The following is a 72,089-nucleotide window of genomic DNA, read 5'->3' as shown; positions in this document are numbered from 1 at the left end:
CCTAGCACTCTTTCGCGCGCTGTGGCCCTCTGGGAACTTCCGGATCCTGTTTCAGGCTGAGGACGAAGGGCGGGGCTTCGGCTTTGCGTGCTTTCCCAAGGAAGATGGCGTTTTGGCCCAAAAAACAGCGGAAAAATGGGGGACGTCGCGGGAAAAAGAATTTTGACCCGCGGATTTCACTTTTCAAGGTGCACGTCACCCAGGTAAGTGGGTCCTGCTCGCATCCTGTTCGTGACGCCAAGCTTTTTGAGGTATGCCGCCCCCCACTACAGCCGACGGGCTGCTCGGATCCGGATCCGCAGTGGCTCGAGGGGTCTCTGGACCCGAGGCAGGGTCGCGCGGCCACTCAAAATGAAAAAGGGGGGAAAGGTATTTACAAAAGGGGTGAAAAGTAAAGTCGTGGTAATGTGGGATACCACCGCTGCTGTGTTTGGGGGAGCGCCCGGGAGCGATGGGATGGCAGCTTGTGATGTTAACCCCTCCGTAGGCAGGGTGAAAGTGTCCTGGGGGCTCGGGAGTGGAAGGATGGGGACCCGTCGGGAGGAGAGGAGCACAACGTACTCACACAGTGCAGGAATTCTGACACTGACAACGGGTAAACCAAAGTCCTAAATGTCCTGCAGGTGTTGTTGGAACACGCTGGGTCCGTGCCCTTTTGGCGTTGCTGGTTGGTCTGAAGCCTTGTCCCTTGGCACTGTGTTTACTCTTTGTGGATCCCTTTTGCCTGAAACTACTCAGGTCCCGCTCACCTGTGTGGCTAACGGTGTGAGCTTACTCTCAGGGTTCACGCTTGGGATTTTATGGACGGTTTTGGGAAGTCCTATCCCCCTTGTTGCGCTAGTGCCCCGATTTTGGAGCGGGTGGAGAACGGCTCGTGAAGACTCCGTCCTCTTCGGGTGAATTACTGGGCTGCATGATGCTACTTCCCAGCCTAGGGTCCGCGTACCCCATCGTGCTCTGGCCCTTGCCCGGTTGTAGCACAAGGCCGCCGAACTGCCCTCTGTGGCAGTACCATGCCCCTTGCCACTACCCCCTGCGACCGGGGGTTCCAGCTCCTTCCAGGCCAGGCCAACGTCTGGCACCTGGGACGGGTACAGGAGCCCAGCTCCACAGCGTGACATTTCACTGTCACCACTGCACTCAAATGGACAACTGACTACCAACTCACACTTCTGGCCCTCCTTCTACCATCCCTCCATCTGAGCGGCCCTATTCCCCTCAGGCCGCCCAATGGGTGTCTGGTGGGTGTTGTGCAGTGTTCCTCAGGATTTGTGTATACCTGTTCTCAGCAACACCAAAGGGACAGGTCCCGTAACCAAGTAGGAGCGGGTGCCATGCAGAAGGGCAGATTGCATAGCACCCTTGTGACGACCTGATAGGCCAGGGCGTCACGCACACGCAACCTCAGAGCGCCATTTTCCTTAAGTCCAGGTAGATCAATGGGCCAGAGGCAGCGCGTGCACAGATGAGATCTTGAGCCGAGAACTCCAGCTACGTGAAACGCCCACGCCGGGGCTTGCAGGGCTCGCACGGTCACCGGGCCGGTGGTATTCGGGGTCAGGCTGTGAGTGGCCCGACCCGGCTTCCATGACCCCCGGCGGGTTTCAATAAAAAGGAAAGTCCGACCGTCGGTCCGGTGTTACAAGGGGGACGGAAGGAGGGTAACGGGGTCCTTGGGGGGGGGGCTTGCCATCGCTCTCCCCCAGGAAACGGTACGGGACAGGGACGGGGACGGGGGATGCTTGCAGCGCCACCCGTGGTTTGCGGCCAGGTGTTCAGCCGCCGCTGCGCGGTCTCTCTCCGGGGCAGATGTTACGGGCAGACGGATGAAATCGCTCCCCACGGGTGGAGCGGGGGAGCCCCGGGAGGTTAATGAGACCCAGGGCAAGAGCCCTCAGGGACACCGGGGGCACAGTGCGGCGGCATTACTCACAGCAGTCACGGTGTGCGGTTCCAGTTGTTCTTTATTTAAAGTCCGTTTCACATCGCACCCGGGTGCTGGTCCTCGCCGCCTGTAGCCTTTGGTTGGTCCCGGGCAGGTAGGAGGAAGGGGTGTCTGATGAGGTGTTCTGGGGGTCTCTCCCTTTCGGTGCGTTAGTGCCGTCCCCTTGGCATAGAGCATCTTGGGAACTCGCCGCCTCTCTGTCTCTCTCATCCCCGGTAGCGGACCAACACAACCGCCACCGGGTACAACTTTCTCCAGGGAACCCCAGTCCTCAGCTCCATTCCCCTCCTCTAGGTGTTATCAGCCCTGGTCTCGTGGCATCTCCTCAACAGGAGCTGTTCTCTGGACGTCTGCACTCCCTTGCAGCCCCTGACGTTCTGCCTAAAACTTCTATGTGCTCTGCACTAAACTCACTCCTTCAGGCCCCCCTCCCCTTGGTTGTCATGGGGACCTGCCTGTGTCCAGCCACCTGCTCATTGAGGAGACAGGATGAGTCATGGACTCAGAACAAACTTCATGCTGCAAAAGCTGTCAACTCCTTCCTGCCAGTGTGATGTTTGTGTGTGTTGTGGGGACCCTTCTTCCTCCTGCCCGGGAAAAATGGGGTAACATTTAATACCCTGTAACGACCCGTTTACAGGGGCGTTACACTCCTCCAGACCAAAAACGCAACACTCCGGGGTTGCGACAACAAACAACACCGCACAAAAAAAACCCCCTTTTCATAGATAAACAAATTAACACGTCCCTTTTACTGGGACCCAATAAAGGATAGGAAGAGGCAGGAAGAAAAAGAAGAAGAAAGAGAAGAAAAGCATGGAAAAAGAAACATTGGCATATATAAAAAAAAACATTTAAACTTTCTGGAACAGGCCTCCTTACGACGCTCCAGGGCCCTCCAAGTACCCAGGTTTAGGGGGGAAAACTCGGTAGTCCAAATCCTGGTACGGCCTGCGGTGCCGGGCTCACCCCTCCGGCCACCACTCGCCAAAGCTCGCACCCGGGTAGTCCATATCATCTCCCCATCTTCTCCTGGGCCTGGGGAGGCAGGGTTCCTGGCTCCTGGCAAGTGTCCAATAAAGGGGCGGGCACGGATTTTCGCGCCCCGCTGCAGCACCACCCACGAAGGGCGGGCAAGTCCAGTCCTTGTTGGTATGCATGGCGCCCATCCCATTCTCAATGGACGCAATTGTACAGTCCAAGTCCATTTGTCGCATACCCGCAGCCGCGGGCACCAAAATAAATGTTAGACAATCCAATTTTGCAGATGATAAACACAAGGCACGCGTCACCCGGCGTTACCGGGTCTTGTCTGGACCCTGCTCGCAGCGCCAAGTTGAAACGCCCACGCCGGGGCTTGCAGGGCTCGCACGGTCACCGGGCCGGTAGTATTCGGGGTCAGGCTGTGAGTGGCCCGACCCGGCTTCCGTGACCCCCGGCGGGTTTCAATAAAAAGGAAAGTCCCGACCGTCGGTCCGGTGTTACAAGGGGGACGGAAGGAGGGTAACAGGGTCCCTGGGGGGGGGCTTGCCATCGCTCTCCCCCAGGAAACGGTACGGGACGGGGACGGGGGATGCTTGCAGTGCCACCCGTGGTTTGCGGCCAGGTGTTCAGCCGCCGCTGCGCGGTCTCTCTCCGGGGCAGATGTTACGGGCAGCCGGATGGAATCGCTCCCCACGGGTGGAGGTTAATGAGACCCAGGTCAACAGTCCTCAGGGACTCCGGGGGCACAGTGCGGCGGCATTACTCACAGCAGTCACGGTGTGCGGTTCCAGTTATTCTTTATTTAAAGTCCGTTTCACATCGCACCCGGGTGCTGGTCCTCGCCGCCTGTAGCCTTTGGTCGGTCCCGGGCAGGTAAGAGGAAGCGGTGTCCAGTGAGGTGTTCTGGGGGTCTCTCCCTTTCGGTGCGTTAGTGCCGTCCCCGTGGCATAGAGCATCTTGGGAACTCGCCGCCTCTCTGTCTCTCTCATGCCCGGTAGCGGACCCACACAACCGCCACCGGGTACAACTTTCTCCAGGGAACCCCAGTCCTGAGCTCCATTCCCCTCCTCTAGGTGTTATTGTCGCAGGCGGGGAGGAGGGTGGCAACACTGCGCTCTCCCACAGCTCGGGCCCGGCCACTGCTGCTCTGCGGCTACTGCTGCTCGGTGGCTCGAGCGATGGGCCGGATCCCGAGGACTCGAGCGGCGCTCCTCGCCCGTGAGTGAAAGGGGCTTATTGTTGGTGGGGGATTTGGTTAATGTCCGTGACGCCACACACGGTTGTGGTGATTGTGTGGACACCACCGCTGCTCTGTAAGGGGATCCCGGGAGTGGTGGTATGGAGCAGCTAGGTGTTGGTTCTCCCCTCCGTGGGTAGGGGGTTGGTTGTCCCGGGCCCGGTGATGGGGGTTGGGATGGTTGACAGGCGGGTTATGGGGCCTGTGGAGGTGCAGGGACGCAGGGGCAGCGCTGTGCCGCACGGCACGGAGGTACTCACTCAGCCCAAGGATGATGACACAGTTCACGGTAAACAAGCGGCTGGTTGGACGGGTCTCTCGGACGGCTGCGGTGTTGATGTTCCCTACAAGTTAGCGGTGACTGTCTCTTCCCTGCACCTAAATACGGTTGTTGGTAGTGATGAATTCCCACTGGTAACCCGCTCCCCAGCTTGGATATGAGTCGGAGGAGCCCCTCTTTTGCCCGCAGGCGCTGGCCCTGAGAAACTGGTGCCTTGGCGGTGGCGGTGTCTCTCCAATATGGTTGGAAGGTTGCCTTCAATCGGGACTTTGGCTGTTGAGAGACCCGGAGGTCCCCTTCACTGACGGATTTGGCAAATTGTACGGCGACTCCAAGCCTTGTCGGGATCCGAAAGGCCCCTGCCAATGGTGCTGGCTTCTCTTGGTGTACCGGTCCGGTACCGCCGGGCCACCACCCGTCCGCGGTCCTTACGGTATACTCCAATAGGCCACTCCTGCAGACGGTCACCGCCGTCTGCCAACCTTGCTGTCTCAGTCCGGGGCACACACCCGGACCAACTTCAGGCTCTGTTGCTGTCACTTTCTCCTTCACTTCAACTCCTTTCGCTTGCTCCTCTACCACCTCCCTCTCACTTCCTTCAACTCTCAAACTCCTCTAAACACTGAACCGCCTGGCTTTCCCACCTCCAGGACTGTGAACTCCTCGGTGGGCGGAGCCAACAGCCTGGCCCACCCCCTGGTGTGAACATCAGCCCCTGGAGGAGGGCAACAAGGGTTTTGTGTTCTGACTTTGGTGTGCCTGCAGGGAATGTGGGGTGTGTGGTGGTATCATGACCTGTGACCCCTGGCTTGCCCAGGGCGTCACATTCCCCCTTAGCAAAACGCAGACCGTCCTCGGGCTGCCCGTCCAACACCGGTTTTATTTTCCTTTTTTTTTTTCTGAAAAGATAAGAAAAACAAGACATACAAGTATAGTAACATCATCCCACAACGGGAGGCACTTTGCTTAAACGTTACGGTAACATTTCAAACGGTTGCTGCTGCCGCTCTCTCCCACCCAAGTAACCTGGCCCTGATGCTGCCCCTAAGACACAGGCAGCACCCCTTGACCCCAGTCCTGAACCAAGTTACCCGAGCGGGATCTGTCCTTCCCCTCCAGAGGGTAGCCACCGGTTCCTGTGGTGGCTGGGCCCCAGCCTGCTCTACTGCGGGCCCTCCCTCCAATCCGCCTCTCCGGAGGCGGTACGGTGGCAGCTGTAACAAACATTTTATTTACAAGCCACTAACGTTTGTGGTTGCCCTGCAAGTTCACGGGCTTGTCCGTAAGGAGTCCCTTACGCAACTTCGAGCGGTCCCCACGGTGACAACGGTGCCGGCAACGGCCGGTTTAATCACGGTTGCAGACAATCAGATGACTTTTCAGTTAATCATTTTCATTTTCTCAAACTTTCAACTCAAAACTTTCAACTTGTAAACACACACAGGTGGTCCCAACGGGGACTGGACTGTGACAACGGTGCTCCGCTGCCCTACTCAGACTCCTCGGCATCACCTTGGGGAAGGGGTGCGGCGCTCACACGGGCCTCCTGGCTGCCCCTCAGCTTTGCATCTAGCGCAAACCACCCCCTCTCCCCACAGTGCCGGGTGTACTGAACCAAGTCGCCCGGCATCAGGTTACGACCTGGGTGCTCCTCCGGGAGATGGGCATTCACATCCCGCCGGGCTATGAACACTTCGGCCTCCAGGCCCGGTTCGTAAATGAATCCATAGCCCCGGCGGACATCAAACCGCCTCACCTGCCCTTCATACAACGGGCCCCGGACACGGAAAGTTGCCTGACGGAGATTCTCATTTTCCCGGATCGCACGGGCCACCAACTCCGCCTTCTTCCTTTCCCTCTCCTCGATTTCCAGGCCCAACGGTACCGGCTTCCTGTCCCAGTACGGCGCTGCTGCGAGCTCCGGCGCACGGGTCGGACCCCGCGGGACATTTTGGACGCTGCCCACTGTTAGGGATCTGGGCGGCAGGTCCCGCGGTGTCTTGGCCTTGGACGCCGCCTTGCAGCGGCAACCCGGCGCAACCTCAGCCGAGGTGTGGGGGATGGGCACAGGGGCTTTCCTCTGCTGGGCCTTCGGCACGGAGCGGGCTATCGGCTCCGGCTCGGGGGATTTCTCGGGGGACGCCTCCGGTTTCGGAGTTTTCCACGGCAGCACCTCCGGGCGGGTACCGGCTCCGGCTGCAGGTCGGCCCGCCGGGGCGGGCATGCTGGGTATCGCTACCGGTTGCGGGCCTAGTGGCGGGGTCACAGCTTCCGGGACGGGTGGCGAGGGAGGCAGCAGGGTGAGAGGGTTTAGACCGGGTCCCGCAGCCGCGATGACCGGCCCTTCGAGGGCATCGGGGCGTGGGTCACTCACCCTCCCTTCCGCAGCTTTCTCCTCGCGTCTCCGCACGGTCGCTATGACATCCGCCATGTCGGTCTCCCACTCCTCCATGAGGAGCTGCATCTTGACCTGCAGCCTCTGATAGAGCTGCGCGGTCCGGATCTCCACCCACGCCGCGGTTCCCAGCGCGGGGGCTACGGTGCTTCGGGACGGCATCCACATGTTGCTGGCGGCTTCTCCCAGGAACAAGATGGCTGCAGAGTCCTGGCGTCCCTGCTTTTATAGCCGCGGCTACATGCGTCCAGTCGCCATTTCGTCCCCCCTTAGCCTTTTTCTGGCTCCTCCTCTATCGGGGCGGGGTTTTGGCCTTCGCGCCTCCACTACTCGAGGAGACGCTCGAGCGGGAACTTTTCGCGCCAAAGATGGCGGCTTCTGAAATTTTCTGGCCGGACACCTCCGGCGGTAACAAGGCGCACCTCTACCAGATGGCAGAGCGGTAAGATCCTGTTCGTGACGCCAAGTTGTCGCGGGCGGGGAGGAGGGTGGCAACGCTGCGCTCTCCCACAGCTGGGGCCCGGCCGCCGCTGCTCTGCGGCTACTGCTGCTCGGTGGCTCGAGCGATGGGCCAGATCCCGGGGACTCGAGCGGCGCTCCTCGCCCATGAGTGAAAGGGGCTTATTGTTCGTGGGGGATTTGGTTAATGTCCGTGACGCCACCCACGGTTGTGGTGATTGTGTGGACACCACCGCTGCTCTGTATGGGGATCCCGGGAGTGGAGGTATGGAGCAGCTAGGTGTTGGTTCTCCCCTCCGTGGGTAGGGGGTTGGTTGTCCCGGGGCCCGGTGATGGGGGTTGGGATGGTTGACAGGCGGGTTATGGGGCCTGTGGAGGTGCAGGGACGCAGGGGCAGCGCTGTGCCGCACGGCACGGAGGTACTCACTCAGCCCAAGGATGATGACATAGTTCACGGTAAACAAGCAGCTGGTTGGACGGGTCCCTCGGACGGCTGCGGTGTTGATGTTCTCTGCAAGTTAGCGGTGACTGTCTCTTCCCTGCACCTAAATACGGTTGTTGGTAGCGATGGATTCCCACCGGTAACCCGCTCCCCAGCTTGGATATGAGCCGCAGGAGCCCCTCTTTTGCCCGCAGGCGCTGGCCCTGAGAAACTGGTGCCTTGACGGTGGCGGTGTCTCTCCAATATGGTTGGACGGTTGCCTTCAATCGGGACTTTGGCTGTTGAGAGACCCGGAGGTCCCCTTCACTGACGGATTTGGCAAATTGTACGGCGACTCCAAGCCTTGCCGGGATCCGAAAGGCCCCTGCCAATGGTGCTGGCTTCTCTTTGTGTACCGGTCCGGTACCGCCGGGCCACCACCTGTCCACGGTCCTTACGGTATACTCCAATAGGCCACTCCTGCAGACGGTCACCGCCGTATGTCAACCTTGCTGTCTCAGTCCGGGGCACACACCCGGACCAACTTCAGGCTCTGTTGCTGTCACTTTCTCCTTCACTTCAACTCCTTTCGCTTGCTCCTCTACCACTTCCCTCTCACTTCCTTCAACTCTCAAACTCCTCTAAACACTGAACCGCCTGGCTTTCCCGCCACCAGGACTGTGAACTCCTCGGTGGGCGGAGCCCACCGCCTGGCCCACCCCTTGGTGTGGACATCAGCCCCTGGAGGAGGGCAACAAGGGTTTTGTGTTCTGACCTTGATGTGCCTGCAGGGAATGTGGGGTGTGTGGTGGTGTCATGACCTGTGACCCCTGGCTTGCCCAGGGCGTCACATTATCAGCACTGGTCTCGTGGCATCTCCTCAACAGGAGCTGTTCTCTGGACGTCTGCACTCCCTTGCAGCCCCTGACGTTCTGCCTAAAACGTCTTTGTGCTCTGCACTAAACTCACTCCTTCAGGCCCCCCTCATGCTGCAAAAGCTATCAACTCCTTCCTGCCAGTGTGATGTTAGTGTGTGTTGTGGGGACCCTTCTTCCTCCTGCCCGGGAAAAATGGGGTAACATTTAATACCCTGTAACGACCCGTTTACAGGGACGTTACATACGCACGCACAGACTCCAGGCGCCATTATTTGAAGCCCACACCGCTAACATTTTCAGAATGGTGGTCCCTGATTCACAGCACAGCACACAGCCCGCAGCACAGTGCACCGCCCGCAGCACAGCGCACCGCCCGCAGCACAAAACACAGCACAGTGCCCGTGGCCCACAGAATCTCCCCTGCCTCCTGCGATCCTTCTCCACCACCCCCACCACCATACATTCGGATTATAAGATGCACTCCTCATTTTCCTCCATAATTTTTGGGAGGAAAAGTGCGTCTTATAATCTGAAAAATACAGTAAACTTTTCTTCCCTTCTTTCTTTTCTTTTTTTTTTCCCTTCTGTTTCTTTCTCTCCAAGCAGATGTACTAGTGAATGTGACATATTTTGTATACTTTTTGTGTGTGACCATATATATTTTTTTATTATACGCATAGACATAATATACACATGTACATACATTTTATATATATATATATATACTAGAAGGTGGCCCGATTCTACGCATCGGGTATTCTAGAATTTACGTATTGTGTAGTTCATGTATGATTTTTGTTATATATATATATATAGAGAGAGAGATGTTGTTGTCTGTAGTTACCAAGTGTTTGTGTAGGCGCTGTACATGTTCTGGGTGTTGTCTGGGTGTGACGGGGGGTGAGAGCGGTGTTGTATGTGTGTTGCGTGTGTTGCGTTGTTTGTGGAGCGCTGTGTGTCTGTAGCGTTGTGTGTGTGTTGCGCGGTTTGTGTGTGTGTGGTGTGTTTTGGGGGGAGGTATGTTTTGAGCAATGTGTGTGTTGTGCGGTATGTGCGTATATTTGTGTGTGCCGCGGTGTTTGTGTGTGCAGCGTTGTCTGTGTGTGCAGCGTTGTCTGTATGTGTGGGTGTCTGTGTAGGGCAGTTGTTTGTGGTTCCCAGTGTGTGTGTGTGTGTGTGTGGTGTGTTGTGCAGTGCGCGCGCGTGTGTGTGTGTGTGTGTGTGTGTGTGTGTGTGCATCAGCCTCTCTTCTCTCAGCCTACCTCTCCCAGCCTCCCTCCTCCCAGCCTCTCTCAGCATCAGCCTCCCTCTCCCAGCCTCCCCAGCATCAGCCTCCGCCAGCATCAGCCTCTCTCCTTCCAGCCTCCTCCAGCATCAGCCTCCCTCTCCCAGCCTTCCCAGGATCAGCCTCTCTCCTCCCAGCCTCCGTCCTCCCAGCCTTCCCCAGCATCAGCTTTCCCCTCCCAGCCTCCCTCAGCATCAGCCTTCCCCAGCATCAGCCTCTCTCCTCCCAGCCTCAGCCTCTCTCCTTCCAGCCTCCCCCAGCATCAGCCTCTCTCCTTCCAGCTTCCCTCAGCATCAGCCTCCCCTTCCCAGCCTTCCCCAGGATCAGCCTCTCTCCTCCCAGCCTCCTTCCTCCCAGCCTCCCTCAGCATCAGCCTTCTGCTCCCAGTCTCCCCCAGCATCAGCCTCTCCATGCATCAGCCTCCACCAGCATCAGCCTCTCTCCTTCCAGCCTCCCCCAGCATCAGCCTCCCGTTCCCAGCCTTCCCCAGGATCAGCCTCTCTCCTCCCAGCCTCCTTCCTCCCAGCCTCCCTCTCCCAGCCTCCCTCAGCATCAGCCTTCCGCTCCCAGTCTCCCCCAGCATCAGCCTCCCCAAGCATCAGCCTCCACCAGCATCAGCCTCTCTCCTTCCAGCCTCCCCCAGCATCAGCCTCTCTCCTTCCAGCCTCCCTCAGCATCAGCCTCCCGTTCCCAGTCTTCCCCAGGATCAGCCTCTCTCCTCCCAGCTTCCTTCCTCCCAGCCTCCCTCAGCATCAGCCTTCCCCTCCCAGTCTCCCCCAGCATCAGCCTCCCCAAGCATCAGCCTCCACCAGCATTAGCCTCTCTCCTTCCAGCCTCCCCCAGCATCAGCCTCCCCATGCATCAGCCTCTCTCCTTCCAGCCTCTCTCCTTCCAGCCTCCCCCAGCATCAGCCTCCCCTTCCCAGCCTTCCCCAGGATCAGCCTCTCTCCTCCCAGCCTCCTTCCTCCCAGCGTCCCTCTCCCAGCCTCCCTCAGCATCAGCCTTCCGCTCCCAGCCTCCCCAAGCATCAGCCTCCACCAGCATCAGCCTCCCTCGTCCCAGCCTCCCCCACCATCAGCCTCTCTCCTCCCAGCCTTCCCCATGATCAGCCTCTCTGCTCCCAGCTTCCTCCAGCACGCCGTGCTCCTCTGCCGACACTCACACACCCGATCGCATCCACTCACACACACCCGATCGCATCCACTCACACACACCCGATGGCATCCACTCACACACACCCGATGGCATCCACTCACACACACCCGATGGCATCCACTCACACACACCCGATCGCATACACTCACACACACCCGATCGCATACACTCACACACACAGACACTGACGATATCGCACATACGCGCTTATACTCACAACATCCGGGGATATCACATGCTTCTGGCCATGTGATCCTCCGGCAGGTCCTGGAAGATCACAACAGCACAGTATCGAGGCCGAGAAGCAAGCGATATCCCAGGATGTTGTGAGTATGTGGATGCGATGTGATGTGTGTGTGTGTGTGAGTGTGATCTGATTTGTGTGTGTGTATGTGTGTGCTGTTATGTGTGTGCTGTTATGTGTCTGTATTTTCCGGCGCTGCAGGACCTTGATGTGTGGATGCGATGTGATGTGTGTGTGATGTGTGTGTGAGAGTGAGTGTGAGCCGCTGTACACTGTTAACTATGATACACATCGGGTAACTAAGGGACCTTAGTTACCCGATGTGTATAATGGTTACCAGCTTTCACGGCCTCCGTGAAGATCCCAGCATCGCAAGGTTATGTCTGGCGCTGCTGGGATCCTGACGGAGCCGGTGTAGAAGCAAGAGATATCCCAGCATGTTGTGATGTGTGGATGTGAGTGTGAGAGTGAGTGTGATCTGATGTGTGTGTGTGAGAGTGAGTGTGATCTGATGTGTGTGTGTACTCACCTGGGAATCGGGGCTCCGTGTCAGTTGGGCCAGAGCGAGCGTGGATTGCGTGAGGGGGGCGGGGCCTGCAGAGAGCCGGGGCGAGAGGCCAATCCGTGTGGGGGGGCGGGGCCATGGCGAGCCCAGCGGCCAATCAGCTTTGTGTCACCGTAAGGACACAATTTCGGAGCATGACAGACAGACAGACAGATAGACAGACAGATAGACAGACAGACAGACAGAATAAGGCAATTATATATATAGATATATATATACACACACACACATTTTATATATATATATATATATATATATATATATACTAGAAGGTGGCCCGATTCTACGCATCGGGTTTCTAGAATTTATGTATTGTGTAGTTCATGTATGATTTTTGTTATATATATATATATATATATATATACTAGAAGGTGGCCCGATTCTACGCATCGGGTTTCTAGAATTTATGTATTGTGTAGTTCATGTATGATTTTTGTTATATATATATATATATATATATATATAGATGTTGTTGTGTGTAGTTACCAAGTGTTTGTGTAGGGCGCTGTACATGTTCTGAGTGTCGCGGGGTGTGAGAGCGGTGTTGTATGTGTGTTGCGTGTGTTGCGTTGTTTGTGGAGCGCTGTGTGTCTGTAGCGTTGTGTGTGTGTGTGTGTTGTGCGGTTTGTGTGGGTGTGGTGTGTTTTGGGGGGAGGTATGTTTTGAGCAATGTGTGTGTTGTGCAGTATGTGCGTATATTTGTGTGTGCAGCGTTGTCTGTGTGTGTGGGTGTCTGTGTAGGGCGTTGTTTGTGATTCCTAGTGTGTGTGTGTTGTGCAGTGCGCGTGTGTGTGTGTGTTGGGGGGAGGTGTGCACCTCCCATCGTGCTCCATCCCCCATGCTGCGCACCCCCCATCGTGCTGCATCCCCCATGCTGCGCACTCCCAAACGTGCTCCATCCGCCATGCTGCGCACTCCCAAACGTGGTCCATCCGCCATGCTGCGCACTCCCAAACGTGCTCCATCCGCCATACTGCGCACTCCCCATCGTGCTGCATCCCCCATGCTGCGCACTCCCAAACGTGCTCCATCCGCCATGCTGCGCACTCCCCATCGTGCTCTATCCGCCATGCTGCACACTCCCAAACGTGCTCCATCCGCCATGCTGCGCACTCCCAAACGTGCTCCATCCGCCATGCTGCGCACCCCCTATCATGCTCCATCCGCCATGCTGCGCACTCCCAAACGTGCTCCACCCGCCATGCTGCGCACTCCCAAACGTGCTCCATCCGCCATGCTGCGCACTCCCAAACGTGCTCCATCCGCCATGCTGCGCACTCCCAAACGTGCTCCATCCGCCATGCTGCGCACTCCCAAACGTGCTCCATCCGCCATGCTGTGCACTCCCAAACGTGCTCCATCCGCCATGCTGCGCACTCCCAAACGTGCTCCATCCGCCATACTGCGCACTCCCCATCGTGCACCATCCGGCATGCTGCGCACTCCCAAACGTGCTCCATCCGCCATGCTGCGCACTCCCAAACGTGCTCCATCCGTCATGCTGCGCACTCCCAAACGTGCTCCATCCGCCATGCTGCGCACTCCCAAACGTGCTCCATCCGCCATGCTGCGCACTCCCAAACGTGGTCCATCCGCCATGCTGCGCACTCCCAAACGTGCTCCATCCGCCATGCTGCGCACTCCCAAACGTGCTCCATCCGCCATACTGCGCACTCCCAAACGTGCTCCATCCGCCATACTGCGCACTCCCCATCGTGCACCATCCGGCATGCTGCGCACTCCCAAACGTGCTCCATCCGTCATGCTGCGCACTCCCAAACGTGCTCCATCCGTCATGCTGCGCACTCCCAAACGTGCTCCATCCGCCATGCTGCGCACTCCCAAACGTGCTCCATCCGCCATGCTGCGCACCCCCCATCATGCTCCATCCGCTTGGGAGTGCGCAGCATGCCGGATGGTGCACGATGGGGAGTGCGCAGTATGGCGGATGGAGCACGTTTGGGAGTGCGCAGTATGGCGGATGGAGCACGTTTGGGAGTGCGCAGCATGGCGGATGGACCACGTTTGGGAGTGCGCAGCATGGCGGATGGACCACGTTTGGGAGTGCGCAGCATGGGGGATGCAGCACGATGGGGAGTGCGCAGCATGGCGGATGGAGCACGTTTGCTCAGCCTCTCTCCTTCCAGCCTCCCTCAGCATCAGCCTCCCCCCTCCCAGCCTTCCCCAAGATCAGCCTCTCTGCTCCCAGCCTCCTCCAGCACGCCGTGCTCCTCTGCCGACACTCACCCACACCCGATCGCATCCACTCACCCACACAACCGATCGCATCCACTCACACACACCCGATCGCATACACTCACACACACCCGATCGCATACACTCACACACACCCGATCGCATCCACTCACACACACACCCGATCGCATACACTCACACACACCCGATCGCATCCACTCACACACACAGACACTGACGATATTGCACATACGCGCTGATACTCACAACATCCGGGGATATCACATGCTTCTGGCCATGTGATCCTCCGTCAGGTCCTGGAAGCTCACAGCACAATATCGCCGCCGAGAAGCAAGCGATATCCCAGGATGTTGTGAGTATTTGGATGCGATGTGATGTGTGTGTGTGAGTGTGATCTGATTTGTGTGTGTGTGTGTGCTGTTATGTGTGTGCTGTTATGTTATGTATGTTCCGCAGCTGCAGGACCTTGATGTGTGGATGCGATGTGATGTGTGTGTGAGGTGTGTGTGAGAGTGAGTGTGAGCCGGTGTACACTGGTAACTATGATACACATCGGGTAACTAAGGGACCTTAGTTACCCGATGTGTATAATGGTTACCAGCTTTCACGGCCTCCGTTAAGATCCCAGCATCGCAAGGTTATGTGTGGCGCTGCCGGGATCCTGACGGAGCCGGTGTAGAAGCAAGCGATATCCCAGCATGTTGTGATGTGTGGATGTGATGTGTGAGGTGTGTGTGAGAGTGAGTGTGATCTGATGTGTGTGTGTGTACTCACCTGGGAATCGGAGCCCCGTGTCAGTTGGGCCACAGCGAGCGTGCATTGCGTGAGGGGGGCGGGGCCTGCAGAGAGCCGGGGCGAGAGGCCAATCCATGTGGGGGGGCGGGGCCATGGCGAGCCCAGCGGCCAATCAGCTTTGTGTCACCGTAAGGACACAATTTCGGAGCATGACAGACAGACAGACAGACAGACAGACAGACAGACAGACAGACAGACAGACAGACAGACAGAATAAGGCAATTATATATATAGATAGATATAGATATATATATATGTCACGCTCCCCAGCTGCCGTGCCACGGTCCCGGGCTCCCCTGCCTTGCTTACCGGCTCCCCTGCCACGCTTCCTCGCTCTCAGGCCGCGCTCCGCCGCTCCCGCGCCAGGCCTCCCGGTCCCCAGCTCCACAGCCTTCCTGCTTCATCGCCTGTGGTCCCCAGGCAGCCCGGTCCCCGCTCCCGGCGCCCGTCGGCTACTCAGCCCCAGCCCGGCTCTCCTGCTTCCTGCTCACCGCTCCCTGTCCTGGCTTCTGGCACCCGGGCCTCGCGCATGCACATGAGGGCGCGCGCGCGGTCATTGACCCTCTCTTAAAGGGCCAGTGTCCTCCAACAGGATATTGGTGAATCAGGTACAGGGTATATAGGGGAATCCTTTCCAAGTGGGCGGTGCCTGTTCTTCGTGTTTTGCTAAGCTAGTAGTCAGGTCTCCTTGTGTCTTGCGATATACTCACTTCTCTCTCTCCTAGAGCCGCTCCTGCCTCGCCATCCGGTCCTGACGATTCCCGAACTCCGAACGGTGACTGTCCGCCATCCCGTCAGTCCATACCATCTCTGATCCCTGTGGTGACCCGTCTTCTCGCTCCGTCGGTTCCGGACTCTGCCTGACAACATCTCGGCCTCCGAACCTGAGCTCCGTCACCCGGACTACCTTCGGTGACTCCGTGGTCCCAGGGACTTCTACACTCCACTTCCTTGAATGGACTCTCCTGCTACCTGTAGTGCTCCGGCTACCGGACCCCTTGCCTTCAGTGAGGTGTTCGGCCCAGTGGATCCACCTTCTGGGTCTGCCCGTCCACCCGGCCCTAACAGTAAGAACAGGCCATGGATCCCGCCGAAGCACTAGCGGCCTTGCAGCAGGAACTCACACGCCAGCGCGAGACCCAGACCCGCATGCTGAACTTCATGTCTTCTGTGGATACCCGCCTGAACACGCTACAAGCGACGGCCACATCCTTGACATCTCAGGTTTCCACTGTACAATCCACGGCCACAGCTCCCGTGGCAGCCTCCTCGGATGCTTCCAGACTTCGTTTGGCCTCACCACCCCGGTACGCCGGAGATCCCAAGACCTGCAGGGGATTCATCAATCAATGCTCTCTCCATTTCAAGCTGCTGCCGCACCTTTTTGCCTCTGACCAAGCCAAGGTCGCGTTCATGATGTCCCATCTAGAGGGAGAGGCACTGGCCTGGATGAACCCCTTGTGGGAAAAGGAGGACCCTGTAACCACAAACATCCAGGACTTCCTGCAGGCATTTAGAACCACCTTCGACGAACCCGGCCGTGCCGCCGCATCCGCCTCATCACTCCTCAGGCTACGTCAGGGGACCATGACGGTGGGGCAGTATGCCATCCGCTTCCGCACTTTGGCCTCAGAATTGGGCTGGAACAATGAAGCCCTCACCGCCGCCTTCTGGGAAGGACTCTCCAGTCGTATTAAGGACGAGCTGGCAGGCCGCGACGTTCCTTCTACTCTGGATGCCCTGATCGCACTAGCCACCTGCGTGGACCTCAGATTCCAGGAACGATCCAAAGAGGTGTCCCGTGAGAGACGTCCGATACGGCATTCCTCTCCTCCGCAGAAGCCCGCCGTACTTCAGTCAACGTCGTCTGGTGTCTCGGTCCACGAGCCCATGCAGATTGACCGTTTGCGGCAGTCTGAACAACGCCGAGCAGAACGGCTCGCCAAGGGCCTCTGCTTCTACTGCGGAGAGGGCACACACCTTCTACGCTCCTGTCCAGAGAGGCCGGGAAACGCCAAAGCCTAGGGCTGGTAGGAGAGGCCACCCTAGGTGCTGGGACTCTCTCAGACCCGGTTACGTGGACTGTTCAAGTGACAACGGGAGAGACGCGGTTCACGGCCGAGGCGTACCTCGATTCCGGGGCAGCAGGCAATTTCATCCAGCAGGCCACGGTGGACAAGTACCAGGTGCCTGTTACTCCACTCGACAAACCCCTCGTGATTGCCTCTGTAGATGGGAGACCCCTCTCTGACACCATCTCGTGGATCACCAAGCCGGTGGAACTACGTATTGGTGCCCTGCACACCGAGAACATCGCTCCCTACGTCCTCCCACACATGTCCCATCAAATCCTGCTGGGACTCCCCTGGTTACGGACACACGAACCCTCAGTCAGCTGGGGTACGGGTGAAATCACCCGATGGGGCTCCTCTTGCCACGAGAACTGTCTGAAGACTATACAGCCCATCCGACGCCCTCCGGTTCCGGAGTCCCTACCGGGACTGCCCTCGGCCTATTGGTCCTTCGCGGACGTCTTTGATAAAAAGGAGTCCGAAGTACTGCCGCCACATTGTCCTTACGACTGTGCCATCGACCTACTCCCGGGAACTACACCACCTCAAGGACGGATATATCCGCTGTCTCCTGCTGAAACAAGGGCCATGTCTACTTACATCACAGAGAACCTGGCAAGAGGATTCATTCGGAGATCCTCCTCTCCTGCTGGAGCAGGCTTCTTCTTCGTTAAGAAGAAAGAGGGCGACCTACGCCCATGCATTGACTACCGGGGATTAAACCAAATCACCGTGAAAAATAAATACCCCCTGCCGCTCATCCCCGAATTGTTTGATCGGCTTAGAGGAGCTCGTGTGTTTACCAAGTTGGATCTTCGGGGTGCCTACAACCTGGTCCGCATCCGCTCTGGGGACGAATGGAAGACCACATTCAATACTCGCGATGGGCACTATGAATACTGTGTGATGCCCTTCGGCCTGTGTAACGCACCAGCAGTCTTTCAGGAATTGGTGAACGACGTGTTCCGGGACCTTCTCTACGTCTGTGTGGTTGTTACGGGGGGCTGTCTGATAATAACCTAAAGGAGTATCAGACAGTCAGGGTCCACCGTGCAAAGACTTTGCTGCAGACTATGGCAGAGTGCAATACCTCTGTTAACTCACAGAAGGATATAATAAGTAAGTAAAGCAATTCCTCCCTTACTTGGAGGGTGTGTGGAATGATCTCTGTTAATAATCACAGAGACAAAGGCAATGTGTGCGAAATGGCACCTACCTAGGTCCGCTCTTCTAGTGGTGCAAAAGAGACGAACAGCAGCGTAAGCCGCACAAAGCTCCTACCTGCGTTCGCTCCACTAGTGTGCGAGGACACGAACCACTAGATATGGCACCTGCCTAGGTCCGCTCTTCTAGTGGTGCAAAAGAGACGAACAGCAGCGTAAGCCGCACAAAGCTCCTACCTTTGTTCGCTCCCCTAGTGTGCGAGGATACGAACAACTGCCAGACGCAGTATAAGGAACGTTACCCTAGCGGCAACGTCCACCTACGAGTAGAATCACAAGGCCCAGCCAGACCATGTGCCTCAGGCACCTGCCTATGTCCGCTCCCCTAAGAGGTAAGGATACGGACAGCAGCCGAAGCTGTAAGGTATAAGAACGCTACCCTGCCGGTAGCGCTCACCTAGCATAGACAGAGGAATGCCTAGAGGAACGCGCACAGAGCGTCTACTCTTATGCATGAACCAAGAGGACTGAGCGCCATGCGGCGTGTGTCAGGGTCTTATATAGACTCTGTGCCTCATCCAAGATGGAGGACACCAGAGCCAATCCACTGCCAGAACGACAGGAGTGACGTCATGCTGGCCTATCACCGAGCAAGGCGTCACAAGCACATGACCAGCGACCAATCGGCATAGAAGGTGTCAGAGACATGTGACCTCGTGTCAGCGATGATGTCACCCGCACATGTGCAATGGCTCCAAGATAGGACTTAGTCTCCAGCGCTCGCACATGTGCAGTAGCAAGAAATCTGGACTTAGTCTCCAGCGCTCGCACATGTGCAGTAGCAAGAAATCTGGACATAGTCTCCAGTGCTCGCAGCAATCGTAACAGTGGTGGTGTATCTGGATGACATCCTGGTCTTCTCTCCGGACCTCCAGACCCACAGAGAGAACGTGTAGCTGGTACTACAAAGACTGAGGGAGAATCGTCTGTACGCCAAGTACGAGAAGTGTGTCTTCGAGCAGTCTTCTCTTCCCTTCCTGGGTTACGTAATCTCCGACACCGGCCTGCAGATGGACCCGGAGAAGGTCTCTTCCATTCTCAACTGGCCTCCTCCTTCCGGACTGAAGGCAATCCAACGCTTTCTGGGATTCGCAAACTATTATCGTCAGTTCATCCCTCACTTCTCTGCTCTGACGGCACCTCTCTCCGCCTTGACCAAGAAGGGGGATAATCCAAAGGACTGGTCACCTGCGGCCGACGCCGCGTTTGGCTCCCTGAAACAGGCATTTGCTTCCTCTCCTGTACTCCACCGTCCTGAGTTAAACCGACAGTTCACCTTGGAGGTGGATGCCTCCTCCTCGGGAGCCGGAGCAGTGCTCATGCAGAAGTCCTCCTCCGGGAAGATGGTTACTTGCGGTTTCTTCTCCAAGAGCTTCTCAGCGCCTGAACGCAACTACACCATCGGTGACCGAGAGCTATTGGCCGTCAAACTGGCTCTGGAGGAATGGCGCTACCTTCTGGAGGGAGCAGTGTACCCTGTGATCATATACACGGACCACAAGAACCTGGAATACCTGCGGTCCGCTCAGCGACTGAACCCACGGCAAGCCAGGTGGTCCTTGTTCTTTGCCAGGTTCGATTTCCAGCTCCATTTTCGACCCGCGGACAAGAATGTACGAGCAGATGCCTTGTCCAGGTCATTCATGCCCATGGAGCAGGAGGAGGAGACATCCCAGCCCATCATCTGCCCTAGTAAAATCATTCCGGTGGCCCCTGTCACCCTGGCCCAGATACCACCCGGGAAGACCTATGTCTCTGAGACGGACAGGAAAAAAGTGTTGCACTGGGGCCATGCCTCAAAAATAGCCGGCCATGCAGGTCAGAAGAAAACATGGAGTACAATTGTACGTCACTACTGGTGGCCATCCCTTCGCACGGACGTCGCTTCTTTTGTCTCAGCCTGCTCCTCTTGTGCCAGGAACAAGACGCCCAAACACCTGCCATATGGCCGTCTTCTGCCTCTGCCTATACCCTCCGTTCCGTGGCAACACGTTGCAATGGACTTTATTACGGACTTGCCCCTGTCCTCCGGACACACTGTCATATGGGTCGTGGTGGATCGGTCCTCCAAAATGGCTCATTTCGTCCCTATGGCTGGACTGCCTTCTGCCCAGGAACTCGCTGACGCCTATGTACAACACATCTTCCGGTTGCATGGCTTTCCATCACACATTGTGTCCGACAGAGGAACTCAGTTCACCTCCCGCTTCTGGAGGGCTCTCTGCAAACATCTGGGAGTGACTCTGGACTTTTCTTCAGCCTACCATCCTCAGTCGAATGGCCAAGTGGAACGAGTCAATCAGATCTTGACCTCCTTCTTACGTCACTACGTTAACGCCCATCACGACGACTGGTCCACGCTTCTTCCTTGGGCTGAATTATCCCATAACCATCACATCAGTGAGTCCTCCTCCAGCTCTCCCTTCCATGTCGTTTACGGACTTCAGCCTTCCGTCCCATTACCTGTATCCTCTTCCTCGGATGTCCCTGCTGCTGATGCTGCAGTCCGTGACTTTGCAACAATTTGGGACTCTGTCAAGGTGTCCCTTGGACGTGCTTCCCTGCGGATGTAGAGACACGCAGACAAGAGGCGTCTGGATCCTCCGTGTTTCTCTCCAGGAGATCTGGTCTGGCTTGCTTCCAAGTACGTCCGATTGAAGCTACCATCATACAAGCTGGGTCCTCGCTACATCGGGCCGTTTAAAGTCCTCAGCAAAATAAATGATGTCTCCTACAAGCTGCAGCTCCCGGCCACGATGAGAATACCCAACTCCTTCCACGTCTCCCTGCTCAAGCCGGTTGTCCTTGGTCCCTTCTCCGCTGCTGCGAGTTCTGCTGCTCCTCCTATTGCTGATGATGACATCTATGCGGTAAGGGATATCGTGGCCATGAAAACCGAGCGGGGCCGATAGTTCTTCCTGGTGGACTGGGCAGGGTATGGTCCTGAGAATAGGTCCTGGGAACCCCGGGAGAATGTGGGTACTCCCCTGATACGTGCCTTCCTGTCCCGGCTGCGGGGAGGGGGGCGTGGGGGAGGGGGTACTGTCACGCTCCCCAGCTCCCGTGCCACAGTCCCCGGCTCCCCTGCCTTGATTACCGGCTCCCTGCCACGCTTCCTCGCTCTCAGGCCGCGCTCCGCCGCTCCTGCGCCAGGCCTCCCGGTCCCCCGCTCCACAGCCTTCCTGCTTTATCGCCTGTGGTCCCCAGGCAGCCCGGTCCCCGCTCCCGGCGCCCGTCGGCTACTCAGCCCCAGCCCGGCTCTCCTGCTTCCTGCTCACCGCTCCCTGCCCTGGCTTCTGGCACCCGGGCCTCGCGCATGCGCATTAGGGCGCGCGCGGTCATTGACCCTCTCTTAAAGGGCCAGTGTCCTCCAACAGGATATTGGTGAATCAGGTAAAGGGTATATAGGGGAATCCTTTCCAAGTGGGCAGGGCCTGTTCTTCGTGTTTTGCTAAGCTAGGAGTCAGGTCTCCTTGTGTCTTGCGATATACTCACCTCTCTCTCTCCTAAAGCCGCTCCTGCCTCGCCATCCGGTCCTGACGATTCCCGAACTCCGAACGGTGACTGTCCGCCATCCCGTCAGTCCATACCATCTCTGATCCCTGTGGTGACCCGTCTTCTCGCTCCGTCGGTTCCGGACTCTGCCTGACAACATCTCGGCCTCCGAACCTGAGCTCCGTCACCCGGACTACCTTCGGTGACTCCGTGGTCCCAGGGACTTCTACACTCCACTTCCTTGAACGGACTCTCCTGCTACCTGTAGTGCTCCGGCTACCGGACCCCTTGCCTTCAAGTGAGGTGTTCGGCCCAGTGGATCCACCTCCTGGGTCTGCCCGTCCACCCGGCCCTAACAATATATACACAGTGCCTACAAGTAGTATTCAACCCCCTGCAGATTTAGCAGGTTTACACATTCAGAATTAACTTGGCATTGTGACATTTGGACTGTAGATCAGCCTGAGCCTGGAAGTGTGAAATGCACTGCAGCAAAAATGAATGTTATTTCTTTTTTTATTTTTTTTTTTAAATTGTGAAAAGTTTATTCAGAGGGTCATTTATTATTCAACCCCTCAAACCACAAGAATTCTGTTTGGTTCCCCTAAAGTATTAAGAAGTATTTCAGGCACAAAGAACAATGAGCTTCACATGTTTGGATTAATTATCTCTTTTTCCAGCCTTTTCTGACTAATTAAGACCCTCCCCAAACTTGTGAACAGCACTCATACTTGGTCAACATGGGAAAGACAAAGGAGCATTCCAAGGCCATCAGAGACAAGATCGTGGAGGGTCACAAGGCTGGCAAGGGGTACAAAACCCTTTCCAAGGAGTTGGGCCTACCTGTCTCCACTGTTGGGAGCATCATCCGGAAGTGGAAGGCTTATGGAACTACTGTTAGCCTTCCACGGCCTGGACAGCCTTTGAAAGTTTCCACCCGTGCCGAGGCCAGGCTTGTCCGAAGAGTCAAGGCTAACCCAAGGACAACAAGGAAGGAGCTCCGGGAAGATATCATGGCAGTGGGGACATTGGTTTCAGTCAATACCATAAGTAACGTACTCCACCGCAATGGTCTCCGTTCCAGACGAGCCCGTAAGGTACCTTTACTTTCAAAGCGTCATGTCAAGGCTCGTCTACAGTTTGCTCATGATCACTTGGAGGACTCTGAGACAGACTGGTTCAAGGTTCTCTGGTCTGATGAGATCACTGACAGATCACTGTTACACACTCCTGTCAGTACGGTTACGTCCGTCTCCTTCCACTTACTGACTGTCTGACCCCTCCTCCCTGGTTGTCATCTAGTGGACTGGATTTTCTCCACCCCTAGGTGGCCATCCATTTGGTCCAACTCTAGTCTGTCACCAGTCCTTGGGGAAGGGAAAAACAGGGATTATATATGTGTTTGGTGTTACCGTCACTGGTCTTCTGGGTCCCTGGGGGTAGGCCCTGCATCTTTGACAGGATGCAGTTCCTTGTAGCTCCTGATGGCTTCAGGGGCGCTAAATTTCATTGCAGCCAATTGGTAAACTCAAAAAAGTTCATTTTTTTCTCATTAATGTACACCCTGCTCCCCATCCCCCATCTTGACAGAGAAAAACAGAAATGTAGAAATTTTTGAAAATCTATTAAACAACTGAAATATCACATGGTTATAAGTATTCAGCCCCTTTGCTCAGTATTGAGTAGATGCGACCTCCTTTTGAGCTAGTACAGCCATGAGTCTTCTTATGAATCAAGTTTTTCACCCCTGGATTTGGGGATCCTCGGCCATTCTTCCTTACAGATCCTCTCTAGTTCCGTTAGGTTGGATGGTGAACGTTGGTGGACGCCATTTTCAGGTCTCTCCAGAGATGTTCCATTGGGTTTAGCTCAGGGCTCTTGCTGGGTCGGTTAAGAATGGTCAGAGTTGTTCTGAAGCCACTCCTTTGTTATTTTAGCTGTGTGCTTCAGGTCATTGTCTTGTTGGAAGGTGAACCTTTGGCCAAGTCTGAGGTCCAGAGCACTCTGGAAGAGGTTTTCTTCCAGGATATCTCTGTACTTGGCCACATTCATCTTTCCTTCAATTGCAACCAGTCGTCCTGTCCCTGCAGCTGAAAAACACCCCATAGCATAATGCTGCCACCACCATGTTTCACTGTTGGGATTGTATTGGGCAGGGGATGAGCAGTGCCTGGTTTTCTCCACACATACCGCTTAGAATTATCACCAAAAAGTTCTATCTTCGTCTCATCAGACCAGAGAATCTTATTTCTCATAGTCTGGGAGTCCTTCATGTGTTTTTTGCAAACTCTATGCGGGCTTTCATATGTCTTGCACTGAGGAGAGGCTTCCGTCGGGCCACTCTGCCATAAAGTCCCGACTGGTGGAGGCTGCAGTGATAGGTGACTTTGTGGAACTTTCTCCCATCTCCCTCCTGCATCTCTGAAACTCAGCCACAGTGATCTTGGGGTTCTTCTTTACCTCTCACCAAGGTTCTTCTCCCACGATTGCTCAGTTTGGCTGGACGGCCAGGTCTAGGAAAAGTTCTGGTGGCCCCAAACTTCTTACGTTTAAGGATTAAGGATGCCACTGTGCTCTTAGGAATCTTGAGTACTGCAGAAATTCTTTGGTAACCTTGGCCAGATCTGTGTCTTGTCACAATTCTGTCTCTGAGCTCCTTGGCCAGTTCCTTTGACCTCATGATTCTCATTAGGTGTGACATGCAGTGTGAGCTGAGGTGTTATACAGACAGGCGTGCTTCCAAATCAAGTCCTATCAGTGTAATTACACACAGCTGGACTCCAATGAAGGAGAAGAACCATCTCAAGGAGGATCAAAAGGAAATGGACAGCATGTGACTTACATATGAGTGTCTGAGCAAAGGGGCTGAATACTTATGACCATGTGATATTTCAATTTTTCTTGATTAATACATTTTAAAACATTTCTACATGTTTTTTTTTTTGTCAAGATGGGGGATGGGGGCAGCGTGTACATTGATGAGGAAGAAAATGAACTTTTTTGAATTTACCAAATGGCTGCAATGTAACAAAAAGTGAAACATTTAAAGGGGTCTGAATACTTTCCGTACTCACTGTATGTGCGTGTATTATGTTTGTGCATATAATAAAAAAAGACAACATATAAATATATATTCAGTTTGGATCCCATCTACCAATGATCGTCTGGTTGTGGTTGTTGGGCTCGCTTACGGCTACAGAGGTTTGTATCTGCATTTCTTTATCCAAGGTTCTATAGTGGAACAGAAACGTCATAAGATACTAATAATTAAGTCCTCTCTCTTTCGCACATTGCCTTTTTATATACTGTTTTTAACTTTTTCCCCTTTTTTTAGTCATTATTTTAACCCCTTCATCACATATGCTGAATATTTACGTCAGTTAGTTCCAGAAATATTTGGACAGTGACACAATTTTGGCGAGTTGGGCTCCGCATGCCACCACATTGGATTTGAAATGAAATCTCTACAACAGAATTCAAGTGCAGATTGTAACGTTTAATTTGAAGGTTTGAACAAAAATATCTGATAGAAATTGTAGGAATTGTCACATTTCTTTACAAACACTCCACATTTTAGGAGGTCAAAAGTAATTGGACAAATAAATCAAACCCAAACAAAATATTTTTATTTTCAATATTTTGTTGCGAATCCTTTGGAGGCAATCACTGCCTTAAGTCTGGAACCCATGGACATCACCAAACGCTGGGTTTCCTCCTTCTTAATGCTTTGCCAGGCCTTTACAGCCGCAGCCTTCAGGTCTTGCTTGTTTGTGGGTCTTTCCGTCTTAAGTCTGGATTTGAGCAAGTGAAATGCATGCTCAATTGGGTTAAGATCTGGTGATTGACTTGGCCATTGCAGAAGGTTCAACTTTTTTGCACTCATGAACTCCTGGGTAGCTTTGGCTGTATGCTTGGGGTCATTGTCCATCTGTACTATGAAGCGCCGTCCGATCAACTTTGCGGCATTTGGCTGAATCTGGGCTGAAAGTATATCCCGGTACACTTCAGAATTCATCCGGCTACTCTTGTCTGCTGTTATGTCATCAATAAACACAAGTGACCCAGTGCCATCGAAAGCCATGCATGCCCATGCCATCACGTTGCCTGCACCATGTTTTACAGAGGATGTGGTGTGCCTTGGATCATGTGCCGTTCCCTTTCTTCTCCAAACTTTTTTCTTCCCATCATTCTGGTACAGGTTGATCTTTGTCTCATCTGTCCATAGAATACTTTTCCAGAACTGAGCTGGCTTCATGAGGTGTTTTTCAGCAAATTTAACTCTGGCCTGTCTATTTTTGGAATTGATGAATGGTTTGCATCTAGATGTGAACCCTTTGTATTTACTTTCATGGAGTCTTCTCTTTACTGTTGACTTAGAGACAGATACACCTACTTCACTGAGAGTGTTCTGGACTTCAGTTGATGTTGTGAACGGGTTCTTCTTCACCAAAGAAAGTATGCGGCGATCATCCACCACTGTTGTCATCCGTGGACGCCCAGGCCTTTTTGAGTTCCCAAGCTCACCAGTCAATTACTTTTTTCTCAGAATGTACCCGACTGTTGATTTTGCTACTCCAAGCATGTCTGCTATCTCTCTGATGGATTTTTTCTTTTTTTTTTCAGCCTCAGGATGTTCTGCTTCACCTCAATTGAGAGTTCCTTAGACCGCATGTTGTCTGGTCACAGCAACAGCTTCCAAATGCAAAACCACACACCTGTAATCAACCCCAGACCTTTTAACTACTTCATTGATTACAGGTTAACGAGGGAGACGCCTTCAGAGTTAATTGCAGCCCTTAGAGTCCCTTGTCCAATTACTTTTGGTCCCTTGAAAAAGAGGAGGATATGTGTTGCGGGCGGGGAGGAGGGTGTCGGCACACTACGCTCACCCCCTCTGCTCGGGTCCGGCAGCTGCTCAGTGGTGGCTCGAGCTGCGGGCCGGATCCCGGGGTTTCTCGAGCGACACTCCTCGCCCGTGAGTGAAAAGGGGTTTGTGGTTGGGTGTGGGGATTGTTATAGTTCGTGACGCCACCCACGGTTGTGGTGATTGCACCACCGCTGCTCAGTATGGGGGTCCCGGGGATGGTGATGCGGAGCAGCCAGGTGTTGTGTTGCCCCTCCGTGGGTAGGGGTTGGTGACCCCGGGGCCCAGTGATGAGATGTAAAGTGTAGGGCCTGGTGGGCGCAGGGATGCGGGGGCAGCGCTGTGCCTTGCGGCACTGTGGTACTCACTCAGCCTGAGACGTGGACACAGTTTATACGGTAAACCAAACGGCTGGTAGGACGGTCCCACAGACGGCTGCACCTGTACTCCCGGTAGGTGACGGTGATGTCCCTCTTCCTTGCACCTATGGTTGACTTGTGGTAGCGGTGGATTCCCTCCGGTTACCCGCTCCCCGACTACAATCTGGGCCGGAGGAGCTCTACACTTTGCCCGCAGGCGCTGGCCCTGAGAAACTGGTGCCGTGGCGGTGGCGGTGTCTCTCTGCTTCAGGTTGGGCTGTTGCCTTCAATCGGGACTTGGTTGTTGGGGGATCTGCGTCCCCGTCACTGACGGATTCGGCAAATTTGGCGACGCCTTGCCGGGGTCCGAGAGGCCCCTGCCCTGGTGCTGACTGTCCTTCGGAACACTGCTCCAGACCACCGGGCACACAGCCAACGGGGTCCTTCCAGGAACTTCCAAACGGTCCCCCTCCAGACAGTCACCGCCGTCGCTGACCTTGCTGATCTGGCCCTACACAAAGCTGGACCCTTCAGGCTTCTTTCTCTTCTGTCACTTCACTTGCTTTCCTCCTTTTTCCACTTTTCTACTTTCACTTTCTTAACTCCTCTACTTAGCTCCTCACTCCTGCTCCTCCCTGAGCTGTCCGCACTCAAGCCCTGCCTGGGCTAATCTGCCTGGTTTTCCCGCCTCCAGAGTTGTGAGCTCCTCGGTGGGCGGAGCCAACCGCCTGGCCCACCCCCTGGTGTGCATCATCAGACTCCTGGAGGAAGGCAACAAGGATTTCTGGTTAGCTGTGATGTGCCTACCTGGAGTGTGGGGTGTGGTGGTGTGTGACCTGTGTCCCCTGGCTTGCCCAGGGCGACACATATGCATTACAGAGCTATGATTCCTAAACCCTTTCTCCGATTTGGATGTGAAAACTCTCATATTGCAGCTGGGAGTGTGCACTTTCAGTCCATATTATATATAGAATTGTATTTCTGAACATGTTTTTGTAAACTGCTAAAATAACAAAACTTGTGTCACTGTCCAAATATTTCTGGACCTAGCTGTATGTTGCATACTCCTCTTTGATGCAGGCTCACATGCTGAGCCCGCATCTTTCCCGGCACATAATGGCTGATGTAATGACCGCGGCTGTTAAGTAGTTAAATCCCATTTTCAATATCTGACAGCGGGATGTCACATGCGCTGGTAGGAAGATCGTCATTGCCCGCTCCCATCGGCGGCCCCGTGATGTGATTGTGGGGTGCCAATGGGCAGCCATGACAGTGTGGGGTCAGCTGACGACCTTCCCGTGAACGCCGGCCACGAGACAAAGCGATGCTGATCCTGCTCTGTACAGAAGAAGCGATTGGATGATCTCAGCATCAAATCCCCTAAAAAGATTAGTAAATACAGTATAAAAAAAAAAAGTTTTAAAAAATATAAAAAATATGAAAATAAATAACATTTTCCCCATTAAAATAAAACAATCAAATAAAAAAATACACATATTTGGTATCGCCGCGTTCAGAAAAATGTCCGATCTATAAAAATCTGAAATAAATTAATCCGATGATAAAGGGCGTAACAATTGTTTTTTTTTAAAAAACTCCATGATCACATTTTTTTTTGCAATAAAATGTGCAATAACAGGTGATCCAAATGTCGTATCTATCCAAAAATTGTATCACTAAAAACATCAGCTCAAGACGCAAAAAAAAAGCCGTCACCGAGCCCCAGATCCTGAAAAATGGCGACAAATGCGCAATTGTTTTTTTTTTTTTACAAACTTCTGAATTTTTTAACCCCTTAGATAAAAGTAAGCCTATACATGTTTGGTGTCTATGAACTCGTACCGACCTCACGCATCACACCCACACATCAGTTTTACCATATAGTGAACATGGTAAATAAAACATACAAAAAACATTGCGGAATTGCACTTTTTTTGCAATTTCACCACATTTGGAATTTTTTTCGTTTTTTTTTTTAGTACAATACGGCGCAGAATGAATGGCGTCAATCAAAGGTACAACTCGTCCCGCAATAAACAAGCCCTCATATGGCTATATACAGGAAAAATATAAAAGTTATGGCTCTTGGAGGAAGGGGAAGGAAAAATAACAACCAGAAAATGGCCCCAGGGGTGAAGGGGTTAATCCATCCATGATAAGGGAGCAGTAAGTACAGAAGCCGCCTGTCAGCTGTGGAGACAGATAATGGAACTTCCCTATCACACACAGGAGTGTATAGAAGCCGGGGACAGAGGGCAGGGGGCAGAGGGCAGAGGTCAGGGGGCAGAGGGCAGGGGGCAGGGGGCAGAGGTCAGGGGGCAGGGGGCAGGGGGCAGGGGGCAGGGGGCAGAGGTCAGGGGGCAGAGGTCAGGGGGCAGGGGGCAGAGGTCAGGGGGCAGGGGGCAGGGGTCAGGGGTCGGCAGGTACAGGGATCAGCTCCGCACCAATCTCATTGGTACAGGTCAGCTTCTTTCCCTTACATGGATGATCACTAGAGGGGAGGGGCTTGTCTATGACATCCAATAGGAGGACGAGAAAAGTTGAGCGATTGCTGTCTGGGCCAATGAGAAGTCAGTATGTAGTAACTGACGGATGTGGGCAGCAGTGAGTGACGGAGCGGTGTGGGCGGAAGCCGCCGGGGGTCGGAGCCGCGCATTAGCCGAGCTTATGGCTTCTGTACGCGGCCTGCTGCTCCTGCTGCTGCCCCTGGTATCAGCGGGGCTCAACCAACCGCAGGACTCGGAGCTGACCTTCCTGCTGCCGGCCGGGAGGCAAGAGTGCTTCTACCAGACGGCGCTGTACAATGGCAGCATGGAGGTGGAGTACCAGGTGTGTGCATGGGGGAGGACGGGCAGGTATAAGGGCTACCGTGCTGTGCAGGGCTGGACTCCAGAGCTGCACTCACTATTCTGCTGGTGCAGTCACTGTGTACATACATTACATTACTTATCTTGTATTATACTCCAGAGCTGCACTCTATTCTGCTGGTGCAGTCACTGTGTACATACATTACATTACTTATCCTGTATTATACTCCAGAGCTGCACTCACTATTCTGCTGGTGCAGTCACTGTGTACATATATTACTGATCCTGAGTTACATCCTGTATTATACTCCAGAGCTGCACTCACTATTCTGCTGGTGCAGTCACTGTGTACATATATTACTGATCCTGAGTTACATCCTGTATTATACTCCAGAGCTGCACTCACTATTCTGCTGGTGCAGTCACTGTGTACATACATTATGATCCTGAGTTACATCCTGTATTATACTCCAGAGCTGCACTCACTATTCTGCTGGTGCAGTCACTGTGTACATACATTACTGATCCTGAGTTACATCCTGTATTATACTTCAGAGCTGCACTCACTATTCTGCTGGTGCACATTACATTACTTATCTTGTATTATACCCCAGAGCTGCACTCACTATTCTGCTGGTGCAGTCACTGTGTACATACATTACATTACTGATCCTGTACTGATCGTGAGTTACCTCCTGTATTATACTCCAGAGCTGCACTCACTATTCTGCTGGTGCAGTCACTGTGTACATACATTACTGATCCTGAGTTACATCCTGTATTATACTTCAGAGCTGCACTCACTATTCTGCTGGTGCACATTACATTACTTATCTTGTATTATACCCCAGAGCTGCACTCACTACTCTGCTGGTGCAGTCACTGTGTACATACATTACATTACTGATCCTGTACTGATCGTGAGTTACCTCCTGTATTATACTCCAGAGCTGCACTCACTATTCTGCTGGTGCAGTCACTGTGTACATATATTACTGATCCTGAGTTACATCCTGTATTATACTCCAGAGCTGCACTCACTATTCTGCTGGTGCAGTCACTGTGTACATATATTACTGATCCTGAGTTACATTCTGTATTATACTCCAGAGCTGCACTCACTATTCTGCTGGTGCAGTCACTGTGTACATACATTACATTACATTACTTATCTTGTATTATACTCCAGAGCTGCACTCACTATTCTGCTGGTGCAGTCACTGTGTACATACATTGCATTACTGATCCTGTACTGATCGTGAGTTACCTCCTGTATTATACTCCAGAGCTGCACTCACTATTCTGCTGGTGCAGTCACTGTGTACATACATTACATTACAGATCCTGAGTTACCTCCTGTATTATACCCCAGAGCTGCACTCACTATTCTGCTGGTGTGAGTCACTGTAGTGTACTCCAGAGCTGCAATGATCAGTGCTACATGCCATGACTGATGTCCTCCCTTCTCAGGTGATTGGCGGTGCTGGACTGGACGTGGATTTCTCGGTCACCACCCCGTCCGGGATCCTGTTGATCATGGAGAGGAGGAGATCTGACGGCGTCCACACGTAAGTGACCGGCTGCTGCTGTTACTGCTCTGCCAGGATACACAGCGGGAACTTGGGAACTGACCCGTGGGCCGGTCCTAGATGGCAGCTGTCCCTGACCCCTGACCCCCCGACCATCCCTGCACCTTCTCTATTTGCTCCTGGCTGATCTCAATCCTAAGTCTCGCATTTCCTGATGGGACGACCCCCAACCCCCCCCCCCCTCCCCATCGGCTTCTAGGGAAAACGTATTTCAGGGTTATAGCCAATTAGGAAGCTGCTGGGAGCTGTAGTATACCAGCTGAGGGCCACGGGGGGTGCGCAGGAGCCCAGCAACAGCCACAGGCAGCAAACTGGCCATAAGGATTTTTGTGTTCTCTCCTGTATATAGAGGTGTTATCAGTCATTGCACAGGAGGAGGAGGTGAGCTGTGATATCACCCACTGTGAATGGTGGCTTCTGTGTCCTCTCCTGTATATAGCAATGTTATCAGTCATTGTACAGGAGGGGAAGGAGGTGGTTGTGATATCACTTAACACAGGATCCACCATTCACAATATCTCCTGTACATAGAGGTGTTAACAGTCATTGTACAGAAGGAGGAGGTGAGCTATGACATCACCTATTGTGACAGGTAGATCCTGTGTTATCTACTGTGTAAATAGGTGTTATCAGTCATTGTAGAGGAGGAGGTGAGCTGTGACAATATGACTGATAACACAGAATCCACCAACCACAATAAGTGATGTCACAGCTCCTCTCCCTCCTGTACAATGACTGATAACACCTCTATATACAGTAGATAATGCAGGATCCAACATTCACAATTGATGTCACAGCTCACCTCCTCCTCCACCTATCCAATGACTGATAACACCACTATATACAGTAGATAACACAGGATCCACCATTTACAATAGGTGATGTACAGGAGGAGGTGAGCTGTGATATCACCTATTGTGAATGGTGGATCCTGTTATCTACTGTATATAGAGATTTTATCAGTCGTACAAGAGGAGGAGGTGAGTTATGACATCACCTATTGTGAATGGTATATCCTGTGTTATGTACTGTGTAAAGGTGTTATCAGTCATTGTACAGGATCAGGAGGTGAGCTGTGACATCACCTACTTTCAATCGTGGATCTGGTGTTATCTTCTGTATATGTGATGTGCTATCTCAGTCATTATACAGGAGGGGATGAGGTGAGCTGTGACATCACCTATTTTTTAATAGTGGATCTTGTGTAATCTCCTGTATATAGCAGTATCAGTCATAGTATAGGAGCGGAAGAGGTGAGCTGTGACATCGCCTACTTTCAATCGTGGATCTGGTGTTAACACATCCCATATACAGAAGATAACACCAGATCCACGATTGAAAGTAGGCGATGTCACAGCTCACCTCTTCCGCTCCTATACAATGACTGATAACACATCACCTATAAAGAAGATATCAGTCATTATACAGAGGGGAGGAGGTGAGCTATGATATTGCCTATTTTTAATGGTGGCTCCTGTGTTATCTCCTGTATATAGCGTGATCAGTCGTACAGGAGGGCAGGAGGTGAGCTGTGCCATCACCTATTGTCAGTGGTGGATCCGGTGCTGTCATATATATACTATATAATTTTGGTACTGTTGTCTCCTTGTTGTGCAGGGTGGAGCCCACCGAGGCCGGCGATTACATGATTTGCTTTGATAACTCGTTCAGCACCATCTCTGAGAAGTTGGTGTTCTTCGAGTTGATCTTCGACACTCAGCAGGGGGACGAGGAGCCGGACAGCTGGGCGGATATCGTGGAGCCGGATGAGCTCCTGGACATAAAGATAGAAGACATTAAGGTAAAGCTAAAAATCAATCCTTTGTGTCAGCTCTTTCTATTCTCCTCCCGCGTGGACCTCATGATCTCGTCTTCTCCTGACAGGACTCCATCGAGAGCATGAAGTCCAGGCTGGAGCGCAGCATGCAGATGCAGACCGTCCTCCGAGCCTTCGAAGCCCGAGACCGCAACCTTCAAGACAGCAACCTGGACCGGGTGAACTTCTGGTCGGCGGTGAACCTCGGGGTGCTGGTGGTGGTGGCCTTCCTCCAGGTCTACATGCTGAAGAGCCTTTTTGACGACAAGCGCAGGATTCGGACGTAGTACGAGACAGATCCTCCATCCGCCGTCCAGTCGTTTCTGATCTACACAGTCTTCCACCGGAGCCGAGGACGATCGATGTGAAAAAGCACAAGGACATCCAGGATGGCGGTAACGACCCGGAGAAGATGCGGCCGGGTCTTCCTCGCCTTTACCGTTGACTTTGAGGTCTTCTCATTTCATCGCTGTGATACATTAACCAATGATTCCTCACGGGAGCCGCACGATCAAAAACTAGCGCCATCGACCGGACGATGTCTCGCGAATATCAGTAGAGACATCTGCCCCATCAGGTTGGGTAGTGATGTTCCAAGCTTTTTGCTGTTTTCAAGGCTTTCCATCCTTCCTGCTTATTACTTCTTCTTTAGTCGTCTGACCCCAAACCAATTGCCTTAATTTTAACTTTTTCTTTTATTATTATTATTGGTATCCCTACAGGTACTAGGGCTTTGGAAATTTGTCAGGATTGTCTTTCTATTGTTTTCTGTGTCCAGGCTGTGAACGCTGCAGCTCTTTCTTCCCCTCTCCAAGCAAGAAATCCCAGCACCATCTCAATCCACCAGTAACTGCACCTCCCCAAACCTTTGTCTCTTCCTTTTTGTAGCCTCAGGGTATACCGTATTTTTCGGACTATAAGACGCAATTTTTTTCCCCCAAATGTTGGGGGAAAGTGGGGGTGCGTCTTATAGTCTGAATGTAGGGCTGCGGGGAATGAGGGTGTTGCGGTGGAGCGGGTAATCGGCGGCACGAGCAGGCTGTAGCAGGGCCTGCCGTGACCATGTGGACCCGCTCATTACATATGCACGCCCAATCTCCTGCCCATCATCTCTCAGCGCTGAAGCCGGTGCTGACAGGTGGGCGGGGTGATGGGCGGAGAGTGCGCGCATACTAAACAGCCTGCCCGCATGATCACCCCTGGCAACTACAGCCTGGAGTGATCATGTGCGGCTGTATTCACTGCGCCCCGTACATCATCATCATCAGCGCAGGGTGCAGTGAATCAGTATACTCACTGGCCACGATCCCTGCAGCACTGCGATGTCCTCCTGTCTGACGTCATCGCTGTGCGCATGTGTCCACACGCAGCCGCCGCCGGCACAGACAGGAGAACATCGCGGTGCTGCAGGGATCGCGGCCAGCTCCTCTCAGCGGTGCTGCTGCTGACACAGACGGAGAAGGAGCGATGCTGCATGGAGTGAGGTAAGGTGAGTATGAACGTTAATTTTTTTTTTTTTTTTATGTGCCACAGGCTGCGGGCCGTATAGCAGGCTGCGGGCCGTATAGCAGGCTGCGGGCCGTATAGCAGGCTGCGGGCCGTATAGCAGGCTGCGGGCCGTATAGCAGGCTGCGGGCCGTATAGCAGGCTGCGGGCCGTATAGCAGGCTGCGGGTATATTATGAGCAGGATGCGGCCATATGCCAGGATGGGTTATATAGCAGGATGGGGCCATGTGCCAGTATATAGCAGGATGCGGCCATAAGCCAGGATGACTGTATATAGCAGGATCTGGGCTATACCAGGATGAGGGACATACTGTATATACAAGGCAGGAGGATCATTACCAGAGTGGGGTACCTTAGTAGAGAATTTGGGGACATTACCCCCATAACAGTGTCAGCAGCAGATCCTCGCCCCATAAATGTGTCATGACCACATTTTTTGCTTAATATTTTTTTTTCCTATTTTCCTCCTCTAAAACCAGGGTGCGTCTTATAGTCCGGTGCGTCTTATAGTCCGAAAAATATGGTAATTGGATGATGAGATTAGCTGTACACCCTAGCGAGACGCCAAAGATAGTTCTAGCTGGAGAGGGGTGTGCGGTACTATTAGTTTTTACCTGCGGCACTTTTTGTTTTTTAAATAAGGAGCGAACAATGGGAGTGTTCTACACCCACAGCAGCACTAAGTATTTCAGCAAAGGCCCTTGTAAGCAACTCCATACAATAGCAATAAGAAAACAAGGCTCTTCAGAACCCACAGTATCCAACTGCCCACTGTCACCAGCTGCCTCAAAATGTGAATATGCGCCCCCGTGGGGACACCAGCAGTACTGCAGAGGAGTCTCACTGGCTCAGAGTACAGGATTCTGAGATTTTGCAATCATGAGATTCTTTTTTTTTTTTTTTTTTATTTCTATAAACCGCGTTTTAATTACCGAGCGTTCTCGCCTTATTACATTTTGTCTTATGCAACCTTTTATTTTACGATGACTCTGCCACAATCAATCATGGAGGGGGGGGATGGTGGCAGCTTACGGGGTCCCCCTCTTATATTACCATATTGCTGCTATGAAGGGGTTTTGTATTTTTATAGCGTCTCCTCAGTGCCTCCTTCACCTCAATAGTTTTTTTTTTTGTTATTTTCTTATGTCTGTTTTTGAAAAGCGGTGAAATTTCTATGCGACGTTGACTGATTTTGTGTTATATAGAGAGAAGACCGGTGGGGGTGGGGGGGGGGGGCAGGAAGGGGCAGGTTTTAGTAATCAGTATATTTGCTATTGTGTGTTTGTGTCTCTGGCCAGAAAAACGAGAAATTAAAAGATTTTATCTAAAGGTAAAAGAGTTGTTTTCTTTATTTTTGAAATAACTGTTGATTGTGTGACATCACCAGCCCTGTAATGATATGTCTCATTGTATGACATCACCAGCCCTGTAATGATATGTCTCATTGTATGACATCACTAATCCTACTCAGACGGCTTTTGTGACATCACCAGTTTTACCCAGGGAACGCTAAATTCTGAATGCTACATCACCAGTTCACAAGAGAACGTGACATCATCACTTGTGACCTTCTATGTGACTTCACCAGATAACTGGGCCTCCTCAATGTGACGACATCACTTGTGACTTCATCAATTCACATAACGGGGCCTCCTCAATGTGACATCATCACTTCTGACCTTTTTTGTGACTTCACCAGTTCCCAAGATACCTGGGCTTCCTCAATGTGACATCATCACTTCTGACCTTCACCAGTTCCCAAGATACCTGGGCTTCCTCAATGTGACATCACTTCTGACCTTCACCAATTCCCAAGATACCTGGGCTTCCTCAATGTGACATCATCACTTCTGACCTTTTTTGGGACCTCAGCCGTTCTACCCACAGAACCAGTCTATTTGTGACCTCGTCAGCTGACATGAGGAAACCCTGCTTCCGAATTGAGCTTTCACCAGATCACCGTTCCTCATTGTGTGACCTCACCAGACCTACGTAAATGCCCGTGCTGGTTGAAGGGGATTGTGTCGCCCAGGGAATGGGGTACTCGGTCCCGGGCAGTATCTACAATTGGGAATATTACTTTGGTGACCATTGCCCAGTTCCGTGCCCTGGGCCCCTTTTGTAAGGGGAGGTATTTACAAGGGTGATAAGAGTTATTGTCATGTGACACCACCTGCAGGTTGCGGTTATGGATGGAGAACCGCCGCTGCTAAATGTGGGTACTCCCAGAGCTGATGGTGATTGCAGCAATAGTGTTAGGCCCTCCGCAGGTAGGGCCGTGTCTGGGAGATGATGAGGGATAATAACGGAGACCACACCAGGTTGTCTTTAACAGTCTCTACTCACTCGGACCCAGGGGTTGCTGATTCAGGTCCCTTGGAGTATCAGTGCCAATGTAGTGACCCAGGTTGCTCTGTCCCCGGGACTCTCTGTAGATTGATTCCCCGTAGCGTGGAGCGTTTGGGGCCCGACTTTCCCTTTTGGGGTACAGTCTCCTCGGTACGGCGGGCAGTGCGGACCCTGTGGGGAGGTAAGTGTCTGAACCCCGATCCTAGTTTACTGCTGATGCCCCCAGATTATTTGGTTCGGTGAAGTCCGTGAAGGTGTCCTCACCGGGCAGTTATGTGCCCTGTTCGTGCTCCGGTCCCAGCGGTATCTCCTGTACCCGACCTGGCGACCTCTCTCCAGTGCCCCCGGGGTCACCGTTGCACGTCTGCACACCTCTCCTGTATGCCACTCTTCTCTAGACTCTCTGCTGACTGCTGACCCCTCCCACCAGGTTGGCTAACCCCGGGACTCCTCGTTCCCATGGCGACCATCCCCTTACATGGTTAACCCTCTATGCCCGGTGTGGAGAGGGGAACTAGGATTTTGGTTATGCTTTGGTGGTATCAGCACTAATACTCCAGGTCCCAGGGGGTAAGTCCTAGATCCCAAAGAGGATGCAGTGCCCTGAGTGTCTCAGGGGCGCTACAGGATCACAAATTCTCCATAGATGACTATCTTATCATGTGGAATCCTCACCAGTCCTCCGTAGTTATCGTGTGACACAACCACTCATCCATAGGTGACAGTGTCTCATTTTAAGAAATAACCAGTCCTCTCAAGACAACCCGGCCTCATAATTGTGATGTCACCAATCCTGCCCGGATAACCCCGCTTCCTCGCTGTGACGACCCCAGTCATACCAGGATAACCCCGCTTCCTCGCTGCGACGTCACCAATCCTGCCCGGCTAACCCCCCCCCCCCACCTTCCTCGCTGTGACGTTACCAATCCTGCCCGGATAACCCCGCTTCCTCGCTGTGACGTCACCAATCATGCCCGGATAACCCCGCTTCCTCGCTGTGACGTCACCAATCCTGCCCGGAATAACCTGTTTCCTCACTGTGACGTCACCAAAGCTCAAGCTCCCTGATATTGTTTTAAAGTGGGGATGGGTTAATGATTGTGACATGTCTCTTGTGCTGCATGAGTCTAGATAGTCAGTGTGAAAACTATCCAGGCAGAACTTGGTGACTTCAAATGGAGCAGCTGCACTTTCTCCAGACCTGAATCCCATGGAAAACCTATGGAATCAGCGGAGTTGCCATGTAGAGGCTGGAACTCAGTACCCTAGAACCTTAATGACCTGAGGGCCGCCCCTCAAGAAGAGTGGACCGCTGACCTCTGCAAACAGTAACTCCACTAGTGAACAGCAGGAGACATTGTTCACAGCTGTAACTGATGCTCAAGGCAACATGACAAGTTATTCAGACACTGACATTTTTGGGGGGTGGAGGGGTGAGGGGTATTCCCACCACTGGTGTTGGCTTTTGTTTCAATAACTTGAGATGAGGAAATCACCATTGCTGCTTCTACTGAAATACCCGACTGTCATGATCAAATATCGCTTTAGCAGAAGCGTAACGATCGAGGGTCTTGGAGTTCAGGGGCCCGTCCAGCCCCAGTGTGTGCTTCAGTCTTAAGGCGCACATCCAGCTGAAATGCATTGCAGCACAGAGACCTGTTGGCCGGCAGCTGACATCAGCATGCATGACCGTGACGCCCTGCACCATGGCATGGAGTCCGACATCATCTGCCAGCCACTGCGCATTGGTTTCAGAGGCCGCTGCATAATGTGGGAGTGGAGGGAGGTGAGTAAAGGGTGTTTTTTTTTTTTTTATGCTTTAGAGACAGAATGGGGACATTATACAGTGTCTCCACCCATATCCTGTCCACCGCCATTAACCCCTTCACTTCCGTTAGGAAGTTAGAATGGGTCAAAGGTCATCAGCAATTTCTCATTTTTCCAAAAAAATTTACAAAATAATTTTTTTAAGGGACCACATCACATTTGAGGTGACTTTGAGAGGCCAAGGTGACAGAAAATACCTAAAAGTGACACCATTCTAAAAACTGCACCCTTCACTCTGCTCAAAACCACATCCAATAAGTTTATTAACCCTTTAGGTGCTTCACAGGAACCAAAGCAGTGTGGAAGGAAAAAATGAAAATTTTACTTAACACAAAAATGTTACTTACGTCCCTGGTCGTTAAGTCACGTTAAAATAGGACGTAATTTTACTGCCCGCGGTCGTGAAGGGGTTAACATGAGAACGGCGGCAGCTATAGGCATAGAAGGGGTGTCTAGGTATAGTGAAGTAGCCATGCGATACACAATGAAACCACCTATAGCACCACCTGGTGGAAAACAACGGAGTTATCATTTTTATCTCAAACGGAACAAAATAGAGAAAAAAAGTGAATTACAAAGTTGTAGGGCATCATCAATTCAATACGACTCGACACCTTGCATACAGAAATGCTATGATTAGAACGTGTAAAAATTAGAAGGCTGCGGACGTGAAGCGATACCTCATGGAGACCTTCCTACAAGTCATTGGGTATGGTGGCTGTGTGGAGTGGCCTCCACTCACCTAACCTGACCCCATTAAACTTCTTTCTGTGAGGTCACATCAAACAGCAGGTGTATGCGACCCCTCCACCAACATTGCAGGACCTACGACCACGTATCACAGATGCTTGTGCAAACGTGTCACCTACCATATTGCACAACGTGCAGCAAGATACGGTATGCTGTGCAGAGGCCAGATGTGCATTGCAGCTGACGGGGGCCACTTTGACCATCAAAGTTAAATGAGCGCCATATGCGTGATCCGCATTCAATGGTTTTTTTTTGGGGGGGGGGGGTCATGGGTTTCATATCATAGCATTTCTGTATGCAAGGTGTCGATTCGTATTGAATTGATGATGCCCTACAATTTTTTAATTCACTTTTTTTCTCTATCTCGTTCCGTTTTTGAGATAAAAATGCTAATTCCGTTGTTTTCCACCAGGTGGAAAGAAGTGGTGTCTAGGTATAGTAAAGTAGACACCACTTCTATGCCTATAGCTGCCGCCGTTCTCAAGTTAATGGCGGTGGACAGGATATGGATGGACACACTATATACCAGAATGGGCCCAGGATGAGGATATATAGGTGCATCTCAATAAATTAGAATATCATCAAAAAGTTCATTTATTTCAGTAATTCAATGCAAAAAGGGGAACACATTTATTATAATCATTACACACAGAGGGATCTATTTTACATGTTTATTTCTGTTAATGTTGATGATTATGACTTAGAGCCAATGAAAACCCAAAAGTCATTATGTCAGCAAATTAGAATATTATAAGAAATTAAATGTTGGCGCCTCCTGAAAAGTCTGTGCAGTAAATGCCTCAATACTTGGTTGGGTCCCTTTGCACGAATTCCTGCATCAATGCGGCAATGTGGCAGGAAGCGATCAGCCTGTGGCACTGCTGAGTTGTTATGGAAGCCCAGGTTGCTTTGATAGCAGCCTTCAGCTCGTCTGCATTGTTGGCTCTGTTGTCTCTCATAGATTCTTTATGGGGTTTAGGTCAGGTGAGTTTGCTGGCCAATCAAGCACAGTGATACTGCAGTTAGTAAACCAGGTATTGGTACTTTTGGCAGTGTGGACAGGGGCCAAGTCCTGCTGGAAAATGACATTTCATCTCCAAAAAGCTTGTCGGCAGAGGGAAGCATGAAGTGCTGTGTAATATTCCCTGGTAGACGGCTGCGCTGACTTTGGTGTTGATAACACACAGTGGGGCTACACCAGCAGATGACATGGCTCCCAAACCATCACTGATTGTGGAGGCTTCACACTAGACCTCAGCAGCTTGGATTGTGGCCTCCACTCTTCCTCCAGACTCTGGGACCAAGATTTCCAAATGAAATGCAAAATTTACTTTCATCTGAAAACAACACCTTGGACCCTGAGAACATTCCAGATCTTTTCCTCCTTGGCCCAGGTAAGACACTTCTGGTGTTGTCTATTGGACATGAGTGGTGACACAAGGAATGTGACACTTGTAGCCCATGTCTTGGATACGTCTGTGTGTGGTGGCTCTTGAAGCACTGACTCCAGCAGCGTCCACTCCTTGTGAATCTCCCCAAATTTATGAATGGCCTTTTTTTAATCCTATCAAGGCTGCGGTTATCCCGGTTGCTTGTGCACCTTTTTCTACCACACTTTTTCCTTCCACTCAACTTTCCATTAATATGCTTGGATACAGCACTATAAACAGCCAGCTTCTTTAGCAATGACCTTTTGTGGCTTACCCTCCTTGTGGAGTGTGTCAATGACTGCCTTCTGGACATCTGCCAAGTCAGCAGTCTTCAGTACGATTATGTAGCCTACTGAACCAGACTAAGGGACCATTTAAAACGCTTAGGAAGCCTTTGCAGGTGTTTTGTGGCAATTATTCTAATTTTCTGAAATAATGACTTTTGGGTTTTCATTGGCTGTAAGCCATAATCATCAACATTAACAGAAATAACACATGAAATAGATTCCTCTGTGTGTAATGACTCTTTATAATATATAGGAATAGATCCCTCTGTGTGTAATGACTCTATATAATATATAGGAATAGATCACTGTGTGTAATGACTATATAATATATAGGAATAGATCCCTCTGTGTGTAATGACTATATAATATATAGGAATAGATCCCTCTGTGTGTAATGACTATATAATATATAGGAATAGATCACTGTGTGTAATGACTATATAATATATAGGAATAGATCCCTCTGTGTGTAATGACTATATAATATATAGGAATAGATCCCTCTGTGTGTAATGACTCTATATAATATATAGGAATAGATCCTTCTGTGTGTAATGACTCTATATAATATATAGGAATAGATCCCTCTGTATGTAATGACTCTATATAATATATAGCATGGGTCCCCAATTCCAGTCCTCGAGGGCCGCCAACAGTGCATGTTTTCAGGATTTCCTTAGTATTGCACATGTAATAATTTAATCACCTGCACAGTTGATGATTCCAACACCCATGCAATGCTAAGGAAATCCTGAAAACATGCACTGTTGGCGGCCCTCGAGGACTGGAGTTGGGGAACCCTGATATATAGGAATAGATCCCTCTGTGTGTAATTACTATATAATATATAGGAATAAATCCTTCTGTGTAATGACTATATAATATATAGGAATAGATCCCTCTGTATGTAATGACTCTATATAATATATAGGAATAGATCCCTCTGTGTGTAATGACTATATAATATATAGGAATAGATCCCTCTGTGTGTAATTACTATATAATATATAGGAATAAATCCTTCTGTGTAATGACTATATAATATATAGGAATAGATCCCTCTGTATGTAATGACTCTATATAATATATAGGAATAGATCCCTCTGTGTGTAATGACTATATAATATATAGGAATAGATTCCTCTGTGTGTAATGACTATATAATATATAGGAATAGATCCCTCTGTATGTAATGACTCTATATAATATATAGGAATAGATCCCTCTGTGTGTAATGACTATATAATATATAGGAATAGATCCCTCTGTGTGTAATGACTCTATATAATATATAGGAATAGATCCCTCTGTGTGTAATGACTCTATATAATATATAGGAATAGATCCCTCTGTATGTAATGACTATATAATATATAGGAATAGATCCCTCTGTATGTAATGACTATATAATATATAGGAATAGATCCCTCTGTATGTAATGACTCTATATAATATATAGGAATAGATCCTTCTGTGTGTAATGACTATATAATATATGCATTTCCCTTTTTATATTGAATTACTGAAATAAAATAACTTTTTGAGGATATTCTAATTTATTGAGATGCACGTGTAGGTCTTATTTTCGGGGTAGGCTTAGATTTAAGCCCTACTCTGAATAAACCGAAATTTCCTGCTAGGGCTTATTTTCGGGGAAACATGGTATAAGTCGGTATACAAACAGACAGTGGTTAAAAGATTTTATTAAGAAGAGATTCTCTAATTTAACCATCTTACACATCATACAGAATTTCGGTTAGTTTGTACAAGCATCTTCTCCTCCCGTGATTCTCATAATATAATCTTACAACTACAATGGAGATCGGAGTCCGCGATGGCTGGAGATCGGAGTCCGCGACGGCCGGAGATCCACCGGTTGGCTAACACTAATATTGATACTGGGGTCGAATTCATTAAAAATGAAAAAATAAATTTTTTGTACCCTTCACCAGCTCCGTCAACTTTTTGAAAAGTGGGCAGAGTAAGTCCCACCAAAAATTCATCATGATTACGCCAAGATTGGAGGACATTTCTGACTCTGGCACACACCACGCCTTGATAAATCGACTATTGTGGTCTTCCAAGGTCAATAAACTTTGGGCAATTCTTGATATCCATTTTTGGGGAGATTTGGAAAACAACCAAGCCCCGGTCTCTGAGCCAAGAATAGACTCTCTAAGGCCTAAATACAGCATTATAAAATATTCTTTGTATATATACGGTACATCCAAACTCATTTTACAGATCCCACCTCAACTTAGGCTGCACCACAAAGGCAGCCTTTAGAGAATGTCTCCGTTTCAAGCTCCCAATATATACAGTGTACAGTTGAAAACATCAAGGTAAAAAGTAGCCGACACCAGACCTCCTTGCCAGGTGTTTTTGGAAAGGATGACATTCACTTGTCGAAATCTCTACGGTTTCTTGTAGACCTTGTTGTCTACCGAAGCAAATGGTTGTATTGGTAAAACTGCTATACAAACGGAGTGGTGGACCAGATAAGACGGGTCCGTTGTCAAACACCTTGTTTTGGGCAACTTTGACACCTCTTAGTGTTGGTCCGAAATAATTGAGCCAATCCCCTTTGACTGAGAGAGTCTCCTGTGAATGCATTTTTTGTATAGTGGAAGGCTAATAAAGTAGCAAGGCAAGTTCATGAAGGAGACCTAAGCGTAAGGCCTCATGTATCCCACGCAAGAGGAGGATGTCACCAGAACTGATGCTTTGCTGGGGTTGTAGGAGGTGGTCTTCTGCATGGAAACAAAGATTGAGACTTTATAATTGGATCTAAAGTAAACTATAAGACATGAATGTAATAAATACAAATTACTTGAACATATTAGACCCACCCCCGAGGAGCAGGAGTTGCTCATAGTAAATTTATTGGAATTTCACCATTGTATTATGACAATATAGTAAGTTTCTGAGTCTGGAAATCACGATGGTCTGAAATTCCAGAAGAGCTGAATGAAAAGCGGTGGAAAATGGAAATTTCGCTTAGTCTAGACCCGCCCCTGAGGAGCAAGAGTTGCTTAAAATATATATTTATTGAAATTTCACAAAGTTTCTGCGTCTAGAAATCATGATGGTCTGATATTCCAAAAGAACGGGATGAAAAGCAGTTGAAAATGGAAAGAGTAATCCTTAATATTAGGACGGCAGATTTGGGTTCACCTCTATCGGATATCACGTTGATCATGGGAAATCTTGCACGCATGATCTCAAGTACTATCTTCATCCTATAAGGCTGTTATATGGAAATTAAAATATGCTCCCTTTCCGAAATTATTTTTACACCTATTACGGTAGAAACCTCAGTGGGCCCAGGATAGGGGGTTCAACTTGGGCCATTAGGTAAGGATTAGAAGCGGAATATGCAGAAATAACCCTAAGAGGTGGAACTAGATACTATAGTACTGCTTAGCCAATTTCTGAAAAGGTCACACCATTGAAAAGGAGAAGATATTGCATTGGGGAACCAATTTTTGGAAACTGTCAATAGATAAAAGATGTAGAGATGGTGCAAACTGATTCTCAGGTATGTCACACTATAGCAACGACGTTGCGCCAGGCCAGCTAATCAAAAGACAAGCTGGTTCTAGTCAAGACGAGACTTATATGGAACCCGTCCGGTGCCGACAGATTATTTAACATGGGTGCAGGGCCACTGATTTGCGCCATCTTTAATAAGTAAATCAGGAAGACATCAAGACCTGGCTAATGAATGGAGTGCTGGATGCTTCCACTACTGTTCCTACCAAGACATTCTTAAAGTTCCAAAACAATTTCTTAAATGAAATTTGAGATTAGACCCCACCCCTGAGGAGCACAAATTGCAACACACAGAACCTATTGATGTCATGTAGTGTTTTTTTTGTTGTTTTGTTTGGTTGGTTGTTGTTTTGTTTTTTTTTTTTTACTTCAACATCGAGATTATAAATAAATAAAAAAAACCAATACTATTAAAAAGAAGATACTGCAATAGTGAGGGTCCACTTTTAGAAACTGTCGATAAGCATAAGATACAGAGATGATGCATCTTTGTCAGAATATCAGCGTCACAGGTTGTGTCTGGCATTGAGGTATTATGAAAGAAGTTCTTTCATAAAGTTTTAAAACCATTTCTTAAATGAAACATGACATTAAATCCCGCCCCTGAGGAGCACAAATTAGTCCCCGCCCCTGAGGAGCACAGCTGGCAACAAGAACTGTATTGATGTCATGTAGTGTGTTTTTATTTTTTAATTTTTTTTAATAAGACAATACTTTTAAAAAGAAGATATTACAATAGTGGGGGTCCACTTTTAGAAACTGTCAATAGGCATCAGACAGAGATGATACATCCTTATCGGAGTATCAGCGTCACAGGTAGTGTCTGGTATTGCATCTAAAGGCTGCTTTACACGCTGCGACATCGCCCCCGTCGTGCGTGTGTCACGGACAAATCGCTGCCCGTGGCGAACAATATCGCTAGTACTCATCACAACGCACATACCTTCCTAACAACGTCGCTGAGGCCAGCAAACAAACTTTTTTTAAGGGGGAGGTTCGTGCTGTGTCACAGCAACATCACACAGCGGGCCACCAATAGAAGCGGAGACCAGCCGCATTCACGTCACTCCCACCTCGTTGCCGGAGGACGCAGGAACACTGTTAGTAGTTCCCGGGGTGTCACACGTAGCGATGTGTGCTGCCTCAGGAACAACCTGCGTCCAAAATGAGCAACGATATTTAAGAAAGGAACGACATGTCAACGATCAACAATTTTTGCCGTTTTTCGGATTGTTAGCGGTCGCTTGTAGGTGTCACACGCAACGGTATCGCTGGCGCCAGATGTGCGTCACAAATTCTGTGACCCCAGCAATATCTCCTTAGGGATGTCGTTGCGTGTAACGGGGCCTTTAGTTCCATTCTTTTCAATAGTACTGATTTGGAATTACCTGACAACTAACAGACAGGGGTGCGGTTTTGAGATGGAAGAAGTCCCCTTTAAGTTTTTGTGTTTTGGACAAAAATTCTTGCAATTTCTTCAGGATTTGTAACATTTCTCCTGGTCATATCACTTTCTAGCTCATTTATTGCATGTTCACATTTTTTTTTTTTTTTGGACAACCCAGGAATTTATTTTACAAAAACCCCCAAAAAAGACAAATGGCATTTGTGAGAGAATAGAATCCATTTTGTTCTCATTGTGTTCATCTCATCTTATAACTAATGATATTAAAGGGTTCAGCCAATACTCGTAGGAGGGAAGTTTCACATTTCCTACTGGTCTTATGCTGGGTTCACACATAGCGACGCAGCAGCGATCACGACGGGCGACCTGACCTTATCAGGATCGCTGCTGCGTCGTAACATGGTCGCTGGTGAGCTGTCAAACAGGCAGATCTCACCAGCGACCAGTGACCAGCCCCCAGCGACACGTGGAAGTGGTGCTGCGCTTGGTAACGAAGGTAAATATCGGGTAACCAAGGGCTTGGTTACCCGATATTTACATTGGTTACCAGTGCACACCGCTTAGCGCTGGCTCCCTGCACGCCAGAGTACACATCAGGTTAATAAGCAAACCCTTGCTTATTTACCCGATGTGTACTCTGGCGTGCAGGGAGCTGGCACTGGCAGCGTGAGAGCGGCAGACGCTGGTAATGAAGGTAAATATCGGGTAACCAAGGAAAGGACTTCTTGGTTACCCGATGTTTACCCAGGTTACCGCAGCTGCCAAACGCCGGCTCCCGGCTCCCTGCTCGCTTCATTTCATCGCTCTCTCGCTGTCACACACAGCGATGTGCGCTTCACAGCGGGAGAGCGACGACCAAAAAATGAAGCAGGACATTCATCAACGATCGGCGACCTCACAGCAGGGGCCAGGTCGTTGCTGGATGTCACACACAGCAACAGTGACGGGACGTTGCTGCTACGTCACCGAAAATGGTGACGTAACAGCGACACCATCGCTGTGTGTGACACCACCTTTAGTGGTTTACAGCTCAGAGGGGACCTTATCTTTGTCTTTGACCCCATATAAAGTGGTCACATGTACTAATAAAGGAGGGTGTGTGTGTGTGTGTGTGTGTGTGTGTGTGTGTGTGTGTGTGTGTGTGTGTGTGTGTGTGTGTTTCCTGAGCGCTCGTAAAGCAAATCTTATTAATTTGGAGTTCAAGAGGCATAGGCGGAGTGTTTCGCTCACAGCATTCATCATTGGAGGGGATAATTTGAAAGACATTTGATCCTATGTACCAGTTATCCAAGAAAACCTATAGGAAGTAGCTGCCCTACTCGTTATGGTTAACTGAAGGCCTCCATACACTTTAGGACAGGCTCAGCCAACAGTCTAATGGGTATGGGAGCCTCCAGACTCTCTTGCCAGGTAATGTTTGAAGAAAACCCTATCAATCCAGATTTTTAAGGGTATGGCCCAGAGAGCTGTACACAGTCTGGCTATAAAAATCATTGCGGTTTACAATTTGTACCCTTAAAACTATCCCCCTCCTGAGTGTTCTGATGGCTAGTTACTAGTGTTGAGCGGACCCGGATCGGCAAAATCCAGATGCACGCGGTTTGAGCGGCAGATCCGAGTCCAATCCGGGTGCGGGAATCCGGGTGCTCTCTCTCTCATCCCCATTGACATATATGGAGCCAGATTCCAGATCGGATCCGGACTTTTGTCAACCCGCCGGACCCGGATTATTCACAGTCCGCTCAACTCTACTAGTTACACATTTACTGTGAATGTATGACTTTACTATTTCTTAATATCTCATTAGCCCTAGAGGACCCAGCCCATTGATTAAAGTGGCACCAGACCTGTGTAATACTTTATGTGTCCTGTGGAGGCACTGTGGGGAAATTGCCCACTTACGACCAGATGGGAATCACTGATGGCCAGGTGCGATCTTTACTGAATGACCATTATGGCTGGAGATTCTAGTTAACCTATAACCAAGAATAAATAGCTTTTCACGTCACTACTCCATATCCTTCACTATACAACCCCTGGCAAAGATTATGGACTCAACTAGCTCTAACCTGTCACCATTTTTTCAGCTTATAAACTGCAGCCACCACCAGTGGACTATTATATACAGCATTCTAGCATGCTGTATATAAAAGAGCCCAGACCGCTGTGTAAAACACTATAATACACACCTAAACTGGTCGCTGCGGTGGATGTGGCTCAGATGGGTGTCTTTGTCCTCCGATGCCTTTTTGTGTTTTTTTATGTTCTACACAGCATCCTGGGCTCTTATATATAGCATGTTAGAATGCTGTATATAAGAGCCCGGTGGTGGTGGCCGCAGCTTATAGGGCAAAAAACTGGTGACAGGTTCCCTTTAAAAAAAAAAAAAAAAAAAAAAAAATCACAGACATGGCACCAAACTAAAGAAATTTCAAATGAAGGGAATTTTGTTACTTACCGTAAATTCCTTTTCTTCTAGCTCCTATTGGGAGACCCAGACGATTGGGTGTATAGCTACTGCCTCCGGAGGCCACACAAAGCATTACACTTAAAAGTGTAAGGCCCCTCCCCTTCTGGCTATACACCCCCAGTGGGATCACTGGCTCACCAGTTTTAGTGCAAAAGCAAGAAGGAGGAAAGCCAATAACTGGTTTAAACAAATTCACTCCGAAGTAACGTCGGAGAACTGAAAACCGTTCAACATGAACAACATGTGTACCCGAAAAACAACCAAAAATCCCGAAGGACAACAGGGCGGGTGCTGGGTCTCCCAATAGGAGCTAGAAGAAAAGGAATTTACGGTAAGTAACAAAATTCCCTTCTTCTTCGGCGCTCCATTGGGAGACCCAGACGATTGGGACGTCCAAAAGCTGTCCCTGGGTGGGTAAAGAATACCTCATGTTAGAGCTGCGAAGACAGCCCTCCCCTACGGGGAGGCAACTGCCGCCTGCAGGACTCTTCTACCTAGGCTGGCGTCCGCCGAAGCATAGGTATGCACCTGATAATGTTTGGTGAAAGTGTGCAGACTCGACCAGGTAGCTGCCTGGCACACCTGTTGAGCCGTAGCCTGGTGACGTCATGCCCAGGACGCACCCACGGCTCTGGTAGAATGGGCCTTTAGCCCTGATGGAACCGGAAGCCCAGCAGAACGGTAGGCCTCAAGAATTGGTTCTTTGATCCATCGAGCCAGGGTGGCCTTAGAAGCCTGCGACCCCTTGCGCTTACCAGCGACAAGGACAAAGAGTGCATCCGAACGGCGCAGGGGCGCCGTGCGGGAAATGTAGATTCTGAGTGCTCGCACCAGATCTAACAAATGTAAATCCTTCTCATACCGATGAACTGCATGAGGACAAAAAGAAGGCAAAGAGATATCCTGATTAAGATGAAAAGAGGATACCACCTTCGGGAGAAACTCCTGAATGGGGCGCAGCACTACCTTGTCCTGGTGGAAGACCAGGAAGGGAGCCTTGGATGACAGAGCTGCTAGCTCAGACACTCTCCGAAGAGATGTGATCGCTACCAGAAAAGCCACTTTCTGTGACAGTCTAGAAAGTGAAACCTCCCTCAGAGGCTCGAAGGGCGGCTTCTGTAGGGCAACTAGCACCCTGTTCAGATCCCATGGATCTAACGGTCGCTTGTACGGGGGTACGATATGACAAACCCCCTGCAGGAACGTGCGCACCTTAGAGAGTCGTGCTAGACGCTTCTGAAAAAAGACGGATAGCGCCGATACTTGCCCTTTAAGGGAGCCGAGCGACAAACCTTTTTCTAACCCAGATTGCAGGAAAGAAAGAAAGGTAGGCAATGCAAATGGCCAGGGAGACACTCCCTGAGCAGAGCACCAGGATAAGAATATCCTCCACGTTCTGTGGTAGATCTTAGCGGACGTGGGCTTCCTAGCCTGTCTCATGGTAGCAACGACCCCTTGGGACAATCCTGAAGACGCTAGGATCCAGGACTCAATGGCCACACAGTCAGGTTCAGGGCCGCAGAATTCCGATGGAAAAACGGCCCTTGGGACAGTAAGTCTGGTCGGTCTGGCAGTGCCCACGGTTGGCCGACCGTGAGATGCCACAGATCCGGATACCACGCCCTCCTTGGCCAGTCTGGGGCGACGAGTATGACGCGGCTGCAGTCGGATCTGATCTTGCGTAGCACTCTGGGCAAGAGTGCCAGAGGTGGAAACACATAAGGGAGCCGGAACTGCGACCAATCTTGCACTAAGGCGTCTGCCGCCAGAGCTCTGTGATCGCGAGACCGTGCCATGAAGGTTGGGACCTTGTTGTTGTGCCGGGACGCCATTAGGTCGACGTCCGGCCTTCCCCAGCGGCGACAGATTTCCTGAAACACGTCCGGGTGAAGTGACCATTCCCCTGCGTCCATGCCCTGGCGACTGAGGAAGTCTGCTTCCCAGTTTTCTACGCCGGGGATGTGAACTGCGGATATGGTGGAGGCCGTGGCTTCCACCCACATCAGAATCCGCCGGACTTCCTGGAAGGCTTGCCGACTGCGTGTCCCCCCTTGGTGGTTGATGTATGCCACCGCTGTGGAGTTGTCCGACTGAATTCGGATCTGCTTTCCTTCCAGCCACTGCTGGAAGGCTAGTAGGGCAAGATACACTGCTCTGATCTCCAGAACATTGATCTGAAGGGTGGACTCCTGCTGAGTCCACGTACCCTGAGCCCTGTGGTGGAGAAAAATTGCTCCCCACCCTGACAGACTCGCGTCTGTCGTGACCACCGCCCAGGACGGTGGTAGGAAGGATCTTCCCTGTGATAATGAGGTGGGAAGAAGCCACCACTGCAGAGAGTCTTTGGCCGTCTGGGAAAGGGAGACTTTCCTGTCCAGGGATGTTGACTTCCCGTCCCATTGGCGGAGAATGTCCCATTGAAGTGGGCGCAGATGAAACTGCGCAAACGGAACCGCCTCCATTGCCGCCACCATCTTCCCGAGGAAGTGCATGAGGCGTCTTAAGGAGTGCGACTGACTTTGAAGGAGAGCCTGCACCCCAGTCTGTAGTGACCTCTGCTTGTCCAGCGGAAGCTTCACTATCGCTGAGAGAGTATGAAACTCCATGCCAAGATACGTTAGAGATTGGGTCGGTGACAGGTTTGACTTTGAGAAGTTGATGATCCACCCGAACGTCTGGAGAGTCTCCAGTGCAACATTCAGGCTGAGTTGGCATGCCTCCTGAGAGGGTGCCTTGACAAGAAGATCGTCCAAGTAAGGGATCACAGAGTGTCCCTGAGAGTGCAAGACTGCTACCACTGCCGCCATGACCTTGGTGAACACCCGTGGGGCTGTCGCCAGACCAAATGGCAGAGCTACGAACTGAAGATGGTCGTCTCCTATCACGAAGCGTAGAAAGCGTTGGTGCTCTGTAGCAATCGGCACGTGGAGATAAGCATCTCTGATGTCTATTGATGCTAGGAAATCTCCTTGAGACATTGAGGCAATGACTGAGCGGAGAGATTCCATCCGGAACCGCCTGGCGTTCACATGCTTGTTGAGCAGTTTTAGGTCCAGAACAGGACGGAATGAGCCGTCCTTTTTTGGCACCACAAAGAGATTGGAGTAAAAACCTTGTCCTTGTTCCTGAAGAGGAACAGGGACCACCACTCCTTCTGCTCTTAGAGAATTCACCGCCTGCAGAAGGGCATCTGCTCGGTCGGGATGTGGGGAGGTTCTGAAGAACCGAGGCGGAGGACGAGAACTGAACTCTATCCTGTACCCGTGAGACAAAATGTCTGTTACCCACCGGTCTTTGACCTGTGGCAGCCAAATGTCGCAAAAGCGGGAGAGCCTGCCACCGACCGAGGATGCGGAGGGAGGCGGCCGAGAGTCATGAGGCAGCCGTCTTGGAAGCGGTACCTCCGGTTGCTTTCTTGGGGCGTGAGTGAGCCCGCCAGGAATCAGAGCTCCTTTGCTCTTTCTGAGTCCCTTTGGACGAGGAGAATTGGGGCTTGCCCGAGCCTCGAAAGGACCGAAACTTTGACTGCCACTTCCTCTGTTGAGGTTTGCTTGATCTGGGCTGGGGTAAGGAAGAGTCCTTACCTTTGGACTGTTTAATGATTTCCGCCAATTGCTCACCAAACAGTCTGTCTCCAGATAATGGCAAGCTGGTTAAACATTTTTTAGAAGCAGAATCTGCTTTCCATTCTTTTAACCACAAGGCTCTGCGCAAAACTACAGAGTTGGCGGATGCCATTGCGGTACGGCTCGTAGATTCCAGTACCGCATTAATAGCGTAGGTCGCAAACGCAGACATTTGCGTAGTTAAGGACGCCACTTGTGGCACTGCTGGACGCATGAAAGAGTCCACCTGTGCCAAACCAGCTGAAATAGCTTGGAGCGCCCACACGGCCGCGAATGCTGGAGCAAACGACGCGCCAATAGCTTCATAGACAGATTTCAACCAAAGGTCCATCTGTCTGTCATTGGCATCTTTAAGTGAAGCCCCATCCTCCACTGCAACTATGGATCTAGCTGCAAGTCTGGATATTGGAGGGTCCACTTTTGGACACTGGGTCCAGCGTTTGACCACGTCAGGGGGAAAGGGATAACGTGTATCCTTAAGGCGTTTGGAAAAACGCTTGTCCGGATAAGTATTGTGTTTCTGGATTGATGCTCTGAAGTCAGAGTGGTCCAGAAAAGTGCTCAATTTACGCTTGGGATACAAGAAATGGAATTTCTCCTGCTGGGCAGCTGCCTCCTCTGCTGAAGGGGCTGGGGGAGAAATATCCAACAGCCTATTGATGGCCGCTATAAGGTCATTTACCATGGCGTCACCATCTGGCGTATCCAAATTGAGTGCGGTGTCAGGACTAGACTCCTGATCACCCACCTCTGTCTCATCATATAGAGACCCTTCTCGCTGAGACCCTGACCCGCGTGATGACGTGGAGGGTCTCTCCCAGCGAGCTCGCTTAGGCGGACTGGGACTGTGATGCCTGGGACCCCCTTGAAGTACGGATTAGTTCCAACTGAGGGGGACCGGGGAACATAGGCACAGCAGTGTCCATGGTCTGAGCAACTGGCCTGGACTGCAAGGTCTCCAGGATTTTTGTCATAGTCACAGACATTTTATCAGCAAAGACTGCAAATTCTGTCCCCGTCACCGGGGCAGGGTTCACAGGCGTCTCTGCCTGGGCTACCACCACCATAGGCTCTGGCTGACGAAGTGCCACTGGGACTGAACATTGCACACAATGAGAGTCGTTGGAACCTGCTGGTAGATCAGCCCCACATGCTGTACAAGCAGTGAATACAGCCCGTGCCTTGGCACCCTTGCGTTTTGTGGATGACATGTTGTTGTCTTCCCAGAGCAATATAGGGTATACAGCCAAGAAGCGACCTTACAGTGCAGTATATATATATATATCTGGTACAGGAAAAAGTACACCAATACACACTGTGGCACTAGTGGGGCCAGCACTAATGTGCTGCTTACCGCCCGCTAAACGCGGGTGTGTGGTCGCCAGAAATCCCTAGTCTGGGTCTCCCAGAGCCTGTGTCCGTCCTCCAGCCAGACTGCATGCAGGAATGGCTGCCGGCGTCCTGTGGAGGGGGGGGCGGGCCCTGGGCGTGCCAGACTAAAAGCGGGAAACCTGCTTCCCACTGTGCCTAGTGAGAGGGCTGGAGCATGTAAATAAGGCTCCAGCCCTCGGCGCTGAGTAATCGTACAGCGTCTCTCCCCTTCCCTGACTGACAGGGAGGGGGCGGGAACGAAGCGGAGCTAGGCCGCAAAAGCCGGGGGCTAAATTTATAAGCGCCGCCGCCGTAAAAGCGCGGTCGGCGCTAAGTCCCCGGCGCACTACAAGTCCCAGCCGCGCCGCCGCTCCGAGAGTGGCCGGCGCGGTAGTTCCCATCACATGAAGTCACCCAGCTAAGCTGCTGTGACAAACCCAAGCGTACAGCGCTACTGTCCCCGGCGCACTAACACACCCAGCAAGTCTGGTGTGTGCGTGCCCGCCTGTACGGGGACACAGAGTACCTGAAAGTTGCAGGGCCTTGTCCCTGAACGGTACACAGCTCCGTATCCATCAGGTTCCACTGGGTCTGTGGATGGAGCCCGGCCTCAGGGCTTGGGGGCCGGTAAGATCCCACTTCCTCAGAGCCCCTCAGGGGGATGGGGAAGGAAAGCAGCATGTGGGCTCCAGCCTCCGTACCCGCAATGGGTACCTCAACCTTACAAACCACAAGTGGGGTAAGAAGGGAGCATGCTGGGGGCCCTATATGGGCCCTCTTTTCTTCCATCCGACATAGTCAGCAGCTACTGCTGACTAAACAGTGGAGCTATGCGTGGATGTCTGACCTCCTTCGCACAAAGCAGAAAACTGGTGAGCCAGTGATCCCACTGGGGGTGTATAGCCAGAAGGGGAGGGGCCTTACACTTTTAAGTGTAATGCTTTGTGTGGCCTCCGGAGGCAGTGCTATACACCCAATCGTCTGGGTCTCCCAATGGAGCGCCGAAGAAAGTAACTTTCTGGCTTTAAGAGACACTAAAAAAAAAAATAAATAAAAAAAAAAATCATGAAAACCTGATGTGCTAGCCAGGAATGGTTAATTTTCAAGACCAAACGGGGAAAAATGATGGAATCACTCAATTATGAGGCAAAAATGATGGAATCACCCTGTAAATTTTCATTCCCAAAACAACTGCATCAAATAAGATCTGCTCGTTAGTCTGCATCTAAAAAGGAGTGGTCACACCTTGGAGAGCTGTTGCACCAAGTGGACTGACATGTCAATGAAACAAAGGAGAGGATTATCAAACTCTTAAAAGAGGGTAAATCATCCCGCAATGTTGCAAAAGATGTTGGTTGTTCACAGTCAGCTGTGTCTAAAATCTGGACCAAACACAAACATGGGAAGGTTGTTAAGGCAAACATACTGGTAGACCAAGGAAGACATCAAAGCGTGAAGACAGGAAACTTAAAGCAATATGTCTTCAAAACAGGAAATGCACAACAAAACAAATGAGGAACGAATGAGAGGAAACTGGAGTCAATGTCTGTGACCGAACCGTAAGAAACCGCCTAAAGGAAATGGGATTTATATACAGAAAAGCTAAACAATATAAAGATGACTGTCTGAAGAGAAAATGTAAATTTCCAAAGTCATTGATGATATGGGACTGCATGTCAGGTAAAGGCACTGTGGAGATGGCTGTCATTACATCTTCAATAAATGCCCAACTTTACATTGAAATTTTGGACACTTTTCTTATTTCACCAATTGAAAGGATGTTTGGGGATGATGAAATCATTTATCAAGATAACGCATCCTGCCATAAAGAAAAACCTGTGAAACATTCATTGAAAGAAGACATAAGGTCAATGTCATGGCCTGCAAATAGTCCAGATCTCAATCCAATTGAAAATCTTTGGTGGAAGTTGAAGAAAATGGTGCATGACAAGGCTCCAACCTGCAAAGCTGATCTGGCAGCAGCAATCAGAGAAAGTTGGAGCCAGATTGATGAAGAGTACTGTTTGTCACTCATTAAGTCCATGCCTCAGAGACTTCAAGCTGTTATAAAAGCCAGAGGTGGTGCCACAAAATACTAGTGATGTATTGGAGGGTTCTGTTGTTTGTTTTTCATGATTCTATAATTTTTTCCTCATAATTGAGTGATTCTATAATTTTCCCCCCTGTTTGGTCTTGAAAAGTAATCGTTACTGGGTAGCACATTATGTTGTCATGATTTTTTTTTTTTAGTGTTTCTTAAAGCCAGGAAGTTGCCATTTGAAATTACTTTAATTTTGTGCCATCTGTGATCTGCTTTTAATAAACAAAAGTAAACAACTGAATGAACATCCTCAGCCAGGTGATCCCATCATTTTTGCCAGGGGTGTACCTCTTGGGTCCTGGTAACATCACTATGATGGGCAGCACACACGAGTGATCATAGATATGGCAAATGAATGGAGAAGGAACCTTTAGCACCATGTGTTTCCTAAGAGGTCAGTATTGCGCTCACCTGCAAACTGTCTTTAAGCATTGCACTGCAGTACTTAAAGGGAATCTGACAGCAAAATTTTGCTATGTAAGCTGAGGACAGCATACTGCAAGGGTTAAAGAAGAAAAAAAAACTGTGCTTGTCGCTTGTCTTATCTCAACTCAATTGTTTACCTTTACTAGAGGATTTATTGCTCTGTGGTGCAGTTCCCATGCCCCCTGCTGTGATTGACAATCACAATCCATGCACAATCTGTATTGAGAGCCTGGTGTGGGTGGGGACAGCTCTGCTACACTCAATTCTGAGATAAAGGCAGAAGGCTACACACAGTGATCAATGTGATACAGCCTTAGATTCAGAATCTCTTTGCCTACATTATGCTGCTCTCATATAAAGTAGCAAAATAACCTGCTGACAGATTCCCTTTCAGGGATTAACCAATGATTTTTTTTATTTATTTTTTTTTAAATGCATGATCACTGGGAGTCACCTGTGAATAGTTGACTAATAAGTACACCCCCCTCCATTCACTTGTATGAGAAACTGAGATACAGGGAGAGGTGACGCAGGGAGACGGGTGGAGGTATAGAGAAGGATATCCTCCATAATAGGTCAGACGCAGGGAGAGGCCAGGCAGCGTAACGCGAGGAGATATCGAGTGAGGCCAGGCAGCGTAACAAGAGGAGATATAGGGGAGGATATATGAAGTATTAGGAGGAGATATAGGAAAAGATATATGGAGGAATAGGAAGAGATATAGGGAGGATATATGGAGTAATAGGAGGAAATATAGGGAGGCTATATGGAGTAATATGGGGAGATATAGGGAGGATATATGGAGTAATAGGGAGCATATATGGAGTAATAGGAGGAGATATAAAGAGGATATATATGGAGTAATAGGAGGAGATATAGGGGAGAATATATATGGAGTAACAGGAGGAGATATAGGGAGGATATATGGAGTAACAGGAGGAGATATAGGGAGTAACAGGAGGAGATATAGGGAGGATATAGGGAGTAATAGGAGGAGATATAGGGAGGATATAGGGAGTAAAGAAGGGAATTTTGTTACTTACCGTAAATTCCTTTTCTTCTAGCTCCTATTGGGAGACCCAGACGATTGGGTGTATAGCACTGCCTCCGGAGGCCACACAAAGCATTACACTAAAAAGTGTAAGGCCCCTCCCCTTCTGGCTATACACCCCCAGTGGGATCACTGGCTCACCAGTTTTAGTGCAAAAGCAAGAAGGAGGAAAGCCAATAACTGGTTTAAACAAATTCACTCCGAAGTAACGTCGGAGAACTGAAAACCGTTCAACATGAACAACATGTGTACCCGAAAAACAACCAAAAATCCCGAAGGACAACAGGGCGGGTGCTGGGTCTCCCAATAGGAGCTAGAAGAAAAGGAATTTACGGTAAGTAACAAAATTCCCTTCTTCTTCGGCGCTCCATTGGGAGACCCAGACGATTGGGACGTCCAAAAGCTGTCCCTGGGTGGGTAAAGAAATACCTCATGTTAGAGCTGCGAAGACAGCCCTCCCCTACGGGGAGGCAACTGCCGCCTGCAGGACTCTTCTACCTAGGCTGGCGTCCGCCGAAGCATAGGTATGCACCTGATAATGTTTGGTGAAAGTGTGCAGACTCGACCAGGTAGCTGCCTGGCACACCTGTTGAGCCGTAGCCTGGTGTCGTAATGCCCAGGACGCACCCACGGCTCTGTTAGAATGGGCCTTCAGCCCTGATGGAACCGGAAGCCCAGCAGAACGGTAGGCTTCAAGAATTGGTTCTTTGATCCATCGAGCCAGGGTGGCCTTAGAAGCCTGCGACCCTTTGCGCTTACCAGCGACAAGGACAAAGAGTGCATCCGAACGGCGCAGGGGCGCCGTGCGGGAAATGTAGATTCTGAGTGCTCTCACCAGATCCAACAAATGTAGATCCTTTTCATACCGATGAACTGCATACGGATAAAAGGAAGGCAAGGAGATATCCTGATTAAGGTGAAAAGAGGATACCACCTTAGGGAGAAACTCCTGAATGGGGCGCAGCACTACCTTGTCCTGGTGGAACACCAGGAAAGGAGCTTTGCATGACAGCGCTGCTAGTTCAGACACTCTCCGAAGAGACGTGACCGCTACCAGAAATGCCACTTTCTGTGAGAGTCGAGAAAGTGACACATCCCTCAGGGGCTCGAAAGGCGGCTTCTGGAGAGCAACAAGGACCTTGTTTAGATCCCACGGATCTAACGGCCGCCTGTACGGAGGTACGATATGACACACCCCCTGCAGGAACGTGCGCACCTTAAAAAGTCGCGCTAGACGCTTCTGAAAAAACACGGATAGTGCCGAGACTTGCCCTTTAAGGGAGCCGAGCGACAAGCCCTTTTCCAGCCCAGATTGCAGGAAGGAAAGGAAGACAGGTAACGCGAATGGCCAGGGGGATACTCCTTGTGCAGAGCACCAGGATAAGAAAATCTTCCACGTCCTGTGGTAGATCTTAGCAGAAGTGGACTTCCTAGCCTGTCTCATGGTGGCCACGACCCCTTGGGGTAAGCCTGAAGACGCTAGGATCCAGGACTCAATGGCCACACAGTCAGGTTCAGGGCCGCAGAATTCCGATGGAAAAACGGCCCTTAGGACAGTAAGTCTGGACGGTCTGGTAGTGCCCACGGTTGGCCGACCGTGAGATGCCACAGATCCGGGTACCACGACCTCCTCGGCCAGTCTGGGGCGACGAGTATGACGCGGCCGCAATCGGATCTGATCTTGCGTAACACTCTGGGCAGGAGTGCCAGAGGTGGAAACACATAAGGGAGCCGGAACTGCGACCAATCTTGCACTAAGGCGTCTGCCGCTAGAGCTTTTTGATCGCGAGACCGCGCTATGAAGGACGGGACCTTGTTGTTGTGCCGAGACGCCATTAGGTCGACGTCCGGCACCCCCCAGCGGCGGCAGATTTCCTGAAACACGTCCGGGTGAAGGGACCATTCCCCTGCGTCCATGCCCTGGAGACTGAGGAAGTCTGCTTCCCAGTTTCCTACGCCCGGGATGTGAACTGCTGATATGGTGGATGCTCTTTCCTCCACCCACATCAGAATCCGCCTGACTTCCTGGAAGGCTTGCGGACTGCGTGTCCTCCTTGGTGGTTGATGTATGCCACCGCTGTGGAGTTGTCCGACTGAATTCGGATCTGCTTTCCTTCCAGCCACTGCTGGAAGGCTAATAGGGCAAGATACACTGCCCTGATTTCCAGAACATTGATCTGAAGTGTGGACTCCTGCTGAGTCCACGTCCCTTGAGCCCTGTGGTGGAGAAAAACTGCTCCCCACCCTGACAGACTCGCGTCTGTCGTGACCACTGCCCAGGATGGGGGCAGGAATGATCTTCCCTGTGATAATGAAGTGGGAAGAAGCCACCATTGCAGAGAGTCCTTGGCCGTCTGAGAAAGGGAGACTTTCCTGTCCAGGGAAGTTGTCTTCCCGTCCCATTGGCGGAGAGAAGGGAATTTTGTTACTTACCGTAAATTCCTTTTCTTCTAGCTCTTATTGGGAGACCCAGACGATTGGGGTATAGCTACTGCCCTCCGGAGGCCACACAAAGCACTACACTAAAAAGTGCAAGGCCCCTCCCCTTCTGGCTATACCCCCCCGTGGTATCACGGGTTCTCCAGTTTTAGTGCCAAAGCAAGAAGGAGGAAGCCAATAACTGGTTTAAACAAATTAACTCCGAATAACGTCGGAGAACTGAAAAACCGTTCAACATGAACAACATGTGTACCCGCAAACAACAAAAAAAAATCCCGAAGGACAACAGGGCGGGTGCTGGGTCTCCCAATAAGAGCTAGAAGAAAAGGAATTTACGGTAAGTAACAAAATTCCCTTCTTCTTCAGCGCTCTATTGGGAGACCCAGACGATTGGGACGTCCAAAAGCTGTCCCTGGGTGGGTAAAGAGATACCTCATGTTAGAGCTGCAAAACAGCCCTCCCCTACGGGGATGTCACTGCCGCCTGCAGGACTCTTCTACCTAAGCTGGCATCCGCCGAAGCATAGGTATGCACCTGATAATGTTTGGTGAAAGTGTGCAGACTCGACCAGGTAGCTGCCTGGCACACCTGTTGAGCCGAAGCCTGGTGTCGCAAAGCCCAGGACGCACCCACAGCTCTGGTTGAGTGGGCTTTCAGCCCTGAAGGAACCGGAAGCCCAGCAGAACGGTAGGCTTCCAGAATTGGTTCTTTGATCCATCGAGCCAGGGTGGCTTTAGAAGCCTGCGACCCCTTGCGCTGGCCAGCGACAAGGACAAAAAGTGCATCTGAACGGCGGATAGGCGCCGTGCGAGAAATATAGATTCTGAGTGCTCTCACCAGATCTAGCAAACGTAAGTCTTTCTCATACCGGTGAACCGGCTGAGGACAAAAGGAAGGCAAGGATATATCCTGATTAAGATGAAACGAGGATACGACCTTAGGGAGAAACTCCGGAACGGGGCGCAGCACTACCTTGTCCTGGTGGAACACCAGGAAGGGAGCCTTGGATGACAGAGCTGCCAGCTCAGACACTCGCCTAAGCGATGTGATCGCAACAAGAAACGCCACTTTCTGTGACAGGCGAGAAAAGGAAACGTCCTGTAGAGGCTCGAAGGGCGGCTTTTGCAGAGCAACTAGTACTCTGTTCAGATCCCATGGATCTAACGGCCGCTTGTACGGGGGCACAATATGACAGACCCCCTGTAGGAACGTGCGCACCTTAGGAAGACGTGCTAGACGCTTCTGAAAAAACACAGATAGTGCCGAGACTTGCCCTTTAAGGGAGCTGAGCGACAAGCCCTTTTCCAACCCCGATTGCAGGAAGGAAAGAAAGGTGGGCAATGCAAATGGCCAAGGGGATACTCTCTGTGCAGAGCACCAGGATAAGAAAATCTTCCACGTTCTGTGGTAGATCTTAGCAGACGTTGACTTCCTAGCTTGTCTCATTGTGGCTACGACTCCTTGAGATAATCCTGCGGACGCTAGGATCCAGGACTCAATGGCCACACAGTCAGGTTCAGGGCCGCAGAATTCTGATGGAAAAACGGCCCTTAGGACAGTAAGTCTGGTCGGTCTGGCAGTGACCACGGTCGACCGACCGTGAGATGCCACAGATCCGGATACCACGATCTCCTCGGCCAGTCTGGGGCGACGAGTATGACGCGGCTGCAATCGGATCTGATCTTGCGTAACACTCTGGGCAAGAGTGCCAGAGGTGAGAAGACGTATGGGAGCCGGAACTGCGACCAATCTTGAACTAATGCGTCTGCCGCCAGAGCTCTTTGATCGCGCGACCTCGCCATGAATGCCGGGACCTTGTTGTTGTGCCGGGACGCCATTAGGTCGACGTCCGGCACTCCCCATCGGCGACAGATTTCCTGAAACACGTCCGGGTGAAGGGACCACTCCCCTGCGTCCATGCCCTGGCGACTGAGGAAGTCTGCTTCCCAATTTTCTACGCCTGGGATGTGAACCGCGGATATGGTGGATGCTGTGTCCTCCACCCACATTAGAATGCGCCGGACTTCTTGGAATGCTTGCCGACTGCGCGTCCCTCCTTGGTGGTTGATGTATGCCACCGCTGTGGAGTTGTCCGACTGGATTCGGATCTGCTTTCCTTCCAGCCACTGTTGGAAGGCCAGTAGGGCAAGATACACTGCCCTGATTTCCAGAACATTGATCTGAAGGGTGGACTCCTGCGGAGTCCACGTCCCCTGGGCCCTGTGGTGGAGAAACACTGCTCCCCACCCTGACAGACTCGCATCTGTCGTGACCACTGCCCAGGATGGGGGCAGGAAGGATCTTCCCTGAGACAATGAGGTGAGAAGGAGCCACCATTGTAGAGAGTCCTTGGCCGTCTGGGAAAGAGAGACTTTCCTGTCCAGGGACGTTGACTTCCCGTCCCATTGGCGGAGAATGTCCCATTGAAGTGGGCGCAGATGAAACTGCGCAAAGGGAACTGCTTCCATGGCTGCCACCATCTTCCCGAGGAAGTGCATGAGGCGCCGTAAGGGGTGCGACTGGCCTTGAAGGAGGGATTGCACCCCTGTCTGTAGGGACCGCTGCTTGTTCAGCGGAAGCTTCACTCTCGCTGCTCGAGTATGAAACTCCATGCCAAGATACGTTAGCGACTGTGACGGTGACAGATTCGACTTTGGAAAGTTGATGATCCATCCGAACGTCTGTAGAGTCTCCAGCGTAGCATGTAGACTGAGTTGGCATGCCTCTTGAGAGGGTGCCTTGACAAGTAGATCGTCTAGGTAAGGGATCACCGAGTGTCCCTGAGAGTGCAAGACTGCTACCACCGCCGCCATGACCTTGGTGAAGACCCGGGGGGCTGTCGCCAGACCGAATGGCAGAGCTACGAACTGAAGATGGTCGTTTCCTATCACAAAACGTAGAAAACGTTGATGTTCTGTAGCAATTGGCACGTGGAGATAAGCATCTTTGATGTCTATTGAGGCAAGGAAGTCTCCTTGAGACATTGAGGCAACGACAGAGCGGAGGGTTTCCATCCGGAACCGTCTGGCGTGCACATGTTTGTTGAGCAGCTTTAGATCCAGAACAGGACGGAACGAGCCGTCCTTTTTTGGAACCACAAAGAGATTGGAGTAAAACCCTCGCCCTTGTTCCTGAGGCGGTACAGGAACCACTACTCCTTCCGCTCTTAGGGAGTCCACCGCCTGCAGCAGGGCATCTGCTCGGTCTGGATGTGGGGAGGTTCTGAAGAACCGAGCTGGAGGACGAGAACTGAACTCGATTCTGTACCCGCGAGACAAAATGTTTGTCACCCACCGGTCTTTGACCTGTGACATCCAAATGTCGGAAAAGCGGGAGAGCCTGCCCCCGACCGGAGATGCGGAGGGGGGGGGCTGGAAGTCATGAGATAGCCGCTTTGGAAGCGGTTCCTCCATTTGCTTTCTTGGGGCGTGCGTGAGCCCGCCAGGAATCTGAGACTCTTTGCGTCCTCTGAGTCCCTTTGGACGAGGAGAATTGTGTCTTGCCCGAACCTCGAAAGGACTGAAACCTCTGCTGCCATTTTTTCTGCTGAGGTTTGCTTGATCTGGGCTGGGGTAAGGTAGAGTCTTTACCCTTGGACTGTTTAATGATGTCAGCCAATGGCTCGCCAAACAGTCTATCTCTAGATAAAGGCAAGCTGGTTAAACATTTTTTGGAACCAGCATCTGCTTTCCAGTCCTTTAACCACAAGGCTCTGCGCAAAACTACCGAATTGGCGGACGCCATTGAGGTGCGGCTGGTAGATTCTAGGACCGCATTGATAGCGTAAGACGCAAACGCAGACATCTGCGAGGTAAGGGACGCCACTTGCGGCACCGCTGGATGTATGACAGCATCCACTTTTGCTAAACCAGCTGAAATAGCTTGGAGTGCCCATACGGCTGCGAATGCTGGAGCAAACGACGCGCCGATAGCTTCATAGACAGATTTTAACCAAAGGTCCATCTGTCTGTCATTGGCATCCTTAAGTGAAGCGCCATCCTCCACTGCAACTATGGATCTAGCTGCAAGTTTGGAAATCGGGGGGTCTACTTTTGGACACTGGGTCCAGCGCTTGACCACATCAGGGGGGAAAGGAAAACGTGTATCCTTAGAACGTTTAGAGAAACGCCTTTCTGGATGAGCGTCGTGTTTCTGGATTGACTCTCTGAAGTCAGAGTGATCCAAGAAAGCACTCAATTTACGCTTGGGATAGAGGAAACGAAACTTCTCCTGCTCTGCAGCTGCCTCCTCTGCAGAAGGAGCTGGGGGAGAAATATCCAACAGTCTATTGATGGCTGAGATAAGCTCGTTTACCATGGCGTCCCCATCCGGGGTATCCAGATTGAGAGGGGTTCCAGGATAAGACTCCTGATCACTCTCTTCAGACGCATCACAGGGCGACTGATTGCGCTGAGACCCTGAGCAGTGTGATGACGTTGAGGGTCTTTCCCAGCGAGCTCGCTTAGGGTGGCTGGGGCTATCATCTGAGTCATAATACTCAGCCTGGGAAGCCGGGGACCCCCTTGCAGTCTGGATTAATTCCAACTGAGGGGGATTAGCGGACAGAGACCTCGCCGTGTCCATAGACTGAGCCCCAGTCATGGATTGCAAAGTTTCAAGGATTTTTGCCATAGTCACAGACATTCCATCAGCAAAAACTGCAAAGTCTGTCCCTGACACCGGGGCAGGACTTACAAGCGTCTCAGCCTGGGTCACTACCCCTCCGGACTCCGGCTGGCGAAGCAGCACCGGATCTGAGCATTGCACACAATGGGGGTCTTTGGAACCTGCTGGTAGAGCAGCCCCACATGCAGCACACGCAGTGTACACAGCCCTAGCCTTGGCAGCCTTGCGTTTTGTGGATGACATGTTGCTGCCTCCTCAGAGCGATCTGGGGTATCCAGCCAGGAAGCGACCTCACAGTGCAAGAAATAAATAAATATATATATCTGGTGACACAGTACACCAATACACACTGAGGCACTAGAGGGGCCAGCTGAAATGCCGCTTACCGCCCGCTTAAGAGCGGGTGTGTGGTCGCCAAAAGCCCCCTAGTCCAGGTCTCCCAGAGCCTTGCGTCCTTCCTCCAGCCAGACTGCATGTAATGGCTGCCGGCGTCCTGGGAGAGGAGGGGGGGCGGGCCCTGGGCGTTCCTGGCTAAGAGCGGGAAGCCTGCTTCCCTCTGTGCCTAGTGAGAGGGCTGGAGCATGTAAATCAGGCTCCAGCCCTCGTCGCTGCTGCGAAACAGCGTCTCTCCCCTACCCTGATTGACAGGGTGGGGGCGGGAACGAAGCGGAGCTAGGCCGCAAAAGCCGGGGACTGGATTTATAAACGCCGCCGCCGTAAAAGCGCGGTCGGCGTGTCCCCGGCGCACTACAAGTCACAGCAGCGCCGCCGGTCCAGTGGGGGTCGGCGCTGCGTTCCCACAACACAAAAGTCCCCCAGTAAACTGCAGGAACACCAACTCAATCGTTACGGTCCCCGGCGCACTACAACACCCAGCCAGCCCGGAGTGTGTCTGTGCCTGCCGGGGACACAGAGTACCTGTATGATGCAGGGCCATGTCCCTGATTGTACTCCTGCTCCATATCCATCAGGTTCAACTGGGTCTGTGGATGGAGCCCGGCGTCAGAGCTTAGAGGCCGGCAGGATCCCACTTCCACAGAGCCCTACAAGGGGATGTGGAAGGAAAACAGCATGTGGGGCTCCAGCCCCTGTACCAGCAATAGGTACCTCAACCTTACAACACCATCCACGGGTGAGAAGGGAGCATGCTGGGGGCCCTATATGGGCCCTCTTTTCTTCCATCCGAAATAGTCAGCAGCTGCTGCTGACTAAAATCTGTGGAGCTATGCGTGGATGTCTGACCTCCTTCGCACAAAGCTTGAAAACTGGAGAACCCGTGATACCACGGGGGGGTATAGCCAGAAGGGGAGGGGCCTTGCACTTTTTAGTGTAGTGCTTTGTGTGGCCTCCGGAGGGCAGTAGCTATACCCCAATCGTCTGGGTCTCCCAATAGAGCGCTGAAGAAATGTCCCATTGAAGTGGGCGCAGATGAAACTGCGCGAACGGGACTGCCTCCATTGCTGCCACCATCTTCCCAAGGAAGTGCATGAGGCGCCTTAAGGGGTACGACTGACCCTGCAGGAGAGACTGCACCCCTGTCTGTAGTGACCGCTGCTTGTCCAGCGGAAGCTTCACTATCGCTGAGAGAGTATGAAACTCCATGCCAAGATACGTTAGTGATTGAGTCGGTGCCAGGTTGGACTTTGAAAAGTTGATGATCCACCCGAAAGTCTGGAGAGTCTCCAGCGCAACATTCAGGCTGTGTTGGCATGCCTCTTGAGAGGGTGCTTTGACAAGTAGATCGTCTAAGTAAGGGATCACCGAATGACCCTGAGAATGCAAGACTGCTACCACTGCCGCCATGACCTTGGTGAAAACCCGTGGGGCTGTCGCCAGACCGAATGGCAGAGCTACGAACCGGAGATGGTCGTCTCCTATCACGAAACGTAGAAAACGTTGGTGCTCTGTAGCAATCGGCACGTGGAGATAAGCATCCTTGATGTCTATTGATGCAAGAAAATCTCCTTGAGACATTGAGGCAATGACGGAGCGGAGGGATTCCATCCGGAACCGCCTGGCGTTCACATGCTTGTTGAGGAGCTTTAGGTCCAGAACAGGACGAAACGAGCCGTCCTTTTTTGGAACCACGAAGAGATTGGAGTAAAAACCTTGCCCTTGTTCCTGCAGAGGAACAGGGATCACCACTCCTTCTGCTTTTAGTGAGCACACCGCTTGCAGAAGGGCATCTGCTCGGTCGGGATGTGGGGAGGTTCTGAAGAACCGAGGCGGAGGACGAGAACTGAATTCTATCCTGTACCCGTGAGACAAAATGTCTGTTACCCACCGGTCTTTGACCTGTGGCAGCCAAATGTCGCAAAAGCGGGAGAGCCTGCCACCGACCGAGGATGCGGAGGGATGAGGCCGAAAGTCATGAGGCAGCCGCCTTGGAAGTGGTTCCTCCGGTTGCCTTCTTGGGGCGTGAATGAGCCCGCCAGGAATCTGAGCTCCTTTGCTCCTTCTGAGTCCCTTTGGACGAGGAGAATTGGGTCTTGCTGGAGCCTCGAAAGGACCGAAACCTCGACTGCCACTTCCTCTGTTGAGGTTTGCTTGATCTGGGCTGGGGTAAGGAGGAGTCTTTACCCTTGGATTGTTTAATGATTTCAGCCAATTGCTCACCAAACAGTCTGTCTACAGATAGTGGCAAGCTGGTTAAACATTTTTTGGAAGCAGAATCCGCTTTCCATTCCTTTAACCACAAGGCTCTGCGCAAGACAACAGAGTTGGCAGACGCAATTGAGGTACGGCTTGTAGAGTCTAGGACAGCGTTGATAGCGTAAGTCGCAAACGCAGACATTTGCGAGGTTAGGGACGCTACTCGCGGCACTGCTGGACATATGATAGAGTCCACCTGTGCCAGGCCAGCTGAAATAGCTTGGAGTGCCCACACGGCCGCGAATGCTGGAGCAAACGACGCGCCGATAGCTTCATAGACAGACTTTAACCAAAGGTCCATCTGTCTGTCATTGGCATCTTTAAGTGAAGCCCCATCTTCCACTGCAACTATGGATCTAGCTGCAAGCCTGGAGATTGGGGGGTCCACCTTTGGACACTGGGTCCAGCGTTTGACCACGTCAGGGGGAAAGGGATAACGAGTATCCTTAAGACGTTTGGAGAAACGCTTATCTGGGTAAGCATGGTGTTTCTGGACTGAATCTCTGAAGTCAGCGTGGTCCAGAAAAGTACTCAGTTTAGGCTTGGGATACCTGAAATGGAACTTCTCCTGCTGTGCCGCTGCCTCCTCTGCAGAAGGGGCAGGGGGAGAAATTTCCAATAGACTATTGATGGCCCCTATAAGGTCATTTACCATGGCGTCACCATCAGGAGTATCCAGATTGAGAGCGGTTTCAGGATTAGACTCCTGATCCCCCTCCTCTGTCTCATCATGTAGAGACTCTTCTCGCTGAGACCCTGATCCGCGTGATGACGTGGAGGGTCTCTCCCAGCGAGCACGCTTAGGCTGCCTGGGACTGTCATCTGAATCAGAGCCGTCAGGCTGAGATGCCTGGGACCCCCTTGAAGCCCGGATTAACTCCAACTGAGGGGGACCGGGGAACATTGCCGCAGCAGTGTCCATGGACTGAGTAACTGGTCTGGACTGCAAGGTCTCTAGGATTTTTGTCATAGTGACAGACATCCTGTCAGCAAAAACTGCAAACTCTGTCCCCGTCACCGGGACAGGGTTCACCGGCGACTCTGCCTGGGCCACTACCACCATAGACTCCGGCTGACGAAGTGGCACAGGGACCGAACATTGCACACAATGGGGGTCATTGTAACCTGTCGGTAGATCAGCCCCACAAGCGGCACAAGCAGCGCTCACAGCCTGTGTCTTGGCACCCTTGCGTTTTGCAGATGACATGTTGTCTTCTCCTCAGAGCAATTGGGGTATACAGCCAAGAAGCGACCTTACAGTGCAATATATCTATATATATATATGGTACAGAGAAAAAGTACACAAATATAACACTGTGGCACTAGTGGGGCCAGCACTTAAGTGCTGCTTACCGCCCGCTTAACGCGGGTGTGTGGTCGCCAGAAATCCCCTGTCTGGGTCTCCCAGAGCCTGTGTCCGTTCTCCAGCCAGACCGCATGTAGGAATGGCTGCCGGCGTCCTATGGAGAGGGGCGGGCCCTGGGCGTGTGCAGACAAAGAGCGGGAAGCCTGCGTCCCACTGTGCTCAGTGAGAGGGCTGGAGCATGTAAATAAGACTCCAGCCCTCGGCGCTGATGAATCGTACAGCGTCTCTCCCTTGCCCTGATTGACAGGGTGGGGGCGGGAACGAAGCGGAGCAAGGCCGCAGAAGCCGGGGACTAAATTTATAAGCGACGCCGTCGTAAAAGCACGGCCGTCGCTAAGTCCCCGGCGTACTACAAGTCGCAGCCGCGCCGCCGCTCTAGGGGCGGCCGGCGCGGCAGTCCCCCAACACATAAAGTCACTCAGAAAACTGTAGTGACTATAACCCCAGCGCTCAGCGCTACTGTCCCCGGCGCACTAGCACACCCAGCAAGCCTGGGGTGTGCGTGGCCTGTACATACGGGGACACAGAGTACCTTAATGTCGCAGGGCCTTGTCCCTGAACGGTACCCAGCTCCGCATCCAGCAGGTTCCATGGGTCTGTGGATGGAGCCCGGCCTCAGGGCTTGGGGGCCGGTAAGATCCCACTTCCTCAGAGCCCCTCAGGGGGATGGGGAAGGAAAGCAGCATGTGGGCTCCAGCCTCCGTACCCGCAATGGGTACCTCAACCTTAACAAACACCGCCGACATAAAGTGGGGTGAGAAGGGAGCATGCTGGGGGCCCTAGTATGGGCCCTCTTTTCTTCCATCCGACATAGTCAGCAGCTGCTGCTGACTAAACAGTGGAGCTATGCGTGGATGTCTGACCTCCTTCGCACAAAGCAGAAAACTGGTGAGCCAGTGATCCCACTGGGGGTGTATAGCCAGAAGGGGAGGGGCCTTACACTTTTTAGTGTAATGCTGTGTGTGGCCTCCGGAGGCAGTGCTATACACCCAATCGTCTGGGTCTCCCAATGGAGCGCCGAAGAAAGGAGGAGATATAGGGAGGATATATGGAGTAATAGGAGGAGATATAGGGAGGATATATGGAGTAACAGGAGGAGATATAGGGAGGATATATGGAGTAATAGGAGGAGATATAGGGAGTAACAGGAGGAGATATAGGGAGGATATAGGGAGTAATAGGAGGAGATATAGGGAGGATATATGGAGTAATAGGAGGAGATATAGGGAGGATGAAGGGAATTTTGTTACTTACCGTAAATTCCTTTTCTTCTAGCTCTTATTGGGAGACCCAGACGATTGGGGTATAGCTACTGCCCTCTGGAGGCCACACAAAGCACTACATTAAAAGTGCAAGGCCCCTCCCCCTCTGGCTATACCCCCCCGTGGTATCACGGGTTCTCCAGTTTTAGTGCCAAAGCAAGAAGGAGGAAGCCATTAACTGGTTTAAACAAATTAACTCCGAATAACATCGGAGAACTGAAAAACCGTTCAACATGAACAACATGTGTACCCGCAAACAACAAAAAAACATCCCGAAGGACAACAGGGCGGGTGCTGGGTCTCCCAATAAGAGCTAGAAGAAAAGGAATTTACGGTAAGTAACAAAATTCCCTTTTTCTTCAGCGCTCTATTGGGAGACCCAGACGATTGGGACGTCCAAAAGCTGTCCCTGGGTGGGTAAATAAATACCTCATGTTAGAGCTGCAAAACAGCCCTCCCCTACGGGGGTGTCACTGCCGCCTGCAGGACTCTTCTACCTAAGCTGGCATCCGCCGAAGCATAGGTATGCACCTGATAATGCTTGGTGAAAGTGTGCAGACTGGACCAGGTAGCTGCCTGGCACACCTGTTGAGCCGAAGCCTGGTGACGTAATGCCCAGGACGCACCCACGGCTCTGGTTGAGTGGGCTTTTAGCCCTGAAGGAACCGGAAGCCCCGCAGAACGGTAGGCCTCTAGAATTGGTTCTTTGATCCATCGAGCCAGGGTGGCTTTAGAAGCCTGCAACCCCTTGCGCTTACCAGCGACAAGGACAAAAAGTGCATCGGCACGGCGTATGGGCGCCGTGCGGGAAATGTAGATTCTGAGTGCCCTCACCAGATCTAGCAAACGTAAGTCCTTTTCATACCGGTGAACCGGATGAGGACAAAACGAAGGCAAGGAGATATCCTGATTAAGATGAAAAGAGGATACGACCTTAGGAAGAAACTCCGGAATAGGGCGCAGCACAACCTTGTCCTGGTGGAACACCAGGAAGGGAGCCTTGGATGACAGAGCTGCCAGCTCAGACACTCGCCGAAGCGATGTGATCGCAACAAGAAACGCCACTTTCTGCGACAGCCGAGAAAAGGAAACTTCCTTCAGAGGCTCGAAGGGCGGCTTCTGGAGAGCAACTAGTACCCTGTTCAGATCCCATGGATCTAACGGTCGCTTGTACGGGGGCACAATATGACAGACCCCCTGCAGGAACGTGCGCACCTTAGGAAGACGTGCTAGACGCTTCTGAAAAAACACGGATAGTGCCGAAACTTGCCCTTTAAGGGAGCTGAGCGACAAGCCCTTTTCTAACCCCGATTGCAGGAAGGAAAGAAACTTGGGTAATGCAAATGGCCAGGGAGACACTCCCTGAGTAGAGCACCAGGATAAGAAAATCTTCCACGTCCTGTGGTAGATCTTAGCAGAATTCGACTTTCTAGCTTGTCTCATTGTGGCAACCACTCCTTGAGATAATCCTGCAGATGCTAGGATCCATGACTCAATGGCCACACAGTCAGGTTCAGGGCCGCAGAATTCTGATGGAAAAACGGCCCTTGGGACAGTAAGTCTGGTCGGTCTGGCAGTGACCACGGTCGACCGATCGTGAGATGCCACAGATCCGGATACCACGACCTCCTCGGCCAGTTTGGAGCGACGAGTATGATGCGGCTGCACTCGGATCTGATCTTGCGTAGCACTCTGGGCAAGAGCGCCAGAGGCGGAAACACGTAAGGGAGCTGAAACTGCGACCAATCTTGAACCAAGGCGTCTGCCGCCAGAGCTCTTTGATCGCGCGACCTCGCCATGAATGCCGGGACCTTGTTGTTGTGCCGGGATGCCATTAGGTCGACGTCCGGCACTCCCCAGCGGCGACAGATTTCCTGAAACACGTCCGGGTGAAGGGACCATTCCCCTGCGTCCATGCCCTGGCGACTGAGGAAGTCTGCTTCCCAGTTTTCTACGCCTGGGATGTGAACCGCGGATATGGTGGATGCTCTGTCCTCCACCCACATTAGAATGCGCCGGACTTCTTGGAAGGCTTGCCGACTGCGCGTCCCTCCTTGGTGGTTGATGTATGCCACCGCTGTGGAGTTGTCCGATTGGATTCGGATCTGCTTTCCTTCCAGCCACTGCTGGAAGGCTAGTAGGGCAAGATACACTGCTCTGATTTCCAGAACATTGATCTGAAGGGTGGACTCCTGCGGAGTCCACGTCCCCTGAGCCCTGTGGTGGAGAAACACTGCTCCCCACCCCGACAGACTCGCATCTGTCGTAACTACTGCCCAGGATGGGGGCAGGAAGGATCTTCCCTGAGATAATGAGGTGGGAAGGAGCCACCATTGTAGAGAGTCCTTGGCCGTCTGGGAAAGCGAGACTTTCCTGTCCAGGGACGTTGACTTCCCGTCCCATTGGCGGAGAATGTCCCATTGAAGTGGGCGCAGATGAAACTGCGCAAAGGGAACTGCTTCCATGGCTGCCACCATCTTCCCTAGGAAATGCATGAGACGCCGCAA

General features: G+C 51.5%; 1 protein-coding gene across 1 annotated transcript; it reads left to right on the top strand.

Moving 5' to 3' along the window:
* Positions 1 to 29,474: 29,474 nt before the first annotated feature.
* On the top strand, positions 29,475 to 35,811 carry TMED1 (transmembrane p24 trafficking protein 1). The gene is made up of 4 exons (XM_075343115.1): positions 29,475 to 29,702; positions 31,151 to 31,248; positions 32,887 to 33,070; positions 33,154 to 35,811. The coding sequence occupies exons 1-4, from the start codon at positions 29,541 to 29,543 to the stop codon at positions 33,370 to 33,372; spliced, it is 663 nt and encodes a 220-aa protein (XP_075199230.1). The 5' UTR covers positions 29,475 to 29,540; the 3' UTR covers positions 33,373 to 35,811.
* Positions 35,812 to 72,089: the final 36,278 nt, after the last annotated feature.

This window comes from Anomaloglossus baeobatrachus, chromosome 4 (genome assembly GCF_048569485.1).
Source record: "Anomaloglossus baeobatrachus isolate aAnoBae1 chromosome 4, aAnoBae1.hap1, whole genome shotgun sequence".
Taxonomy (NCBI): Eukaryota; Metazoa; Chordata; class Amphibia; order Anura; family Aromobatidae; genus Anomaloglossus; species Anomaloglossus baeobatrachus.
This window is presented reverse-complemented; position numbering and strand designations above follow the sequence as displayed.

Coding starts and splice junctions, on each gene's coding strand:
- TMED1 (XM_075343115.1), top strand. CDS start 29,541: ATGGCTTCTGTACGCGGCCTGCTGCTCCTGCTGCTGCCCCTGGTATCA. Junction 29,703..31,150: donor GCATGGAGGTGGAGTACCAG/GTGTGTGCATGG, acceptor CTCCCTTCTCAG/GTGATTGGCGGTGCTGGACT. Junction 33,071..33,153: donor TAAAGATAGAAGACATTAAG/GTAAAGCTAAAA, acceptor TTCTCCTGACAG/GACTCCATCGAGAGCATGAA.